Source organism: Lissotriton helveticus, chromosome 1_1, assembly GCF_964261635.1.
Source record: "Lissotriton helveticus chromosome 1_1, aLisHel1.1, whole genome shotgun sequence".
Taxonomy (NCBI): Eukaryota; Metazoa; Chordata; class Amphibia; order Caudata; family Salamandridae; genus Lissotriton; species Lissotriton helveticus.
The window spans coordinates 512,924,779-512,996,867 of NC_136057.1; the positions used below are offsets into that span (position 1 = coordinate 512,924,779).

The 72,089-nt window shown below is 45.8% G+C and overlaps 1 pseudogene; it reads right to left on the bottom strand.

Moving 5' to 3' along the window:
• Nucleotides 1-30,435: 30,435 nt before the first annotated feature.
• Nucleotides 30,436-33,213, bottom strand: LOC144762442 (vasculin-like protein 1 pseudogene; annotated as a pseudogene).
• Between the last annotated feature and the right edge of the window lie 38,876 nt (nucleotides 33,214-72,089).

The following is a 72,089-nucleotide window of genomic DNA, read 5'->3' on the forward strand; positions in this document are numbered from 1 at the left end:
ATCAGGGATATCGAACCCTCCCATATGATAAGGTTGCGTCATAATCGCCCAACGAAGACGCGCCTGCTTACCCCCCCATACTAGACGTATAAGTTCGGAGCGCAAGGTTTTGAAAAAATAGGCACCCGGGTGATAAGGTATATTGAGGATCATATATATTTAATCCAACGGGTCACCGAGTCTGCCAGTTTAGTTATAGCCACTCCATAGTTAAGCCGCAATGTGTCTCCCTTGTCTCTCGAGAGTTGTATCCCTAAGTATCGCAACTCCGAGGAGCACCACTCCAGAGGGTAATCGAGCGGAAATTCCGACACAGCAGGCGTTAGGGGGAAAAACTGGGACTTACTCCAGTTGATAGAGACGCCAGACAGGCCTCCAAAGGCGACAAATTCCCGCAGCAATGTATTCAAGGTAGTTTGGGGCTCCTTGACGTATAGGGTGACATCGTCAGCATATAATGAAATAGAGAGTTGTCGTTGAAAACAGTTAAAGGCGCTGGCTTTATGCAGCTGTCGAATGCGACAGGCCAGTGGCTCAATCGCTATGGCGAAGAGTAAAGGGGAGAGGGGGAACCCCTGGCGGGTACCCCTCGTTATTGCAAAAGTATCAGTCAGGAGCCCATTCGCCAGCACTCTTGCCTTCGAAGCCGTGTATAATAAACGCACCCAATCCACAAAGATCGGGGGAAAGCCCATCTTCTGTAATACCTGAATAAAAACCCCCATTCCACGGAATCGAAGGCTTTCGATGCGTCCAAAAAGACAGCAGCGAGCGGTATCTCAGGGCTCACCGTTTGGATTAGGGAGAAAACAGTACGGAGGTTGTGTGAGGTAGATCTCGTGGGAACAAATCCTGATTGATCAGGCAATATGAGTGTGGTCATGAGCAGGGAGAGTCTCGTGGCGAGCACCTTGGCCAGAATTTTGGCATCGCAGTTCAACAGTGATAAAGGGCGATACGAGTTGCATTGTGTGGCGTCTTTACCCGGCTTAAGCAGAGATGTGATCACAACCTCTCTCATGGATCTCGGCAGTACGCCCACCTCCAAGGCATCCTCAAACACCTCCCGCAAGACAGGTGCCATGATATCAACATAACATTTATAAAATTCTGCGGGAAGCCCATCGTGACCAGGCGCCTTCCCGTTGCTCAAGGACATTATGGCGTCTCTCACTTCATCTAACTCGAGTGGAGCTCCTAGAAACTGCCTATGGGTATCGCTTATCCAGCAGAGTGCGATATCCCCCAGAAAGCCATCCAGGTCAAGGTCCCCAGTCGCCCGTGATGTATAAAGTTGTTCATAGTGTGTCTGGAGTGTGTTTAGTATGCCAGCTGAGTCCTTGCACACCCTTCCGTCTGTCGTATTCAATTCTAAGATGGTGTTCGAGCCTCGTGCCATGCGAACCGCCATGGACAGTGCCCTACCCGGTCTCACTCCCTCATTGTAGGCGCGGGCTTTCCAGTGTTTACCCTTAAACTGCACCTCTCTATGCGCCTCCGCTTCATATTCTGATAATCTGGCCCTGAATTCTTGCTGCGCTGTCCCTGTTCCTCCCCGCACCATGTCTCTCTCCAGTATTCGCAGGCTGTCCTCTAACCTATGGAGTGTGCGCTGTATGTCTCTCAGTACCCCAGAGCTTTTGGCGATGCACCACCCCCTCACTGTAACTTTGAAGGCCTCCCAGACCGTTTCCACACTATCCACAGTATCCTTGTTACGAGGAAAAAATTCTTCTATATCCTCCCTGAGCTCCTCCCGGAAAACCGTGTCTACTAGAATGTTAGGGTGCAATCGCCAAGGTGGACGTGGTTTATTAAACCCAGGCATATCTATAGTCAGTAGAACTGGGCAGTGGTCTGAGTGTGTCCTAGGTAGATGTTGCGCAGTCAGGATATGTGGTGCTAAATTTCTTGACACGAGAATATAATCTAGTCTAGCCCATTTTCCAGTGTATGAAGTGAAGTGTGTGCCATCCAGCAGATCCGGATGCAGGTGCCTCCATCCATCGACTAACCCCTCTTCATCCACTATCCCTCGAAGGACATCTCTCGCCCCAGGGTGGTACGTCGAACACCCATCTGCTCTATCCAGCCTTGGGAGTAAAGCGACATTGAAGTCTCCACCCCAAATTAGATGACTAGAACCCACATCCATCACTATCCCCCAGAGCGTAGTGAAAAACTGGGGGTCATCAACATTAGGAGCATAACAATTGGCAATAGTGAGTGTCTCCCCCCCCAATCTCCCCCACAATACCACATACCTCCCTTCCTTATCTACACGTTGACCTTGGAGCGTGAATGGGAGGGCGCGATGAATAAGGATAGCAGTACCTCTGGCATATGAGGAATAGTTTGAGAAAACCCTTACTCCCGCCCATCTCCTACCGAAAGTGGACGTGACAGATGGGGGGTTGTGAGTCTCTTGTAGCATAACCACTTGTACGTTATGTCTATCCCAGTATGCCACCAACTGTCTGCATTTACGTGTGTCCTTAAGCCCCCGCACATTCCATGATAAAAAAGTACATTTGTTAACTTCCCCCGCTCCCATAAGTGTCAGTTTTGTCCATCTTTCTGAAATTACCATACGGCAGACAAATTAACCACATAGTGCAATCGCTCCTGCCATTACCGATTAACCTGTATACCACTTCGTCTGTTAGCTTGTGTAGCCCGCACTCAATCAACTCACACAACCCCCAAGCACTCCCCCTTGCCCTCCCAACCTCCCACTGAAGCGTCCCCAACTTGCCAGTTTCATCATCCCTCCCAACCCACCCCAACTCCCTCAACAGCCAAGGGTGAGAACATACCCTATACCAACAATAACAGTGTGGGTAATACCCTCTAGGTAGCATTCCAGGTGGCAACACATTTCCCCCTCTGCTCCACTAGCTCCCAAAGGCGGAGTCCAACCAGCCAGTGGGAGAGAGGAGGGAGTACCCGGCGAGCAGTATCCAAATTCAGCTTCCCCCGGGCCATCTCCCAGTCCCATCTCAACTTAAGGAGGAGGAAATATCAGCAAACACATACATTGCCATAGAGTGGCCCGCAAGTCACTACTCACGCACAGGAGTCCGATCAATACAAGGAAGTCTCAAAAAAACTGCGAGGTCACTGTTCATCCTCCTCCACATGGTCGCGTCTCCGGTCAGGCTCATCCTCTCCATCCCCATTTTGATGTGCTGTGCGTTTGTAGTGCTTGATGAAGTCTTCTACTTGTTGTGGTTTCGTGAAGAACCTCTGACGCCCTTGACAAGTGACCCGCAGTCGAGCCGGGTAGAGCAGAGCATAATCCACCTGGAGATTGCGAAGTTTCGCCTTGACATCTAAGAACTTACGGCGTTCCTCCTGCACCATAGGCGTGAAGTCTGGGTATATCGTAAAATTGTTGCCCTCAAAGGAGAGTGTTGTGGAGGTCCGAGCCGCACGCAAGGCAGTGTCCCTATCCCTATAGTTCAGCAAGCGGGCAATGATAGGTCTTGGCTTCATGCCCGGTTTGGGCACAGGTCCCAGGGATCTATGCGCCCTCTCCACTATGAAATGGGGTGAGAATGCTTCCGGGCCCACCGCTGCTAGCAGGAGTCTTTCCACATATTCCTCCATTTTTCCCACATTGGTGGATTCCGGAATACCCACTAAGCGTATATTATTGCGCCGGCTTCTCGCCTCCAAATCCTCGTTCTTGGCTGCTATAGTGCGCAGTAGATCATCCATCCGTGTAAGCCGCGTCGTGTGTTGCGTCGAGGTGTCCTCGATGTCCGAAACCCGCTGTTCCGCTTCTTTTAGCCTCCCCTCATGCACATCCAATTTATGGACAACAGCATCCATACGTGAAGACATCCTGTCTACCTTGTCTGCTATGGTCGCAAATCCTTGGCGCATTTCACGGAGGATTTCCTGGACATCTGTGGAGGTGGTCGGTTGGCCATCACCAGAGCCACTGGCCTCGGTCTGTTTCTGTTGTTCCGGGCTGGTGCGAGTCGTTTTTTTTGTAGCGTCAAAAGTGAGTTTCGGTTGGCGTGCGTCTGGCCTTCCCATCTTCGCCACCGGTCAGGACGGTGTACCACTATAAGCAATGAGCTGAGCAACCAGAATCTCTCCGCAATGTCAGGTGTGCAGGCTAGACCGGTCGCCGTATCCCGTGTAAACCACGCGCCGCCTGGGAGTAAACCACGCAGGATGTGCGTGTGTGGCCAGAACAGGCCTCTGTCGAGTTTTTGGGGCCGAAGGCAGCTCCACTGGTCCAGACCTGTCAGCACCCCAGTGGTCTCCCAGCATATCAGGCTCACCGTGCACCATCCAACAGTCGTCCCACTGAAGCTGCAGGGCTCCCAGGTCTTGAGCGGGCCGTTCGAGAGCACCCCCAAGTTAGAAGTCACAGACACCTCATCCAGGCAGGCCATACACGGCGTGTGTATGTAGTCCAGTAGCTGGGCTGCAGTCAGTCGGCAGTATAGCACCCTAGCCGTGGAGAGCGCGGCCAACTTGTTCGTACCCAAACCAATATCGTGGCGGTGTCCTCAAAGGATAGCGTTAATGAAGCCCTCCCAAGAGTGTATGCACCAGCCGTAGGTCAGCGTATATCCCACTATAGGTAGTCTTCTCCCCGGACAGCGAAAACCAAGGCCATCAGCAGGGGCAGAGGGGTGCCTTACTGCGATTAAGCTGGTCACTGGTCGGGGAATCAAGCTCCTCGCGTCGCGCAGGTTTCAGGGCGACCCTCTCAGCCAGCAGGAATCTCCACCAGCGTACAGCACCAACGCTCAGCCTAGCGTATCCTCTCCGCTCCTCAGCACCTGGAGGGCAAGGCAGGTAAGCAGGTCCCAAGTCCCTCCGTTCACAGTGCAACCTTCGCTGCAGAGTCAGCCGCCATATTTGCTGTGTACTGGCAGGGCACCGGCAGCGCTCGGCGAGAAGCACGACGAGTCAAGGTTCGCAGGGGCTGCAGGTTAGCAATGTGCAAACGGGAGAAGGCTCATCAGGGCCAGACAGACATCCACTCACGGTGCAGATCTCAGCTACCAGCAAGGGCTACAGCGTTCGTCCTCCGCCGTCGCCGCTTCGGTATCCGCCGGCGTTTTCGCGCCACTCGGGTCCTAGCCGTCTCCACAAAATCCCCAGTCTCGCGTAGTCAGGCGGGCCGTCCGGCTGCACAGCCACCTCCACCGATCAGGACCGCTGGGGACGGTATCGCCTCTCCCGACCGGAGACTGCAAGCTATCGGCCCCAAAATCGAACCGGAGCTTCCATGGGGTTCCCTGCACAGACGGGTAAAATTTCAGCCCGGTAGGTTGCCGAAATTAGGAGAAATGAAGGATTAAGTTCGCCAGGATGTGGGAGCCTCACAGAAAGGCGTCCATTCACTAGTGCGCCACCTAGCGCCCCGCTTTCCTGAATAGATCTTGACTACAAATTATGTATTCTAAAATTTAAAATCTAGAATTACTTGTTCTTGGAAAAGCAGCGGGGATGTCTCCTTCTACACTTCCATTTAGAATGACTCAATTCATTGCTGTTACTGAAGTGAGTAGTATTTTCCCACGTTTATCTGCTTTTATCTTTGTTGGAAATACTGGTAGTGGAATTGACAAAGCTTCCTCGTGGTCACCGAACTCCCATTTTTTCAGGAGTGCGGTTGACATTTTTCTGTTAAAATCTCCTGTTAGAATGACGGGGGATACCCTTTAGATTCTAAGACTGATTCAATTGTCTCAAATGTTTTCATCATTAATTAGTCCAGTTTGGGTCCTGGGCAGAATATACATTAAAAATGAGCAGATCTTGAGAGATGTCCAAATTTTCTTTCCATTGCTTGATCTTAATACATTGGACATTTATGAGGAGAATATTAACTACTTCCAAGTCCCGCTGGAATTCTTCTGCCTTTTGTGTGGCCCCATAGACAAAGTAGTCTTTTTGATTTATAGTTTTTCAAGCCCAAGTTTCTTAACCCCTTCGATGCTGATGACGGAGCGGTTCCGTCATCAGTGTCAGTTGGGCTGTGCTGATGACGGAACCGCTCTGTCATCTGCACAGCCCTGGGGGGGAGCGCTGGCGCTCCCCCCCTGCGGCATCGATCCTGAGGTTTTCAGCAGGGGTGGCAGCGGAAGACTTTCCGCTACAACCCCCGCCCCCCGCGTCAGCGCGCTGTTGCGCGCGCCGACGTCATCAGGAAGCGCTGGACGCGCTGGAATCCATTTCTTTCCAGCACGTCCAGCTACAAGGTAGGTTTTTGGTCTACGCTGGGGCGGGGGGGCCGTTTCTTGGTGCCTTGAGGCATGGGGGGGAGGAAACAGTGTTTCCTCTCCCCTGATGTCCCAATGCAGGGCATTCCTGGTGCAGCGTCGCGATCCTGCACCAGGAATGCCCCCACTAGACACCAGGGATCCTTTCCTGCAATTTTTAGGAAGCGACCCCTTGGGCAAGGGTCGCTGCCTTGGGGGCTAAATATTTTTCAGACTTTTCTGCCCCCACGGGTGCAGATCGGGTCAATTTTTTCCGAATCTCGACCCAGGGGGGGCAGAAAAGCCCACTAGATACCAGGGATTATGTTTTTAGTGCAAAGGAAGCGACCCCTTGGGCAAGGGTCACTTCCAAGGGGCCACATTTTTTTTTTAGTCTTTTCTGCCCCCCCTGGTCGGCTGTTTTTTGGGCCAAATCTGGACCCAGGGGTGGGGGGGGGGGTAAAAAAGCCCACTAGACACCAGGGATTCTTTTTTTTATTAAAATGGAAGTGACCCCTTGGGGAAGGATCGCTTCCAGGGGGATAAATATTTATTTTAGACTTTTCTGCCCCCCCCCTCCCTGGGGGCAGATCGGCCATTTTTTTTTGCGATTCTGGACCCGGGGGGTGGGGGGGGGGTAGAAAAGCCCACTAGACACAAGGGATTGTTTTTTTTTTTGTATAGGATGCGACCCCCTGGCAAGGGTCGTTTACAAGGGGCCACATTTTTTTTTTGTCTTTTCTGCCCGGCTGTTTTTTGGGCCAAATCTGGACCGGGGGGGGGGGTAGAAAAGCCCACTAGACACCAGGGATTCTTTTTTATATTAAAATGGAAGTGACCCCTTGGGGAAGGGTCGCTTCCAGGGGGATAGATATTTATTTTAGACTTTTCTGCCCCCCCCCCTGGGGGCAGATCGGCCGTTTTTTGGGCTAAATCTGGACCCGGGGGGGGGGGGGGGGGGTAGAAAAGCCCACTAGACACCAGGATTGTTTTTTTTTATATATAGGAAGCGACCCCTTGGACAAGGGTCGCTTGTTGCTTCCAGGGGGCAATATAAATATTTTTGACTTTTCGGGCAGATCAACTGTTTTTTTTTCTCATTGTGGACCCGGGTGGGGTGGGGGGGGGGGGGTAGAAAAGCACACTAGACACCAGGGATTGGTTTTTTTTGTATAGGAAGTGACCTCTTGGCCAAGGGTCGCTTCCTTGGGCCCATATTTTTTTATAGGGGCAGATTTTTGTCTTAATTTTGCCTTTCTGCCTGCTGGAGGGAGCAAAAAAAAACACTAGACACCAGGGAAATCTTTTTTTAAAAAATTGAATGCAATCCCTTGGGAAAGTGTTGCTTCCAGGGGCCCCAAATTTAAAAAGATTTATATTCTGCCCCCCATGGGGACAGACACCCCATTTGTGACATACCCTGTGACATACCCTGTGACATTGCCTGTTGTAATGTGTATTGTTTTTTTTTCTTCTAATGTGTATTGTTTTATTTTCTCTTTAGATCAGTGGTCTTCAAACTGTGGGGCACGCCCCCCCTTGGGGGGCGTGGAGCCAACTCAAGGGGGGCGCCAGTCCACCTTCCCCAGTGGCAAGCAGAAGCCCCAGAACGCAGTCACGAGTGGTTTTCAATATGACATTTTGTAGCCGATTTATGTCTTTGTGCATTTTTGGCCTTATTTTTAAAGGCAGTTGTGCTTGTACTGAGAGTGGCTCGGATTTATGCAAGGAAGGGCAGGAGCAGCCTTGGAAACTGTGCTTTCTAGAGAGGAGTCTGAGTACTGATTTACAGGTGGGGTCTGTGTGGTGCTTTTCATAGAAAGACGAGGTATGGCTTTTAATTGGACAATACCAGCACTTCTCAGAAACAAGCAGGTACTCTGGTACAGAGTATTTGCACTTTTATTTCTCCATTTCAAGCACTGAGGATTTCTTGTTGAGAACTCTGGAGAATGAGTCTGGTTGCCTTGTCAAGTACCACGCATGGGTGGTTAGAATAGCATTTTAGTGCAAGTGTCCACATCACAGCGCTAAAATGTATTAGTCACTCAAATTTTCAAGTGGGCAGTAGGTTAGTGACCTTCCATTGCAGATGTTTTTCAACAGTTTCTAGAACTTTTTAATGCTTCTCATTGCTTAAAAGGATACAATTACCGAGATCTAGCTCTTTCCATGCACTTCATTGCTTGTTTTTGTTCATTGGAAAGTCTTACTTTAAGTGTAGCACATTTGGTCATTGAATGTCACTCCTAAGCACACTCAAACCATAGAAATGTGACACAAGCATTCAGAGAACTTAGCAGCTATGGTCAGGATGTACATTTCCAGGGCTGTCAGGATAGGGCATTGTAAGTACAGATCAGGATGGTGCTTTGCAGAGAAGATCTGAATGTGGCTTTGGTAAGAGGACCTGGATGGGGCTTTTGCCCAGAGGAAATCACTATGTACTGGCAATTTATTTAGCCATCTTACCGTTGTCTCGATCTACCCTTTCACATTTTGAGGGGGGCCCTACCCCCAAACATTTTGCTCAGGGGGGGCTTGGCATAACAAAGTTTGAAGACCACTGCTTTAGATTGTTGCACTGTGCGGTTCCGTTACTGGTGGTTCTGCTGTTCTGCTGTTTGTGTTGTTGCATGTGTTTGGTAAGAGACCTTTTTTGTTCAATTTTAATGTAATTGTTTTTTTTGCAAAGTGTGTAATAATACAAGTATGTTTGGTTTCTGTCTTTTGTGATTGTAAAACATGTTTTGCATTTGTTCTTGATGTGTACTTCTGTAGATGTAAGTTTTTTTTTCTTCTTTCTAGTGGGATATTGTTGCCTATTTGCTGTGTCTTTGCAGAGTAGGTGCTGGTGAGTGTAGCTGTCTTTTGTAAGTGAATTGTATATTTTTTCAGTATGTAGATCTTTGTGATAAAGGCTTGCATTTTTTTACTTACTATGCACAGTGTTGGGGTTGTTGAGTTGTTTGTGCAGACTCCTTTCTTAGTAAGGATAATGGCTAGCCGCCGGATTACTGCTCAGCAAGTTGTTGGAATGCTTTTTGATTCTTCCTCTGACCATGGTCCAGAGACTGACTCTGATTCTGAGCCAGAGGTGGGAGGTGAAGATTCAGGTAGTGAGTTTTCTCTACACATGGCTTCATCTGATGAAGAAGATACTCTGAGTGCTGATGAAGCTACTTTTGGTGTGGATGAAGTGCCTGTGGTTGCGGAGGACAATGCTGTGCCGATAGTGTGGCAAGAGGCATCTGGGCTGCAGCCTGGGGCTGCTAGACTTCCAGTTGGTGTAGTGAGACAAGAGGCAGCTGGGCGGCAGCCTGCGGCTGCAAGACTTGACGTTGAAAGTTCTGACCTCTGGGTTGCACCAGGCATGGTGCAGCCGCATTGCCTGAATTTACCGGTATTCCAGGGTGTAGGGTGAACACTGAAAACTTTTTGCCAATTGATTTTTTCAAGTTGTTTATGGATGATGTGTTTTTGGCAGAGATTGTAGAGCAGACTAATTTGTATGCAGAACAGTTTTTGAGGGAGAACAGTGCCAGCCTTAAGCCCCACGCTAGGACTCCCACAAATTTGGAGGAGATGAAAAAGTTTTTGGGTTTAACTTTTTTGATGGGCTTGCTTAGGAAACCATCAATGGCTTCATATTGGTCTACTAGTCCCTTGATGGCAACCGCTATATTTCCGGCAGTCATGAGTCGTGATAGGTATTTGCTTCTGCTTCGGATGATGCATATTGTTGACAATGGTTCTGCTTTGCCACGAGATCACCCTGATTGTGACCGTCTTTTCAGGATTCGGTCTGTCCTTGATCATTTTGTTGATCCCATTTCCTGAGATCTTTGCTCCTGGGAAAGAAATTGCAGTGGATGAGTCTTTGCTGTTGTTCAAGGGCCGCTTGGTATTTCGGCAATACATTCCTAGTAAGAGGGCACGCTATGGAATTAAGCTTTATATGCTGTGTGACAGTCTGACTGGATATGTCTCTAATTTCAGGGTGTACACCGGTAAGGAATCCAGGATTAACCCCCCTGGTTGTCCGTCGACTTTTGGAGTGACTGAGAAAATTGTGTGGGAACTTGGTCGAGGATTTTTTAACAACGGCCATCATTTATATGTAGATAACTTCTACACTGGTGTGCGGTTGTTCAGGGAATTGGCCAAAGTGGACACTGTTGCTTGTGGCACAATCCGCTCAAACCGTAAAGGTTTCCCAAAAGAACTTGTTTGTCAAAAGCTTGCTCGGGGACAGTGTAGTGCATTGCGTTGTGAGGAGCTTCTAGCTGTGAAGTTTTCAGACAGGAGAGATGTCTACATGTTGACTTCCATACATGATGAAAGCACTGAACCGGTGACTGTTTGGGGTCAGGTTGCAGAAGTGCGCAAACCTGTGTGCATTTTAGACTATTTTAGACCTTCAGAAAAAGAGAATTGATTAAATATTAGTCCACCCACCATTCCCAAACTAAAATGAAACGTTACACTAAAACATCCTATAAGGCGGCTACTGCTTCTGTGGAGCCTTCGCAGTCCACAGACCAGCAGGGGTGGACCTCCTCGGCTGCAGCCATGGTACCAGCCATAAAAGACACTAGGGCATCCTTAGAGGGGGTAATAAAGGAAATCAAAGTTGACATCTCCCTGCTGAGACAGGACCTCCGAAAACTGACTGAAAGACAGAAGAAAACAGGGTTCTGAAGAGCTGAGTTTACATACTGTTGTCACTTGAGGCACTTCTTTATGACCCACAAAGTGAGAGGTTTGAAAATAGCTAACATGTCATCCTGCTGGGCTGGTACACATGCATCCATGTCTGCTTCTAACTGTGGGGGATGGGGTTACTTGGCAACCTGCACCATGACCTGGTTCGGATTGGTGAGGTGGCCAATGGGTGATGGACCATAATCTGAGTTGCAGCTGTGAGCTGCTTTTTTGGGCAACTTGGAGGCTGATTTGGGCTTAGTATGTGCTGTTACAGATGCAGCCAACGGCCCAGTGGTGGTCTGAGCACCCATTCTGGTGGCATATGGGCCTCTATTACCTCCCTTTTCAGTGGGAGCTGCCGCAATACTAAAGTGGGGGGAGGGGGCAGGGGGCCTTATGGGGAATAATAACAAAAAATGTAAACCTACCTGATGACACAGCTGCCTTGCTCCTCTTCTCCGGCTCTTCGCCCAACATGGACTAGGGCACAGGTACCCCCCCCAATCCGGGCACTGCTCTCAAAAACATTAGAGCAGTACCAGGATTGGTCTGATCGGAGGTGGTGTGCCGCTCAGACAGTGCCTAGGATTCTGTAGTGTTTCTCCAACCCGGCTGTGCAACACAGCTGATTTGGAGAAACCTAAGTGCTCATGTCCGTTTGGCCAGCCAAACAGGCATGCACACTTACTGTTATGACCGGCCCCACCCCTCCCTACACTTGTGGCATTGGCTCAGTCAGTCAGCAGTCACTTTATTTTTCGCTTGACCACTGACTGACCGACCAAACGTTCCTCTGCCATTACAGAGGATCAGCCCCTGTTCCTTTGACTAACGAGGCAGAGGTATCATTCCAAGTCTCTTGGTAGGCCGGCACATTAATGTTTTCAGATTGAGCTGGGATAGGGGGCTTGAGCAGAAGTGGCCTAGCTTAAATTCCGGTGTAGAACACAAAAGTCCTGGCAAATGTTGTTTTTTTTAAAACTCAGTGAAGTCGAGAAAATATGCCTTTTTTAGAGTGACCCCACCCCCGTTCATAATACTTAAAATACTGAAGCAATATTTTGCGAACAGCAGCAAACCGCAAATGTGGCCAATGTTGTTTTTCAGGGTGCCCGGGCCTAGTTTAAATCGAGTCCGACCCTGACCATGACAATGCCAACCAATCAATGTGCAGCTTGTCAATCAGCCTTGTGCGAAGCAATAGAAACACTTAACCAGCGTGGCCCACACTTTTCCATAGTGGCACAAAGCTGCCATGCCCAGGAACAGCAAGCAAGTCCTGATACTAATTATGGCAGTGGGATTGGCTGATCGTGGTCGAACACGAACAGGCACCCCAGTGCCCACTTAACAGTGTGATGAACAGCACCAGACCTCCCAGCTGACCATGCCTCATTTAGCAATAGCGAGGTAAAAAAAGAAATTTTTTATTGGGTCAACAATTCAAACAATGAGGCCTATGTATTCTCCCAGAGCGTCATTATCTTCACAGTCAAGTTAAAGGAAATACCAATCCAATCCAAGAAAGCTTTATTTCGGTCATCTTGGACCATAAAGGTGCATAAACACTAAATTTATGCACATAAAACTATGTACTCGCGTGTGGCAATTGGCAACATTATGACCCGCTTGCCACCTGGCCTGATGAACTGGGATCACCTCCTAAAGTATCAAAGGAAGTAAGAAACCTCGGAATGACCATGGACTCCAAGCTATCGATGAATGCCCAAGTGGACAAACTAGCAAGATCAAGCTTTGTTACTAAAAAAACTCTGCAACAAATCTTCCCCCATTTGAGATTTCCACACAAGGTCCAAGCTACCATCTTGGTTGTTCTGTCCAAACTTGATTACGCCAATAGCCTCTACCACAGATCACCCTTAACGACTATGAAAAGACTACAACGGATTCAGAACTCAGCTCAGTCTACTCTTGCATATCAAACCACAAGACCACATCTCCCCTGTCTTGAATGCCCTGCAGTGGTTACCAGTTGCCAGAAGATCCACGTTCAAGCTGCCTTGTAACACCCACAAAGCCATACATGGAATGGGACCGCTCTTCATCAAGAATAAAATCACCAATCACATTCATTATAGGAACCTCCGCTCTAGAGTGGCACCTCGCCTAAAAATCCCAAGATACAAGAAAAAAAAAACATGTTCTCTGTTCAAGCAGTCAAAATATGGAACTCTTTACCCCAAAACATAAGTTCCACCGACAACCACCTTATCTTCAGAAAACTCCACAAGAATTGGTTCTTCCCCACATAAGCACCATACGCAGACAGAAATATACTGCAAATCCCTCTGTATATAAGCATTTATTTGTGCTATAGATATGTACCTATATATGTGTATTGCTTGGTATAAACATGTAGAATAATTATGCTTTAAATAAATAAATTTTTAAGTACAACACTTGAAAACTAGAATGTATCAAATGCATCTTTAATCTACTTGTACTTGCTTCCTTTATCCATCTCTATACCTTCCATGTACTTGGATGTATTACTCCCCCCCCCAAAAGCATATTCAATGCACTACCCTACACCTCTATCAATATCTTTAATCTACATATACTTACTGTCTTTATGCAGCTATAAACCTTCCATGTACTTATGGATCTATATAGTTATTACTTTCTTCTAATTCAGCTTATCCAATGCTCTACCCGATTTCTCACCCTACACCTCTCTCAATATATCCATTACCTCCACTCTCTCATTCATCCCAAACCCCATACCGCTACTATGATCCCCAGAATAGCTCTTTCTAGACTCTTCCCCTACTCTGCCTCTCCTTGAACCACCTGACACCATTGTTGCTATACTGATCCTCCAAAACAAGCCTTTCTAAACTCTTCCCTCTAACTCTTCCCCTTCACACCCCCTTCACACCCCCTTCACACCCCCTTTTTACTCAGCCCAAGCCTCCCACTATTGCTATGACCTTAAAAAAAAATCTAAATCCTTCAATCTTCTATCCCTCCACTATCCTTTCAATCGAAATAACAGAGTAACATGTCCGCCTTTCAAATTTCATATTTCACTATACTAATTCACCCCTAATTCTTTATGGGTTCTAGAGTCGCATGCTACTTGCCCAAAAAAGCACACCAACACCTCAATAGGGGTAGCAAGCACTATATAAATGCAAACCTTTTTTCTCTCTTCTATCCCTCCGCTAACCTTCTCAATCCAAACAACTGACTAATATCCACCACTCAAATTTCTTTCATATTTCCCTAGACTAATTCACCACTAATCATTCATGGGTTCCACTCGGAAAAAGCCACACTGGTGGTATTTTTTTCTTCTTTATTGCAGGTGCAGCTTCATCGGCAAAACACAAGGAACCTTCACATAAAGCCTAACGCGTTTCAGGCGTGCAACGCCCTTGGTCACAGGCTGGTAACAGCCAAATGAAACAGTCAATGTTCTCAAGTCACTTTATCTTAATTGAAACGATGCTCCACCCCATTACAGAGCTGCTGTGCATCACGGTATATGCAGTGCCGAGTTGTTTTACCCCAGTGTTTTTCGTGTAACTTGCAAATGTATGTTGCAATCTTGCCCTCGTGGGTTGGTAACCTTCGTTTATGCCAATGATATTGCCAGTACAACCCTTGCAGCAGAAAAAACCACAAAGTCCTTGCTGACTCAAAAGTTCTGTCAGCGGATCCTCTGCTGTGCGGCGGGCAGATTCCACGGCCGCACGGACCGTAAATACAATTCAAAAGGAGTGTCCACTCAGAAAAAGCCACACTAGTGGTATTTTTTTCTTCTTTATTGCAGGTGCAGCTTCATCAGCAAAACACAAGGAACCTTCATATAAAGCCTAACACGTTTTGGGCGTGCAACGCCCTTGGTCACAGGCTGGTAACAGGCAAATGAAACAGTCAATGTTCTCGAGTCACTTTATCTTAATTGAAATTAACTCAGCACTAATCCTTTATGGGTTTCAGGGTAACGTGCCACTCGCCAAAAAGTGCTTCAATGCCTCTTCAGGGGTAGTAAGCACTATATAAATGCAATTACAATACAATACTATAAAACTGTCCCAATAATTAGCTATACAAATTAATAGTTTAACAGCGTTAAAGTGCATCACAGGGTACAGAAGGTGGTAGATCTTGGCAATTCAAAACTATAACCCGTCCTCGTCCAGCTACCATGTGTATTTACCCTATGTAGAGGCCACATGGGACATAAACATCTGCACATGCAATTCTGTCAATAGTTGAAACTCATTTCATCAGCAGAAATAGGAAATACATCTGACGTTGCACAGTTTCACGTATCAATTTGCAGCTAGTGTTTTAAAGGTAAGATTATATCTGTGATTCTGTAAACTTGTGGGCCTCCCAACACTCAACGAAAATTCAGTCATGCAGAGCAAACCTTTATCATCCATTTCTGTGCAGCGCAATATGACAGGGATATCAATCAATCAATCGTTTGTAGAGCACACTACATACCCGTGAGGGTCTCAAGGCGCTTGGAGGGGGAGGCCTCTAATGGTCAAACAGCAAGGTCTTGAGTAGCCTCCTGAAGGTCAGCAGGTCTTGGGTCTGTAGTAGGCTCAGTGGGAGGATGTTCCAGGTCTTGGCGGCGAGGCGGGAAAAGGATCTCCCGCTGGTGGTTGTTCTTCAGATGCCAGGGGCGGTGGCGAGTGTGAGGTCGGCGGTGCAGAGCTGGTGGTTGGGAATGTAGAAAGAAAGTCGTCTGTTGAGATAGGCTGGGCTGGTCTTGTGGAGTGCCTTGTGTGCGTGGATAAGGAGCTTGAAGGATATCCTCTGGTTTACGGGGAGCCAGTGCAGGTTTCTCAGGTGGGGGTGATGTGGCTATGGCGTGGCACATCGAGGATCAATCGTGCAGATGAGTTTTGGATGCGTTGCAGTTGTTTGATGAGCTTGGTAGGGGCTCCTGCATAGAGGGTGTTTCTGTTGTCGAGTCTGCTGCTGACGAGGGCCTGGCTGACTGTTTTCCTTGTATCTGTCGGGATCCACCTGTAGATCTTCCGGAGCATGCAGAGGGTGTTGAAGCAGGAGGAGAAGACAGCGTTGACTTGCTTGGTCATGGAGAGCGTTGAGTCCATGATGATTCCCCAGGTTGCGTGCGTGGTCGGTGGGTGTTGGGGCTGCCCCCAGTAAGCGTGAATAACAAGGACCCCCTGCACATTAATTAGGTCAATTCCTAGGTCAGGGACTGCCCCCAGTGCCATTGGCCACCAGAAGTCGTCCCAGGCTGAAGGGTTGGAGCAGAGGATGAGGACCTCCGTCTTGTCCGTGTTCAACTTCAGTCGGCTGATATTCATCCAGTTGGCGACGGCCTTCATTCCTTCGTGGAGGTTGGATTTGGCGGTGATGGGGTCCTTGGTGAGGGAGAGGATCAGTTGAGTGTCGTTGGCGCTGGAGATTATGTTGAGGTTGTGCTGTAGGGTGACGTGTGCGAGCGGGGCCATGTAGATGTTGAACTGTGTCGAGCTGAGGGAAGATCCTTGGGTAAGCCGCAGATGATCTCGGAGGCTTCGTATCGGAATGGGATGAGGCGGATGCTCTGGGTTCTGCCAGTGAGGAAGGAGGTGCTCCATTCCAGAGCCTTGTCTCGGATCCCTACGGCGTGAAGGCGTGTGCGGTGGCAGACTGTGTCGAAGGTGGCAGAGAGGTCCAGGAGGATGAGGGCCGCAGTCTCATCGTTGTCCAGCTGGGTCCTGATGTCGTCAGTGGCGGGGATGTGGGCAGTCTTGGTGCTGTGGTTGCTGCAGAACCCTGACTGGGAAGGGCCCAGGATTATGTTTTCTTCAAGGTATCGGGTTAGTTATCTGTTGACGATCTTCTAGATGACCTTGGCCGGGAACGGAAGCAGGGAGATGGGCCGAAGGTTCTTGAGGTTTCTTGGGTCCATATTGGGTTTTTTGAGTATGGCATTGATCTCAGCGTATTTTCAGCTCTCTGGGAAGGTCGCGGTCTCGAGGAAGAGATTGATGACGTTGCGTAGATGGGGTGCGATGGAGCTGCTGACTTTGGTTAAGATGTGGTGCGGGAATGGGTCTGACGGGACGCCGGAGTGGATTGTGCTCATGGTTTTGATGGTGTCATCAATGCTCACGTTGGGCCAGGCTAGCAGGGGGTCGTGGTTGATGGTGTACGGAGAGTCGGTTGTGTTGAAGTCTGTAGGGTCTGTCTGGGTGTTGAAGCTGTCATGGATGTCTGCTATCTTCTGGTGGAAAAACGTGGCAAGGGAGTTGCACAGGACTTGCGACGGTGGGTTGTCGTTGGTTTTGGAGCTGGGGTTGGAAAGTTCCTTCACGATGTTGAAGAGCTCCTATTGTGTGCGTTGTTTTCGATGTGGTCTTTGAAGGAGGTCCTCTTGGCATTCCTGATGAGGTGATGGTTGATGCGGATGGCGTCCTTGTGGGCTGCATGGCTGTCCGGAGTCTGCTCACTGTGCCATTTCTTCTCTAGTTTCCTGCAGGCTCGCTTGGAGGCTAGGAGTTCTGGGGTGAACCAGCTGGTGTCTCTGTTGGAGGGTTTCTTCAGCGGGGGAAGGGTGTTGGCGCAGTCGTCAATCCAACATCTGAGGCTGTGGGCAGCGTCGTTGGTGTTGGAGGGTTCGGTGGGTGGGCTGAGAGCGAGGTATGTGTGTAGTTGCTCTTTGGTGATTTTGCTCCAGCAGCCGTGTGGGATCTGTTGGATGCGGTGGTGAGTGGTGGGTTTCTGGTAGGTGAAGGGGATGCAGCGGTGGTCGGTCCACAGGAGTTCGGTGGTGTGGCTGAATGAGACGTGGGAGCTTGAGGAGAAGACGGGGTCGAGTTTATGGCCGGCGGAGGGGGTAGGCGTTGTGACGATGTGCCTCAGTCCGAGGTTGGCGAGGTTATAGATCAGGGTGGTGGAGTTGCTGTTGTTTTCAAGGTGAAAGTTCAGGTCTCCGAGGAGGATGTAATCTTTGGAGGTCAGGACGTGCGTGCTGATGAAGGCGGCGATGGAGTCGCTAAAGTGGAGTCAGGGTCTGGGGGGGTCTATAGACGAGGGAGCATCTGAGGGTGGAGTTGGGGTCTGAGTGGATCTGGAAATGCATGTGCTCGGCGGTGCTGAGAGTGTCGTCTGTACTGGTCGAGACCCTGATGCTGTTCTTGTGGACTATGGCGATTCCTCCTCCGACTCCATTGGTGCGGTCTCTGCGGGTGATCTTGTAGTCGTCTGGGATGGCAATGGCGATGTCGGTGCGGAGGAGTTGTTCATCCAGGTCTCTGTCAGGAAGGCGATGTCGGGGATAAAGTGTTGAGCAGGTCCCAGAGCTCGACGGCATGTTTGCGTGCGGAGCGGGTGTTCAGTAGGATGCATCAGAGGTGACTGTGGCCTTTCTTGGCAGGTGGTTTGGAGGCTCTGAGACTGTGTAGCTGCAGTTCCGGCAGGTGAAGGGACCCTGTGTGTGTTTCGGGGCAGCTTTGGAGCAGGTGTTGGTCTGTCCGGAGTTGAGAGCGTGGAGTGTGCTGGCATTGTAGTGGCAGAGGTCGTCATGGTGGGTGCGGGGGCTAGGGGTCCTGGCGCTGTGTGTGGTCTCGGTGCGGACGAGCGCAGACTGGCTTGCCTTAGGCGTGCCAGCAGCACGCCTAAGGCCGCCGTATATTTGGAGGTGGGAGGGAGGACCAGCTGGGAGGCAGGGGGTAGGGGCAGCGAATGGGCAGTGAGGGGGTGGGGCCACAGGGGATGCAGTGGCGGGAACGGGAGCGGCGAGGGCACTGAAGGCAACCAGGCACAAATGAGGGGACAACGAGGGGAACAGAAGTCAAGAAAAACGGGCACAGAAAAGACTGTAGGCACTGGGGGGGAGACAGACAACAGCGTTCGCAGACACCAGAAGACAGTAAGGGTAGTACAGGGAAAGACAGTGATAGTGATACAAACCTAAGACCTACCACTGGCCACCATGGATGAGGCGCAGGTGGTAGCCTGCTGGTGGAGGAGGGCCTCAACTTCTCAGCAGCGACAGCTGGGGCAGGGTCCGGACACACAGGCGGAGATGTGTGATGGGGGAGTGACTTACCTATCAAGGTCAAGGGTCGCTCCTATGTTACATTGCAGAATGGTGTTAAAGCATGTCAGTGAGCGTAGGGTACAACACAGGTCTGTGGGGAAACCCAAAAGCCTATCTGGTATTTTCTAAGCTGAACAATAAAACAGCTCGCATACTGAAATTCACTGAAATGTCATTTGAGATGTCATCAGTGATGTCACTGACCATGTCATGAATGATCTAATATGTGACATCATCAGCAGTGGATTGCGGGTGCGCGAAATATAGTTAGTACAACTAATTATATAGGAGCAATTTCAATGGTTTTGTATGAGTGAAATGTCCAGCTAATTATAACACCACTAAAACTTATTGTTTTTTGAGTGAATTTCAAAGGTTTTTTAAAAGCTAATTCCTAACTATATAAGGCCTGAAACCTATGGTTTTTTCAGTGAATTTCAAAGGTTTTTTAAATGCTAATTCCTAACTATATAAGGCCTGAAACCTATGGTTTTTTCAGTGAATTTGCAAGGTTTTTTAAATGCTAATTCCTAACTATATAAGGCCTGAAACCTATGGTTTTTTAAGTGAATTTGCAAGGTTTTTTTAAATGCTAATTCCTAACTATATAAGGCCTGAAACCTATGTTTTTTTCATTGAATTTCGAAGGTTTTTTAAATGACAATTTTTAAATGTATTAATTGTTATTTTTTTATACTGATTTACAAAATTTTTGCTGGCAGGTGTTCAGAGGGCACGCCCCCTTTTTACAACGTTCTGCAGCGCAACCCCTGGCGCATTTGCAGAGGAGGAACTAATTGCCCTTGCATACTGGGGGTCCCTGGGGGGCAACTAGCCCACCAGGAGCCTCCAGTATAAGCCAGGGAGCTGCATTACAGAGAGGTGTAATGAGGCCACACCCTTTTTTACACCTATCTGCAACGCAGACTTCGGGCGTGTTTGCAGAGGGGGAACTAATTCCCCTTGCATACTGCGGGTCCCTGGGGGCCAACTAGCCCACCTGGAACCTGCAGTATGCGCCAGGGGGCTGCATTGCAGAGAGGTGTAATGAGGCCACACCCTTTTTTACACCTCTCTGCAGCGCAACCCCTGGCGTGTTTGCAGAATAGGAACTAATTCCCCTTGCATACTGGGGGTCCTGGGGGCCAAGTAGCCCACCAGGAGCCTCCGGTATGCGCCAAAGGGCTGCGTTGCTTTGCCCCGGGGGTGGCGGTCCCCGGGGCAGTGTGGGGGGGATAGTGGACCCCCACACTTCTTTATCACTATGCCGCCGCAATTTGGTCCCCCCGGGGGGTAATTTTTAAAAAAAACAGACCAGGTTTATTTTTAGAAAAATGTGGGCCTTTTTTGTCCTTGTGGGATGACCTGGGCAGGCCTAGGGGGTCAGGGTGTATCTACCCTGCCCCCTTTTTGTGTTCTTCACGTTTGTTTTTCTGCTTTCTTGTGCCTCGGTCTATCTACACGCACACATATACAGATATATATATGCATATATATGCATTTATATATATGTATGTGTATATATATATATACATACATATATAAACATATATAATCTACAAAGATAAATGCATGCATACATATACATATATGCATACATATGCATGTTATTTACATGAAAGTTTGAAAAACACTATTAAAAGCAAAGTTAAAAAGCCACCTCATTACAAACAGAATGGCTTTAACTTAAACGAGGGCGAGATCTATTGCATTTTCAATGCTTGTTTACTTTGGTTCCATCAAGAAGGCATTCAGATGTGTCACACATTTGCCATAAATTCTGAATGTTAGCACTCTAGTTGCTCATTATATCACTGTAGTAAAGCTACTGCTCACCAGGGAAGTCTGCTGCTGGTATTCAAAGTGCATGTTTCAATCTGCATGTCAGAGTTTTTTTTAATGAAATAGACGAGGATTTGAGAAGTCACTCAAAATGTGCCCTAATTTTTCTTTCTGAAGCACTAATCATACTTTCTATGGCAAAATGAACCCCCTCATTTTGTTCCTTTTTAAATTAAATGTTTTCAGACTTACCACTTCATTCCAATCAAGATGGCTTCTGGTGTGCCATACTTTTGTCATAAGTAAGACTGTTGGCACTCTAGTTGTTCTTTAGAACACTCTGGGACATTCTGTCATTGGGCTATACTTGTGGTACATCTGGGTAATATTTGGGCTACATTTGGGCTCTTTTGTCTCTGGTGGACATCTTGGGAGACTGCATGTCAGAATTTTTTAATGAAATAGAAGAGAATTTGAGAAGTCACTCAAAATGTGCCCTAATTTTTCTTTCTGCAGCACTAATCATACTTTCTATGGCAAAATATACCCCCTCATTTTGTTCCTTTTTCAATTAAATGTTTTAAGAGTTACCACTTCATTCCAATCACGATGGCTTCTGGTGTGCCATACTTTTGTCATAAGTAAGACTGTTAGCGCTCTAGTTGTTCTTTAGAACACTCTGTTATTGGGCTATACTTGGGCTACATCTGGGTGCTAATTGGGCTACATTTGGGCTCTTTTGTCTCTGGTGGCCATCTTGGGAGACTGCATGTCAGAATTTTTTAATGAAATAGAAGAGGATTTGAGAAGTCACTCAAAATGTGCCTTAATTTTTCTTTCTGCAGCACTAATCATACTTTCTATGGCAAAATGAACCCCCTAATTTTGTTCCTTTTTCAATTAAATGTTTTAAGAGTTACCACTTCATTCCAATCAAGATGGCTTCTGGTGTGCCATACTTTTGTCATAAGTAAGACTGTTAGCGCTCTAGTTGTTCTTTAGAACACTCTGGAGCATTCTGTCATTGGGCTATCCTTGGGCTACATCTGGGTGATATTTGGGCTACATTTGGGCTCTTTTGTCTCTGGTGGCCATCTTGGGAGACTGCATGTCAGAATTTTTTAATGAAATAGAAGAGGATTTGAGAAGTCACTCAAAATGTGCCCTAATTTTTCTTACTGCAGCACTAATCATACTTTCTATGGCAAAATATACCCCCTCACTTTGTTCCTTTTTAAATTAAATGTTTTAAGAGTTACCACTTTATTCCAATCAAGATGGCTTCAGGTGTGCCATATCTTTGTAATAAGTAGGACTGTTAGCGCTCTAGTTGTTCTTTAGAACATTCTGGGAAGCTGCAGTAGAACACAAAGGAATCAACTGACAGTCTCTGTCCTTGTTGGATGTACATGTTTTACTGAGAATGTCAGACTTCATTCTCACATGACTGAGAATGATAATTTGAATTTACAGAAAATATGCTTTCAGTTTAGCTTATAGATCCCCTTCCAAACCACTGTGGGAAAAGCATGAGATAATAGTTTTCTTTCAAACATGATTCATGATATCCCAGCAGAAGGCTTTTTCACATGGTAAAATCACCTTAGAACACACCACAATTCCTAAAATGAGTATGGTACCATCAACAAATGATTTATAATGTAACTAAAGTCCTAAAACCTTTTATTAATTGCAATGCTTTTTCATGAGATGCTATCATGTATATTGGTCCCAAGATGGCTGCCAACACTTCATGGATGAAGAATTTTTTTTTTTTTTTTTTTTTTTGCCTTGGGGGTCCTTGTGGGACCCCTGAGCAGGCCTAGGGGGTCAGGGTGCTTCTACCCTGCCCCCTTTTTGAGTTATACACGTTTGTTTTTTTCCAGCTTTCCTCTGCCTCAGTCTACCGAGGTACAAGATGGCTGCCAACAATTTCTGTTTTGGAGTGTTGACAGACATTGGCAGCCAATCAGAATGCAGCTCGTACTCGGGAAGGTACAGAGTACAGTAAGCTTACAGTAAGCTTATATAGATATATATGTGTTTTTGAAGTTAATTTTCATAAAAACCACTGGAGCAATTTTCACCAAATATAGAAAGGCACTTCTGCGTACCAGTCCGTACAATTTTGCAAAGTTTGGTGTAATTCCATTCAGCGGTTCGGGCTGAAGCCTTAACTATTCGTCCTATGGAAATTAACATGGGGAAAACACGTTTTGGGACCCCCCTTTTTTCTCGCCCCCCCCCATGACGAATCCCCTCGAAACTTCCGGGGAAGAAGCGGAGCGGAGCTGGCCTACATTTTGGAAAATTACACGCAAATTCCTAAACCGGCGCAAAAGTTATTCCCAATAGATTGTTGCGGATTTCCTATGGTAGCTAGGTCCTAACTGTATATACCTACCGGCTATCGACAGTAGGTAATATATATATATATATATATATATATTCTGCTCCTGGGTCTGCCACACAAAATGAGGGAACACTTGAACAGTTGTGAAAGGTATGACCCTTAACCTTTATTCAATCGGTATGAACTGCGCACGCACGCAGGCAGGATAAGCAGTACCTTCCCATTGCCACCCACACCCAAAACTTTTAATTGGTTCCTTCTTCTGCTTTTCCAATTGCCTTTCTTTTTGTGTGGTTAATGGTGCTATTTGTCCCTCCTTTAGGTGTGTGTCTCACTGCCATGCCACCGGCTCAAGCTACATGGGTCATGTCTCTTAAGTGCTTTTTAGGTCTCGCTGAGCCAGCGCATGCACTGCTCAGAGAGACATTTAGTAGGTGAGTTTTCAAAGTGCTACAGGCTGGCTACAGCCTTGTGTTCACACGAGCATGCACACGCACAACCGCCATCTATCTCCTCGGTCACGGGTCATTAAGTTGCTTGTTCCTTCCTTTCATGGCTCAGTAAGCCTTACAGCATGCTCCTCCACACCCTCCCACGCAGCCCTCACTAACCCCTCCCACGCAGCCCTCCTCCTCTGTAGCAACCCCCTCCCCTGCCTTTCCTCATGTCCAACGCATAAACACACAGCACACACATAACCACACCCACAACCACACACACACCCACAACCACACAACCCCACAACCACAAATACCCACAACCACACACACAACACCCATAACCACACACACACAACCACAAACACAACTACACTCACAACCACACTCACACACACAATAACACTCACACACACAACCACACTCACACCCACAACCACCCACAACCACACACAACCACCACACACACAACCACACACACACACACAAGCACACTCACACATATAACCACACACAACCACACACACACAACTACCCACAACTACCCACACACAACCACACCCACAATCACACCCACACAACCACATCCACAACCACACACAACCACACCCACACACAACCACACCAATAACCACACAACCACACACACAACCACACACACAACCACAACCACACACACAACCATACTCACACACACAACCACACTCGCACACACAACCACACACATACACACACACACAACTGCCCACAACCACACATAACCACAACCACACACAACCCCAACCACATACACAACCACACACTCACACACAACCATACCCACACACACATACAACCACATACACACCCAGAACCACACACACAACCACACACACAACCACACCCACATACACAATACCCACACACACACCATACCCACACACAACCATACCCACACACAACCATACCCACACACACAACCACACACACACACCACACACACAACCACAACCACACACAGAACCACACCCAACCAGAACCACACACAACCACACACACAACCACACCCACACACACAATACCCACACACACACCATACCCACACACTACCATACCCACACACACAACCACACACACACACACCACACACACATACACAACCACACACACATACACAACCACACACACAACCACACACACAACCAGAACCACACACACAACCACACACACACACACAATACCCACACACACACACCATACCCACACACAACCATACCCACACACACACCCAAGCACACACAACCACACCCACACACAACCACACCCACAACCATACCCACACACACAACCACACCCACAGACACAACCATACCCACACACACACACATACACAACCACACACACAACCACAAACACACAACCACACACACAACCACACAGAACTACAGACAACCACACACACAGCCACGTAATACACACAACCACACACAACCACAAACACACACACACAACCACACACACACACACACAACCACACATACACACCCACCCCCTCCTCCCCCCAGCCACTCACTGCCTATCAGCCTCCTCTCACACAGGCAGCGCGATCGTGATCAGTTTCACTTTCACACAATCAGTTTCACTTTCACAACATGCACAACCACAACCACACACAACCACACACACACCGCACACACAACCACACCCACAACCACACACAACCACACACACACACGACACCCATGACACCCACACACATAATCACACACACAACCACAACCACACACACACAACCACACACACAACCACAACCACATACACAACCACACCCAACAACACAACCATACCCATACCCACACGACCACACACACACACAACCACACACACACAACCACACACACAGCCACACACACACAACCACACACACACACAACTACAACCACACACAAAACCACACCACCACAACCACACACACCCACAACCACAACACCACACACACAACCACACACACAACCACACACACACAACCACACAGACACAACCACAACCACACACACCCACAACCACACCCACACAACCACAACCACACACACAACCACAACCACTCACACAACCACAACCACACGCACAACCACACACACAACCATACACACAACCACACACACACAACAACACACACACAACCACACACACACACAACCACACACACACACATAACCACGCACACACACATAACCACGCACACACACAACCATAAACACACAACCACACACCCACACACGCACTGCCACACGCACAACCACACACACAGACAAACCACACACACACAACCACACAACACACATCCACAACCACACACACAACCACACACATACAACCACACACACAACCCCACACAACCATACACACACAACCACACACACACACACACACAACCACACACACACACAACCACACAAACACACCCACCCCCTCCTCCCCCCAGCCACTCACTGCCTATCAGCCTCCTCTCACACAGGCAGCGCGATCGTGATCAGTTTCACTTTCCCACAATCAGTTTCACTTTCACGGCCACGTTCGCCGTGAAAGTGTTCACATTTCTAGGTTTATTCAGCATTCACTCTTGTTTCCTCTTGCTTGACAAATCAATCTCTACAATATTTAAGCATCCTGCACGTCTCCTATCAACCATACCACTCCATGCATTTTCTCCGATCCACATAGATATCAGTGGTACAGACAAAGGTAACCAGGTTTCTTATCCTTCCTTCAAGCAATAACCAAAATGCTAAACTGCATTTGTGCACCACTTAGTTTTAAACAGCAAAGTTATTCTAACCAGTTTGTTTCACAGAGGTTGTATTTTAGGAGAAGGGCAGTGGCACTCGCATGGCACTATACTCTAGTGTGTCCAAAAGAATTGTTTAAAAAAAAAAAGTTTTAAGAAAAATTGCCTCTTTTAAAAATTCTGATTCCATCCACAACACCCTGTTTTTTTGGCTGTCAGTGGTGAAAAGGAGACCAATATTGCCCCCATTTTAATTATTCTGTAGCCTCGGTTCAATACTGGGGTGCTTTTCTAACTTGTCTCTAGTTAATTGCGAATCTTATGGTTACTAATTCAAATTGTGTTAGCTTTGGCTTATTTGCAATGCAAACTTTATCTCAATAAGTTGCTGTAACAAGCTGCAAGTCCTCTACGGAAGCCCATTCATTTGCTAATTATTTTCCACATAAGGTTGCAAGACCATAAAGTGGAGTTTTCAGGATTTTGAATAGTTTCTTGTTTGAAGATGTTACTCTCTCCTGCGCACCCGACTCCTGTACTAAGGTTACGAGTGACCTGTCACCCGCATTTCAGAGGTTCTAGCATCCACCCAAGTCTGGCCTGGCACTGGTGCGTCCCAGCCTGGCACACACCGGGTGATGATCTTCACACCTCCTTCTAGACCCCAGCTCACTACTGTTTGCAGTCTCTCACTCACCCCTCACCTCCCTGGCACTCACCCTTCACACCACAGGCCTGGCACTCCATGCACCTGGCACTCACCCTTCTCCCTCTCTGGCACTCAGCATTAACTCTCTGTGACACTCAACTGTCACCTCCCTTCCACTCAACCTCGACCCTCCTGGTACTCACACTTACCCTCCCTATCACATATCCTTCACCTCCCTGACACTCACCCATGTCCCTCCTGGCATTCCCTACTCGGCCCCTTGGCACTCACCCTTCACCTCCATGGCACTAGCCCTTTATCCCTCTGGCCTGGCATCTACCCTTCACCCCTTCCACTCACCCTTCCCCTCCCTGGCACTCACCCTTGACCCTCTTGACTCTTACGTCTCACCTCCATGGCACTCAACCTTCATCTCCCTGGCACTCACCCTTCATCCACCTGACCTGGCACTCAACCTTCACCTCTGTGGAACTAGCCCTTCACCCCCCTGGCCTGGCAGCTACCCCTTACCCCTGGCACTCATATTCCCCTTCTCAGCACTCACCCTTCCCCTCCCTGGCACTCACCCTTGACCCACCTGACTCTAAAGTCTCATCTCCCTGGCACTCACTCCTCACCTCTCTGGCACTCACCCTTCACCCCATGGCCTGACAGTCACCCTTGTCCCTCCTGGTATTCACTCCTCACCTCCCTGCCACTCACCCTTGAACTTCCTGGCACTAGCCCGGTTTCCTACAAGAACAAAAAATAACAAGCATTGGCATAGCCGATAGGTCTCTCCTTTGGAACCTTATAAGTGTTTAGCCATGCAACAGTTGATTTTGTTGCACCAAGGGTATTGTGCTGCATAACTAAATACTTAGAAGGTCCCAAAAGCGAGATCTATTGGCTATGCCAATGCTTGTTATACTTGCAGCACACTCTTTTTTTACATTAGTTTTGGCCGAAACACTTGTGCTCGTATTTTGAGTCGCTCTGTGCTTCTTGTTCAGTGGTTGCACAAAGCTCTTGAAGAAAGAAGTTTCCGTGAAGCGCTGCCAAGCACAGGAGGCATTTCAGCCCCTCTCACTAATTTTAACATTTGCTCCATATTCACAGACTTAATTGTACTGTAGTCGTAAACACGCTGTAAAACTACATTTCCAGTCAAGCTGTGTCAGCCCATGCGTAGTACAGCAATTTGTCATGGAACTCTGGGTCTCGGCAGATAACGTGTGCTTCCTGTCCGTGTTTGGGAGGCCCGACAACTGCGACCCCCCCCCCCAGAGGTGAGTGAGACCTAAACAACTCAGTCCCCGCTGGGTTGATGAGAGTACCCCTTCCCAGAGGAGATTACTCTCATTGCCCTTGAATACCCCCATTGCTCTTTGTTTCGGTGGAATAGCTCAGGTTAATGTGCCTGCTGCAGAGAGCGTGAAGGAGACGGAAATGTGGCTGTCCACGGCGCACGCAGTGGGTACTGTAAGAGAGCGGCTCCCTTAGTGCTGCATTAGGCACCACCCCAAGCCCTGTTGCAGGGACCGACCCGTCCTCTGGAAGTCCCTCTGACATCCGTCGCCTCTGTAGAGTCATTTCCAGTGCGTAGTGGACTGTGGGCAGGTTTTTATACCTGCCACCACCCACTGTCCACCCTCTTTCAATCAATCAGGAGTTTATAAAGTGCGCTACTCACCCGTGAGGGTCTCAAGTCACTGGGAGGGGGGAGGTGCAGCTCTGGTCAGTCAAAGAGCCAGGTCTTGAGGTTCTTCCTGAAGGTGTGCAGAGTGGTGGAGCGTCTGATGTTGACTGGGAGCTCGTTCCAGGTCTTTGGTACGACATGGGAGAAGGCTCTTCCGCCTGCTCTGGTTCTGCGGATGCGTGGGGTGTCTGTCAGGACGAGGTAGTCTGAGCTGAGGTTCCATTTGGGTACGTGGAAGGAAACTTTCGTTGAGATATTTGGGTCCGATGTTGTGGATGGATTTGTATGCGTGGGTGAGTAGTTTGAAGGTTACTCTCTTCTTTATGGAGAGCCAGTGGAGGTCGTGTAGGTGCTGAGTCAAGTGTTCGTGTTGTTGGGTTCCGAGGGCGAGTCTGGCTGCGGTGTTCTGGATGGTTTGGAGCTTGTGTAGCAGGGCTTTGTTGATTCCGGCGTAGAGGGTGTTGCCGTAGTCCAGTCTGCTGGTTATGAGTGCATGGGTGAAGGTAGATTTACTATTCCAACACCTTCCCTACTGTACGTAGGCTGGTGTTGGAATAGTAAATCTTCCTATTCCTAAGTCCAGCACCCTACAGCGCAAGTCGTGGTAACGACTTGCGTTGTAAAACCGGCGTTGTAATGGTAGTGCGGTGTAAACACCGCTTTGTATTGACATACAACCGGATCGGTGGCGGCGAGGAGGACGGTCTCGGTGCTGTGGTTGCTGCGGAATCCCAACTGGGAGGAGTCGAGGATGGAGTTCTCTTCGATGAAGGTAGTCAGCTGGGCGTCTATGAATCTTTTGGTGACTTTGGCTGCGAAGGGGAGGAGGAAGATGGGTCTGTAGTTTTTCAGGTCTGTCGGGTCGGCTGAGGGTTTTTTGAGGAGGGGTGTGACTGTCTGGGAATGTGCCGGATTTGAGGGAGGAGTTGATGGTCTGGCTTAGTTTGTGTGCTATTGCGGCGGCAGCTCTGTGGTAGATGTGCGGTGAGCAGGGGTCCGTGGAGGGTCCTGAGTGGGTGTTCTTCATGGTTGTGGTGGTGTCTTCAGTGGTGGCAGGTTTCCAGGAGGTGATGGTAGGCTGTTTGTCGGTTGTGGAGAGGCTGTCAGTGTCCGGAGTCTGTTCATTGAAGTTGTAAAAGGCCTTGATTTTCATGTGAAAGTAGGAGCTGAGCTTGTTGCAGAGGTCCTGAGATGGAGCGACGTCCGGGGTTTCGCTGGGGGGTTTGGTGAATTTTTGTATGACGTTGAAGAGTTCTTTTGCGTTGCTTGCGATGGTGTGGATTTTGTTCCTGATGAAGGTCCGCTTGGTGGCTCTTATGCGCTGGTGGTATTCGTTCATGGCGTTCCTGTAGTAGTTGTCTTTGTCCTCACCAGACACGCTGTCAGGCACGTCCCGTCCGGGTCGGAATGGCGTTCGTCGCTTAGGTTGCGGAGAGTTTTGTGCCTGCTAGTCGCGGTTCTGTACCTTTGGGGACGGTTATTTGGCCGCCAGTCTGGTATCCGGTGGGAGCAATTGTGCGGGGTAAGGAAGGTGACTCGCAGCCTCGTCGGCTGCACAGGCTCCCACTGTTGTTGGGCATAACGCGATCACAGGTTTGTCCCGTGCAGGCATTGGCATGTAGGGTGAGGGCTGCATTGAGCAAAGAAAGGACATGGCTATTGCGGGGTGGGGCCTTCGTCCCTTTGTCGGCTCAACGAATGAGGGTAGGAATGGACTGTGTTAAAAATGACTTCCTTTTTTATTTTATTTTTTTATTTAGAAAAAAAAATCTAAAGCTCAGCTTCCAGCGAGTGAGAGAGAATATCCCTCTCCTTAGATTCTGGGATGTTGCTGTTTTCAATCTCCTCCAGCTTGCTGTACTCTCTGCTCTCCAGCATCTCCTCACTGCTTTCATCTTTCAAAGCTCTCAAGAACTCACTCTTCTTATCGTTGGTGCGATGTGCGAGCCGGATCAGGCGGGAAGAGTTCATTTCAATGGGTGGGGTAATGCTGGAAGGACTCTCTTTTGGAGAGGAGAGCACAGAGACTGGTGTCTGCACTGGTGGGTTGGTTACAGACAAAGGACTTGTGAAGGCAGAGTCACGGCTGGAGAAAAGTGAACTTTGCTTCAATTCCCTTCCATTCGATTTCCAGGGACCTGCCTTGGAAGGTGGTGCAGCTGGCTTAGGAACAAGGTTCTTGTACACTATCGGCACAGCTGTGGAACACTTGCTGCCACCGTTCGAAAGGTGAGGTATGGGTGATGCAAATGCAGCTGAGAAGGCCACTGGATCGTCTTTCGAGATCTTTTTGATGACCAGCATCTTAGTAGGTTGCTTGGCACTCGGAGGGTTTTCCCACACTCCAGACGGGGTCCCTACAGGCTTGTTATAATTATTTGGTCGCCCGGCTTCCGGAATTCCGGATTTAAAGATGGAAAGTCTTCATCCTCAAATTGAAGTCTCTCTTTCTTGTCATCTTTCCTCTCTTGTTCCGAACAAAGAAGAGAGTAAGGGAGTTCGTTCACTCAAAGGTGAACTAGAGACTTCTCCTATTCCCCTGGGAGGAAATGTATCAAAAACAGAAAGAGGAGTATCCCCTATGAACTTGAAGAGCAGACGTATCTGGAGGACCGGTTCTTGGCAAAAAGGAGGCAATTCATCCTTTTGATAGAAACCCCTCACTCACCACCTAGTGGTGACATGCTTCATCATCGGGGTCCACCTTGGCGTCCTAGCGACACCAAGGTGTGCTGCGACACCTGGACTACAGTGGAGCGGGTTATGGCTGTGGGTGCAAAAAAATAAATGTTAAAAATTGTCCTGGTTGTACTCAGAAAATCTAGTTTTAATTATAGAGCAACTGAACAATGTTTTAAAAATATCTACGGGCGAGATCCTGGTAGGGGGGGTTACGACCAAAGGGATCTCTATATGTGTTGAGTGGTCAACATGTTTCTACCATAAGGGCTATTGCCCGGTATTCGTCAGGACCAGAAAAAACAGGTGGACAGGGGGTGCGTGCTCCCTAAAAAGCACACCCGTCCTTGATCCCCTGTGTGCCTACTGGCAAAAATAGCCAGTGGTAGGTGCTGCTCAATAAAATAAGTGAGCAGGCGAATAAGCAAAGCAGTGGACGCGAGGAGTAGGTCGACCATGATCTTCCCTGCCTGCAACTAATATGTTACGCTACAGGCATTGACCCTACGCCCTGCCCGTTGAAGCGCTGAGTACTCTTATTCGAGTCTCTTTTTTGCTTATTCGCCTGCTCACTTATTTTATTGAGCAGCACCTACCACTGGCTATTTTTGCCAGTAGGCACACAGGGGATCAAGGACGGGTGTGCTTTTTAGGGAGCACGCACCCCCTGTCCACCTGTTTTTTCTGGTCCTGACGAATACCGGGCAATAGCCCTTATGGTAGAAACATGTTGACCACTCAACACATATAGAGATCCCTTTGGTCGTAACCCCCCCTACCAGGATCTCGCCCGTAGATATTTTTAAAACATTGTTCAGTTGCTCTATAATTAAAACTAGATTTTCTGAGTACAACCAGGACAATTTTTAACATTTATTTTTTTGCACCCACAGCCATAACCCGCTCCACTGTAGTCCAGGTGTCGCAGCACACCTTGGTGTCGCTAGGACGCCAAGGTGGACCCCGATGATGAAGCATGTCACCACTAGGTGGTGAGTGAGGGGTTTCTATCAAAAGGATGAATTGCCTCCTTTTTGCCAAGAACCGGTCCTCCAGATACGTCTGCTCTTCAAGTTCATAGGGGATACTCCTCTTTCTGTTTTTGATAAATATCTTTCCTCTCTTCACGGATCTCACTTTGCTGCTTTTCCTGGAGAATTTTTGCGAGGTGGGAAGTTGCCATTCCAGTGACGATGGGACCCATTCCCATTCCCATTGCTGTTGCTCCCATTACTTCCGCTTCGCAGGTTAACAGCATCATGACCGCGTGTCTGACCGTGACAGCTCGGCTGATTTCCAGACTGTATAAGGAGAGTTCCCTTGGCTACTGCAGAATCCTCTGAGTCATGACGAAGTAGCGAGGGCTGATGCCAGCAATCTCCTGCAGTTTTAAGGGATCCGTTGTTAACCCCTTCAGCGCTAATGACAAGGGTAACTCGTCATGGAGTTTCCATTGATTTCAATGGAAAGTCAATGGGCATGATCGGCATGCCTTAGCATCCAAGTGGTTAAAGAAGCCATCAGACAAGTTATGCCGTCTGCGGTTCACTCCATATCGGCCCTCTCCTCGTGGCAGGTGCTCTCCGTGCTTCTCGATTCCAGCTGCAGGAGACTTAGTGGACTGCGGCGTTGAGAAATTAAGCCAGGCAGGATCAAAGTCATGTTGCGCCATTTAGGTCCAGTGCGTCTGGTTAGTAAACTGAGGCATCAAACCTCATTTCCACATAGGCAGCCAGTATGTCCCTCTTTCTTCCAGTTTCTTTCAAAGCGTTCCACAATGTATTGTTGTTCCTTTCTGCAGATGGAGGTGCCAAACCTACCAGCTCCCTCAAGAGGGTAAACAATATTAATCGTCTTCAAGGAGGTCTGGTATCCACTGATGCACCTGGACCTGCACTGTGTGCCAGCCACACCTCCTTATTCCTTCAACCGGGCATCTTTCCCAATTTCCAAATATATGTGAAGAAAAAAGTATACCTAAAAAGGTAAAATGTCTCACAAAGGAAAAGAAAAAGGTCTGCCTCGATCACTTCATTAAAATCCCATTTTCCTTACTGCAGCAGCACTGAATCCCGTTTGGTTCACATTACCTGAATAGCATCCAACATTTAAGGGCATTTGCGGCCAGTGGGCCCCAGGCTATGCACAATGAAAATGAGCATAAGCTTGGAAGTTTCCTTTCTTCAAGAAAAATCAAGCATATGTATTTTCTTCCCGTCATATGGCGCTCAACCGGATGCCTTAAAACATGGGTTCCATTTTAAGCCCTACAGCGTCTTCATTTTGTTCCTGTGAGTGTTAAAATTAGAATTATCCCCTTGAGAAATTATTCCGTCTTTAGTTTCTTGACTGATAATTAAATGCTTTGCACATGGTGTAAGCCTTGTAGGTTGTTAGTGAAACCTATTATAAAAATGGGGATACAATTGATGCTCGCAAAGTTGCTCATCCCTTCCTACTCGTTGTCTCTCCCATCTGCTGGCATTTTAGTATAGAATGGACCTTCGTTGGGAATTGTAGCTCATTGAGGAAAAGGAATCCACTTGCAATTCACAACAGTGAGAAACATTCCACTCCCTGAGGTAACATCAAGGAAAAAATAGCCTCCTGGTCACAACATCCAGAAAAAAAGATTCCACTTCCAGGTCACAACATCTAGAAAATGAAATAAATTCCAGGTCACAGTATTAAAACGATTTGTTTCAGGGTCACAAGTTCTCAGGATAGCTGCATTTCAACCGAAACGTTTTTCTTGCATAAATGTCATTCACGTTATAGTGCATGCTCCGCAAATCGTGTTAAAAATGACTTCCAATGCAAGTGTGGCCTCGCTGTGGCGGAGATACGGCGTACAGGATGGTTTATTGCAGTCTTGTTGAACCTCGGTTTGGTGTGTCAACAGCTTCTCCCATGCTGTTGGATTTGGTTGAGCCTTCTGTCTGGCCAGATTGTGCCAAAGTACAAAGTCTGCAGAGACAGAGTTGCTTTGTGTGCGCCTCCTGTCTATATGTTTGCTGGGAAGGTAGATGCTTCATTCCAGTTGGTGACCCACGGGCACAAAGAAGAGACTGGCTCGGCGCAGACTGCATGTGGGCAGACAGGACATGTGTTCGGCGGCCACCTCGGGGTGTTATGACTCATTCCTATTGATCCAGGGAATTTGTACTGATCCGTGACTTAACAGCTGTGTGGCTATGTTTGTGGAAGCGTGGGCAAATTGTAGAATGCAGAACAATGTCATATATTCACCCCAGTACAGAGATCTGGTCCTAAATCCATTGTTTTTTTGCTCACCACACTACCCCAGTTCACACATGGCCATATGCAAATCAGCCTTGACCCTGTGCCTCATAGGAACAGTCCTGCCCGAACTGCCAAGCCATGTCTTCCCTGGACCGGAATCAAGCATCCTAGGACCGGTTTCTGGCTATCAGCCGTCTTCCGCCAGGATAGCTGGACTCCAGTGGCGTGGAGAGCACCGGACTCACGTCAGAGCATACCCGTCCCACTCGGTGTGACAAATGCAAAAACAACAGTTGGTGGACAGAATGCAGAACAATGTCATACATTCACCCCAGTACAGAGATCTGAACCTAAATCCATTGTTTTTTTTGCTCACCACACCACCCCAGTTCAGGCATGGCCATATGCAAATCAGCCTTGACCCTGTGCCTCATAGGAATAGTCCAGCCCGAACTGCCAGCCATGTCTTCCCTGGACCGGAATCAAGCATCCTAGGACCGGTTTCTGGCTATCAGCCGTCTTCAGCCAGGATAGCTGGACTCCAGTGGCGTGGAGAGCACCGGACTCACGTCAGAGCATACCCGTCCCACTCGGTGTGACAAATGCAAAAACAACAGTTGATGGACAGAATGCAGAACAATGTCATACATTCACCCCAGTACAGAGATCTGAACCTAAATCCATTGTTTTTTTTGCTCACCACACCACCCCAGTTCAGGCATGGCCATGTGCAAATCAGCCTTGACCCTGTGCCTCATAGGAATAGTCCAGCCCGAAGTGCCAAGCCATGTCTTCCCTGGACCGGAATCAAGCATCCTAAGACCAGTTTCTGGCTATCAGCCGTCTTCAGCCAGGATAGCTTGACTCCAGTGGCGTGGAGAGCACGGGACTAACGTCTGAGCATACCCGCCCCATTCGGGGTGACAAATGCAAAAACAGTTGATGGACAGAATGCAGAACAATGTCATACATTCACCCCAGTACAGAGATCTGGGCCTAAATCCATTGTTTTTTTGCTCACCAAACCACCCCAGTTCAGACATGGCCATATGCAAATCAGGCTTGACCCTGTGCCTCATACGAACAGTCCAGCCCGAACTGCCAAGTCATGTCTTCCCTGGACCAGAATCAAGCATCCTGGGACTGGTTTCTGGCTATCAGCAGTCTTCAGCCAGGATAGCTTGACTCCAGTGGCATGGAGAGCACGGGACTCACGTCTGAGCATACCTGTCCCACTCCGGATTACAAATGCAAAAACAACAGTTGAAGGACAGAATGCAGAACAATGTCATACATTCACCCCAGTACAGAGATCTGGGCCTAAATCCACTGCTTTTTGCTCACCACACCACCCCAGTTCACACATGGCCATATGCAAATCAGCCTTGACCCTGTGCCTCATAGGAACAGTCCAGCCCGAACTGCCAAGCCATGTCTTCCCTGGACCGGAATCAAGCATCCTAGGACCGGTTTCTTGCTATCAGCCGTCTTCAGCCAGGATAGCTTGACTCCAGTGGCGTGGCGAGCACGAGACTCACGTCTGAGCATACCCGTCCCACTCGGGGTGACAAATGCAAAAACAACAGTTGATGGACGGAATGCAGAACAATGTCATACATTCGCCCCAGTACAGAGATCTCGGCCTAAATCCATTGTTTTTTTTGCTCAACACACCACCCCAGTTCAGACATGACCATATGCAAATCAGCCTTGACCCTGTGCCTCATAGGAACAGTCCAGTCCGAACTGCCAAGCCATGTCTTCCCTGGACCGGAATCAAGCATCCTAGGACCAGTTTCTGGCTATCAGCCGTCTTCAGCCAGGATAGCTTGACTCCAGTGGCGTGGAGAGCACGGGATTCACGTCTGAGCATACCCGTTCCACTTGGGGTGACAAATGTAAAGACAACAGTTGATGGACAGAATGCAGAACAATGTCATACATTCACCCCAGTACAGAGATCTGGGCCTAAATCCATTGTTTTTTTGCTCACCACACCACCCCAGTTCAGACATGGCCATATGCAAATCAGCCTTGACCCTGTGCCTCATAGGAACAGTCCATCCCGAACTGCCAAGCCATGTCTTCCCTGGACCGGAATCAAGCATCCTAGGACTGGTTTCTGGCTATCAGCCGTCTTCAGCCAGGATAGCTGGACTCCAGTGGCGTGGAGAGCACGGGACTCACGTCAGAGCATACCCGTCCCACTCGGTGTGACAAATGCAAAAACAACAGTTGATGGACAGAATGCATAACAATGTCATACATTCACCCCAGTACAGAGATCTGGACCTTAATCCATTGTTTTTTTGCTCACCACACCACCCCAGTTCAGACATGGCCATATGCAAATCAGCCTTGACCCTGTGCCTCATAGGAACAGTCCAGCCCGAACTGCCAAGCCATGTCTTCCCTGGACCGGAATCAAGCATCCTAAGACCAGTTTCTGGCTATCAGCCATCTTCAGCCAGGATAGCTTGACTCCGGTGGCGTGGAGAGCACGGGACTCACGTCTGAGCATACCCGTCCCACTCGCGGTGACAAATGCAAAAAAAACAGTTGATGGACAGAATGCAGTACAATGTCATACATTCACCCCAGTACAGAGATCTGGGCCTAAATCCATTGTTGTTTTGCTCACCACACCACCCCAGTTCAGACATGGCCATATGCAAATCAGCCTTGACCCTGTGCCTCATAGGAACAGTCCAGCCTGAACTGCCAAGCCATGTCTTCCCTGGACCGGAATCAAGCATCCCAGGACCGGTTTCTGGCTATCAGCCGTCTTCAGCCAGGATAGCTTGACTCCAGTGGCGTGGAGAGCACGGGACTCACATCGGAGCATACCCGTCCCACTCGGGGTGAAAAATGCAAAAACAACAGTTGATAGATAGAATGCAGAACAATGTCATACATTCACCCAAGTACAGAGATCTGGGCCTCAATCCATTGTTTTTTTGCATACCACACCACCCCAGTTCAGACATGGCCATATGCAAATCAGCCTTGACCCTGTGCCTCATAGGAACAGTCCTGCCCGAACTGCCAAGCCATGTCTTCCCTGGACCGGAATCAAGCATCCTAGGACCGGTTTCTGGCTATCAGCCGTCTTCAGCCCTGATAGCTTGACTCCAGTGGCGTGGAGAGCACGGGACTCACGTCTGAGCATACCCGTCCCACTCGGGGTGACAAATGCAAAAACAACAGTTGATGGACAAAATGCAGAACATAGTCATACATTCACCACAGTACAGAGATATGGGCCTAATTGCATTGTTTTTTTTGCTCACCACACCACCCCAGTTCAGACATGGCCATATGCAAATCAGCCTTGACCCTGTGCCTTGTAGGAACAGTCCAGCCCGAACTGCCAAGCCATGTCTTCCCTGGACCGGAATCAAGCATCCTAGGACCGGTTTCTGGCTATCAGCCGTCTTCAGCCAGGATAGCTTGACTCCAGTGGCGTGGAGAGCACTAGACTCACGTCGGAGCATACCCGTCCCACTCGGGGTGACAAATGCAAAAACAACAGTTGGTGGACAGAATGCAGAACAATGTCATACATTCACCCCAGTACAGAGATCTGGGCCTAAATCCAATGTTTTTTTGCTCACCACACCACCCCAGTTCAGGCATGGCCATATGGAAATCAGCCTTGACCCTGTGCCTCATAGGAACAGTCCAGCTCGAACTGCCAAGCCATGTCTTCCCTGGCCGGAATCAAGCATCCTAGGACCGGTTTCTGGCTATCAGCCATCTTCAGCCAGGATAGCTTGACTCCAGTGGCGTGGAGAACACGGGACTCACGTCTGAGCATACCCGTCCCACTCGGGTGACAAATGCAAAAACAACAGTTGATGGACAGAATGCAGAACAATGTCATACATTCACCCCAGTACAGAGATCTGGGCCTAAATCCATTGTTTTTGTGCTCACCACACCACCCCAGTTCAGACATGGCCATATGCAAATTAGCCTTGACCCTGTGCCTCATAGGAACAGTCCACTCCTGTTTCTTGCAGCACACTCAAATCCATAGTCTTCCATACCCTGCAAAACACTTGTACAGCATGCCTTTACAAGTTCAAAACTGCCCCATTTTACAATTAATATATACACATTTTAACTTTTTAATTAACAGGGCCACTTTTATTTGGTGCTCCAGTTTGCACCCTGCACAGGGAAATACATTTCCTGTTGGAGCCAGTGCAATGTGTTCCTGTTCCCTGAAGGTGGTGTCCCTAATCCTGTGTACCTTTGTTCCTGTTTTGTTGTTTCAGTCGTAGAGTTAGTGTATGAATCTCTCGTTTATGCAGTTCTGTAGGAATGGCTCTCAGTGATGCTACAGTCTTGGTATTAGTAACAGAGTACCATTGGTCCACCTTGGTACAAGTGTAGTGCATGTTGGTGAGTTGTAAAACGTGTAGGCAAAGTGGCGCAGAAGATAGGACCAGTGTCATCTTGAAGATTTTGAGGTCACAAACAAGGCATATTTCGGGGCTCTCTGTTTGAATGTTATCAACCATTTTCTACTAATTCAAGCAAAACTATGAGGGCTACATGTTAAACTCAGCTGATGAACAATTGTATATCCATTAGCATCTACCCAAATGGTACGGCAGAACTACTCCATTTGTGGCCTTTACGTGCCTCCAAACAGACCATGAACTATTACTGACAGCCCTGACAAAGTCGCTAAATGGACGAAACACGTGTTGACTATGTAAACAGTGAACAAGATCTACAAATAAAAGATCTCTGCTGATGTCAAATATTTCGATGTTTGCTATACTTTATTGTCTATGCTACTGTTTGAATCAATAGTTACTACTGTACGGAACTCATCCGTTTATTTATTTGGTGTGTGCCCAAGGTTTGCTATTCAAGCTCAAATGATAGCAATAAATATTAAATTATGTGTTACATTTTCAGAAAAAGGTGGAGGAACTTGTCTTGACTGAAGCCATAGAATCCTTAAGAGACTGAGTCTGAATAGGAGACTGAGTCTGAATAGGAGTAGGCAGAAAAAGGGAAATAGAGAAATAAATAAGTCAATTTCTCAGGGGCGTGCCTCAAAGATGGGAGACCTGGGCAACTGCCCGTGCCTTATAACATCTCAGGGTGGAACATATATACTAGTAGGAGAGCCCAAATACCCTGCCGGTGGTTCCCTGTTTTGGTGAGGGGTTGCTGGTACCAACCGTACAGTTAGCGTGATGATACTATGTTGTCTGGCCTGTTTCAGTGTGTTTCCTGTTTGTTTTTTGTGAATTCCTAGCATCACAGTGCAAGTGTGCTTGTTCAATAGATGTGTGTTCTTTGGCCTACTTTATGTATTTCCTTATCTGTAAGTTCTTGGACCTCTGCAATTGTGTTCTTTGTTTCAGATTCAATGCATTCTGGGATTTAATTCCTCGCCACCTATTCTATTGAATGGCAGCTGGCACTGGGCTTGTCCGCTAATTATAGCATTGATAAAATGTGCCGATAACTTATTGCAACAAATGGCAAGTCTTTATGCTAAGGTTCCCCATAGCTAGGTTAGAAGGATATTGCTGAGTCTGTCCAACCTTGAAGGATGAGACAGGGCTGCCAATATAGGAACATGCGCTGTCTCGTCGAGAGATGCTGTGTACAGTATTGTGGGGAAGCTCCGCCCACTTTCTGCCCATGCTTTTGATTGACTCAAAACTGAAATGCTGCATTCTGATTGGTTGCCGACGTATTAGTCCTGTCTTCTTACTGCCATGACGACATGTTTATCCTTCCATGGCTATCAGCCCCTTTACTTCAGCAACTCTTTTGTTCCCCTGCCTCCCCCTGTTCCCTTCCGCAGTCTGTGACTTCTCTGGCCACCACCACCCACCCACCCACTCCCGTTCCTGCCTTCTTTTGCGCCCACATTCTTGTTTACAATGTAATAGGACTCGCTTAAATACGAGTCCTATTGCATTTGTAAATGCTTTTTTTTAATATCATTGGTTGCCTGTATTCACACTTTCTTTTGCCTGACGTGTCCAGACGGCTATGTTGCGTATGCGTCATCCAGCAGTCGCTAAACAGATGCTCCTGCGCATGAAGAGGAAGGTGTTTACCAGGAGAGCCCAAAGAGAAGCACGCTGCTAATCGAGACAGAAAGCATGCTCGATGGCAGAGGCGGATTTCCGAGTGACTGAGCACTATCACAAGAGGTAACGACGTTCCCCGAAGGTTCCTGCTAGGACCAGTTCACGGTTATTTTACTCTACAGCATCACCTTCATCCCCGCCTCCACCATGAGCCGCGAGACCCTGCTTAGAGTGAGCTGGGACTGAGGAATGCAGAGGAAAACATTTCAAATCCAGCGGGGTTCAGAGGTTTAAAGTAATACTTTGCAACCGTGCAAATGCCCTGCTGCAATTGAAGTCCTGACCGGTCAGGAGGGGCTGCTGGCAAGAGGAGATTTGAAGAGGACGAATCAGAGTTAACGCCTGTGACATTAAATGCAATAATTCAACATTAAATAGCAGGTTAAACGAAATCTATGCCTTTTTAATTTTAGTTGTACTACTTCCTGTGCCTTCCCCCCCCTCCCGCAGTCCGTGCCTTCTCCCCCCCCCCCGGTACTCTTAATGTATTTGAGAGCTTAGGTAGGGCCAAGGTTCGAGTTTTCTCTACCTTTGTTGTTACGCACTCGTATTCTCTGAAGTATGTTTCAGTTTGTTAAGTTAAATGCACAGCTAATTTTCAGTTTCCAGTGTCAAGGGAGCGTTGCATACCAGTCTATAGAAATTGTCTTACACAAGCACCCATAGACAATAATATTTTTTTTTAAATCTTGTATTTTCAGGGATATGACTATCCTTAGTGACCCTAAAATGAGGCGAGCTGGACAAGTAGTTTCAGCCAGATACACTTGGACAAAAAAGGTACAGATTTGGTGAAAATAAGATGGCCGACGCAGTGGCCACAGCAGAAGGCGAGTAGACGCTCTAGTCTCTCTGGTCACAGCTACAGTGAACTCTAGGAGCAGCGCGAGCGCATTTAGGAATGCGCACTTCACCACAGAATCTGACCGGAGAAGTTCGTTTCAAGGTTGCGCTATAGTTTTGTGAGAAATAACGTTCCAGTAATGAAAGGTATTTAGTTGGCAATAATAGGAAAAAGAAGGAATTCTATTAGGCACTCGGCGCATTTAGTCAAGTGCGAGTTGCCGAGTCAAGTTTATTTATTACGTCCTGAGAGGTGCTGACGCGTCCGTGAAGGTGCCAGAGAAAAGATATATGGAGCCTTGCTGCTAGAAGGAGCTAGGAGTCAAGCCGTCTGAGGAGGCGTCTGGAGAAAGAAGCCCAGTGACGCGTGAATGAGAGAGGTTTACGAGTCAGAAACCAGCTGGAGAAAGATAAGCTAAGTGAAAACTAAATGAAAGTATAAACAGACTTTTACAGAATTGCAATGTAAATTCGACACTTACCTGATTAGAAGTATTCACTGAGTTCCAACGTATCTGAAAATACAGAAAGGAGATAAAGAATTAACATGGACAGTGTGCTTAGCCATGTGAAAGAATACTATGCAATGTAAATATGTAAATACTCACCAGGAGCCGAGGAATTGTAGTTACTCATTCAACCTGCAAAAGACATAAAAATATCTGGGTTTAAAAGTTTAAGAAGTGCAGAGCAATATTACAAAGAATAAAAGATCCCCAATTAGAGAAGAACTCCGCTAATTAGTGAAGTAAGTGCACTTACCTTTAAGAAGGAAATAAACATAATTTAGGGCCATGTTAGGGAAATAAATAAAAATGTTATTTCTTTTTATACTAGTGACAACTAACTAGAGGAGAATTGAACCACAACCATAATACAGAAGAGGAGCTAATGTCCTGAAGCATAAGGGTGGGTGAGAGATGATAACAGAGTAGAACCTTAATAGCTTAAAAGAGGTTAGAGTTGTGATAATGTGTTATTGTTTTTAGGTTCCTTAGAGAAAGACAGCGACAGAAGGTAGCTGAGCGAAGGAGCCATACAGGAACAGTCTCTTCTCTTTTGTTATTTTATCCAATTTCCCCCTTCCCCCGAGGTAATGCAAGGAGGTTCTGAGTAAAGACCTACTGGCATTGCTGAGAGGGATTTGGGTACAAGCATCTCTGTTCCTGTGCAAGAACCGGTAAGCTTAAGTTTAGCTTAGAGGTCTGACACCCTGATTTTATATTAAAAACAGAGCTTTGGATCATACTATTTACCGCTGAAAGACAATACTTCTCTCCGTTTTAAGGTTTAGCATAGCAGCAGGCAGCTGTGTATGTCAGGGTTTATTCTAAAAGCTAACATTTAAGTGTGAGTGACTCCTGCGTTACATTTGTTCTCAAGAATGTGTTCAAGAAAGAGCTTTAATGGTATCTGAAACACTGCATTGCTTTTTATGTTTTGATTTCAGTTTGCAAATTCGGTCCTTCAAAATGGCAATTTCTGCATTACAGTCTGAATGAAGAGAATAAGAATTTAACAAATTACCTGAATGATAAGATTCTTCAGAGCACATCTCCGAAAATGATTGACATTTTTCATCAAACCAAACATCATCATTTCAAAAAAATGTTCTTGACCTGGTTTGAGAATGATGACAGAACTTTTACTCCACCATCCTTTATCCTTCAAAAAAACTGTGAAATCTGTGACTTTCTCTACCTTAAAAGGAACAGTAAATTTAGACGTCACTTTATGTGTGAAAGTAGGCCTAACTATCCGCACCCAATCACCAACCTTTATGCTTTTATTCTTACAATTGCGAAAATTGTCATGGTACAATTTGCCAGAAGTGCAAGCATCAGTTATGTTGTTCCTAGCTTTAATGACTGAATTTTCAAAAGTATCTCTCTGAGTATTTTTCTTATTTAAGAAAGGCATTAACAAAGATCTGGTTTGTCTTCCTCTCATTAAAAAATAAGGAGACACACCCGTACATGTGTTTGGAGTTAAATGGTAACCCAAAATTTTCTCCTTAAGAAATTCAAATACATCAAGGTTGCTTTCTAAAGCAGCTTGAATATCTTCTTTAATGAATCTGTTTGCCTTCTCAATCTGGCCATTGGAACGAGGACTATAAAGTGGCGCTCTTTTGGTACATACATTATATTTTTTTTAAAAATGTTGCATATTTCTTTAAATGAATTGTACTCCATTATCAGACAAAATGGAAATAGGTATGTATAGGCGTTCTTATAAAGCGCTATCACTGTCACCCACCGGGCATCCTGGCGCTAAGACTATTTCTGACACAGAGCGAGATTTTACCAGCTTCTGATCTTACTACATTGTGCTGGGGAACAGGTAGGTCTTTAACTCCTTTTTAAAGATGGAGAGTACTTCCAGGCTCCTAAGACTCGGTGGTAAGGAGTTCCACAGTCGTGCCGCGGCAGTTCTGAAGGAACGTCCGCCCATCCGAGTCCTCTGAAACCTGGGTACCACCACCAAATGTGCCGATGCTGATCGGAGTGTTCTTACGGGAGTGTACCAAGAAAAAAGATCCTGTAAAGGGACCGGGCGTTGACTGTGCAGAGCCTTAAAAACGATACACAGAGCCTTAAAATTCACCCGTTGATGAATTGGGAGTCAGTGGAGATCCCTGAGCGCCTTGGTGGAAGAGTCCGAGCGGCGTCGCGAAAGTGCCAATTTAGCGGCACAATTCTGAATCCGCTGGAGTTTCCCAAGCATGGTAGATGGAGCCCCCAGAAGCAGAGCGTTGCAATAGTCAAGACGACTAAGGATTATGCTCCGCACTACTTCTGGTCTTACCGATGCCGGGAGCAGAGGTAGAATCTTTCTCAGGGATCCAAGTAAAGCCATGCATGTAGCCACTGTCTTGTTTACTCAGGTGTCCAGTTGTAAATCGGAACTAAACATGACCCCTAGATTCCGAACTGAGTCAGCAGGCAGATTAGAGCCCAGGAAGTCAGGGGGCCAAAAACCCTGTGGAAGGAGTCTGGGGATCCGGTCCAAAGAGCAGTGTAATACCTCTGTTTTCGAGCAGTTAAATTGGAGGGAGTTTTTCCCTAGCCATTCTGCCGTGGCCCTCATGCATTGATGGAACACCTCCTGTGACACCCCACCCTTACCCTCAAACGAGAAGATAAGCTGGGTGTCGTCAGCGTAGTTGGTAACTGTAATGCCAAACGACCTGATCAGTGTGATCAGGGGACGGAGGTACAGGTTAAAGAGGATAGGGCTGATGGCCGAGCCCTGGGGAACTCCCTGTCCCACCCTCTTGATGTTAGATTGATAGGGCGGTAGTGCAACTACCTGATGTCTTTGCCCGAGATAAGACACCAGCCATTCAAGGGCCGAACCTGACACCCCCGCCTCCGACAATCTCCTGATCAGAGTAGCATGGTTGACCGTATCGAACGCGGCCGACATGTCAAGCAGCACTAAAAAGGTTGCCTGACCCATGTCGGCCCGCGTCCGAAGATCATCAAGAACAGTCACCAAGGCTGACTCTGTCCCGTGTGCCGGTCGAAACCCAAACTGAGCCCCGTCCAAACAATAGTTTTTCTCAAGAAAGTTGGATAGATGTTTTGTGGCCAGTTTCTCTAGGATCTTGATGGGAAAAGGCAGGAGGGGGATGGGCCTAAAATTAGCTGGGCATGTGGGATCCAGGTTTTCCTTTTTAAGCAATGGGGAAACCACCGCCAGCTTCCAGCAGTCTGGCACTCGTGCCGAAGTGAGGGACTGACAACAGGTGAGAAACAATGGTGGAAACAGCTCTTCACGACAGAGTTTCCAGAATCTGGGTGGTAAAGGGTCAAGAGGTGAACCAGAGGACACCCCATCAGCCATGGAACTAAAGTCCTCAAAGGATGGTAAAGGGAACGTGCTTAGCTCCACAGGTTTAAAGCGTTCCTTCCCATTTTCTGGCAAGATGGAATCATATATAGTGCTGCCAGATGGGGGGGGGGAGGTTATTTAAGATGTTGGTAATTTTATCCTCAAAGGCTAGTGCTAACTGATCGCAAAGAGCTTGTGAGGCCGGAATGGCATTTTTGGTACAGCCGGGGTGGGCCAGGTCCTAAACGATCTTAAATAGGGCCTTGGATTTGTTAGCCGCTGCCAGCAAAGAGTCTTCTAAAAATCTGGCTTTAGCCACCTTGATCTGGGTCTTGTAGAATGCCAGTGCTTGCCTGAAGAGGACCCTGTGCGATTCCAGGTACTGTTTCCTCCAGGTTCGCTCAGCCCGTTTGCATTGTAGCTTGAGCTGCCGGAGATCTTCCGAGTACCATGGCATGGCAAGGTTGGTCCTATCTTTGATTCTCCTCACCGGGGCCACAGAGTCCAGAGCAGTGGAGATTTTCTGGCAGAGAGTCTCATAGCTCTCGTCCACGCTCCCTCCCAGCACAAAGCCATCCGGCAACAGAGAAGGCAGAGTGGCCTGTCTGAGGAGTCTGGACCACAGTCTCCCCGTTCTCGTACCCGCCGCACTCCCTTTCTTCAGAGGGGTGCTCATACATGAAAGGGAGAACTGGACAAGAGCATGGTCCGTCCAACACTGCGGCACGACATCAAGAATTGAGGTACTACCGGCATCTGCAAAGAGTAGATCAAGTATATGCCCCTTTACATGGGTTTTAGAAAGTACTAATTGTTGTAGCTCGATGTTAAGACAAGCTTGTACCAATTCTTCATAGGCCGACTTAGTTGAACCCTCTGAGCACAGATTGAAATCCCCCAACACCATCATCTTTGTGTGGGAGTGGGAGAGATCGTATACCAAGTCAATGAGCTCAGGAACGGCCGCTAGCGGGCAGGCTGGGGGTCTGTAGCATAGTAGACCTGTTAGTAGCACACCTCCCGGGTCCTTGATGGAAAAGGCCAGTGTTTCACATCCAGCAATAGCCTTGACATTGTGCTGAACGAGATGTAGGGTCTGTCTAAAGATTATGCCAATTCCCCCTCCCCTACATCCCGCTCTACGAGTATGCACTATTTTAAAGCCCGGGGGGCACGCAGACCCTAATTCCACAGAGCTAGTAGAAGTTGTCCACGTCTCTGTCATAAAAAGAATGTCAATATGCAAAGACTCTATAAGTAGCGCAATCTCGTCGCAGTGTTTGACAAGTGACCGCACATAGGTGCTCCTTCAATCCTAAAAATGTTATCTAGGAAAAGTATAATTTCATCCGTTGTCGGCTGTTCAACAAAAAAGTAATATAACCATTTTGAAAAATCATCAATAAGCAAAATTAAAAATCTTTTTTCCCTACCTAAACACTCATAGGGCCCAGAAAAATCAATAGAAAGATTTTCCCAAGGACCCATAGGAGCATCACGTATTGACAAAGGTTAAAAAAAATCCCCTCTGGAGTAATTCAGTGACCCAAATAACTGATTTCATTAACAAGAAACTTACACTTGTCCTTGCTCACAGTCATGCCTTTGCTAACTAAAATTTTTAAACTTTCTCCAAAATAGAACTATGCTGTTCACTAGTTTCAGCAAAAATCAGAATATCGTCTTGAAAAGACTGTACTCCCTTTAGACCATGAAACAAACTCTCAATCAGCTTTTGAAAAACGCTGGCAGCTGATGCAAGCCCAAATGGCATTCTGAGAAACCTATAAAGGCCAAACGGAGTAATGAATGCCGTGAGATCCTTTGATGATTCATCAAGAGTCACCTGATGGTAGGCAGATTTTAAATCAATAATTGAGAAGAAATTTGCACCATTAACAGCAGCCAGCATTTCTTGAATTCTTGGTAAGGGATATGTGTCGACAACAATTTTCTTGTTCAGTGACCTAAGGTCCACACATAACCTAATATCTTGATTTATTTTAGGGCGATAACAATCGCAAAAACCCATTCAGTGCTGTCAGTGGGCTCTATAATACCTTCAGAACACAAATTATCTAAATGTGACTTTAATTTATCTCTTACACCTTAAGGTACCATGCAAACTTTATGCTGTATAGGTAAAGCTCATTTTTTTATTTTAGTTTTATTTTATGTGTATAACCTTTCACCTCCCCCACACCATTTTAAAAAACATTTCTGTGCTTATCAAGAATGGAAGTTAAGGAAGACTCCAGAGAAATATCATTAATGGAAATATCCCTCAGTTGAATTGGGTGATCAGAGCCAGGACATAACTTTACTCCTAATCTACCTAAATCATACCACCCAACAATATTTTTGCCACATATTTCAATAGCCACATACATTTTTGTAAAAATCACACGATCTTCAAATTTTAAAGAATCTTCAAAGAAACCCAACATCTTAATGTCAAAATTGCCAAAGGCTTTAGGATTAATATCTGAAACCTTGAGATTTACACCCACCCAATTTTCATTAAAGAAAACATCAGATAAAATGGTCACAGGTGATCCAGAATCAGCCATAGCCTCGAATGCAACATCTCCAACTAAAACAGTCCCCAAGGGAGCTTTAAAAGGAAATGTAATGTTATTGATAGAATCATTTAAAGAATCATCATGAATAGTGAGAAGTAACTTTTGCATAACATGTTCAACATTTGGAATGCTATTAACCGTAGGGCTTGAATTTCTTCTCGGAGCTTTGCATACAGAATAAAAATGCCCAACCTTCCCACATTTTGTACATTTTTTTTTTAAAGCAGGACAGTCATAAGAATTTGCTAAGTGTGATTTGGATCCACACCTAAAACAACTTAAACTGTTATCCTTATTAGTTTTGATATTGTTCTTACTATGAGTCTGAACAGAACAAACAGGAGGGTTATTAGTACTTTTTACATCTTCACTAGCAATAATCTTTGAGGGCTCAATAGACCTTTCAATGCCTTTAGCCAAGTCAATAACTTCAGCTAAAGTAGGATTACGACATGCAAGAAGTCTTTCTTGTATCTTTTTTGATTCACAATTAAATACAAATTGATCTCTGATTGACAGATCAACATAAGCTCCGAATTCGCAGTTGGCAGCTAAAACTCTCAAGGCTGCCACATATTCTTCAACATTTTCATCAGATAGCTGTTTTCTTTTATGAAAACCATGTCTTTCAATCATCACATTCGGTTCACCCTCAAATTGCTTCTCTAGCCTTGCTACAGCTTCTTTAAATACATTCCAACCATTTCCTCCATCACTTGGTGGTGCTATAGGCACAAGATTCTTAAAAAGTTCGATTGCAGCAGTACCCAGATAACTAAAGAGTATTGCTCTTTTTCTTTCCACTGAGAATTTTGTACCATCAATGGCTACGATATAGTTCTCAAAGGTTTCAAACCACTTTTTTCTACTCAATTTAGGTTTTCCTGGTATTTGTAAAAATATTGTAGGTTGATTACAAATTTGGGAAGATGCCATTGTAAAACAAACAAATTAAACAATTAAAATAGACTGCTCCAAGAGATATCAATTAAAAAAAATAATATGCAGCTAACTATAAGAAGAAAACTGCACTTTAAAATAAACAAGTATGCGTATAACTGTAGTAGGTAAAAGTAGGCAATAATAGTAATAGCAATAAAATTAGCAAAATGCACTTCAAAATGAAATAGTGTGCATATCACTGTAGCAATTAGTGTGTATATCACTGTAGAAAAGTAGCAATTAGTGTGCATATCACTGTAGTAGAGAATAGTAGGCAACAGTAGCAAAATGCACTTCAGGACAAATCAGTGTGCATATCACAGTAGCAACTAATGTAAATATCACATTTGGAAAATCAGGAAAAGGGCGCGAATCACTGAATTCGCCTTCTTTCAACGAGGAAATGCGTGAACCCGTTAAAATCAGCTCGTAAATCAGCTGATTTCAAATGAGATTAATGTAAAATGGCCGCGACGTTGCATGTACTCGCAAAACGTCCAACGTAATGATGAGGAACAAGCAAAGCGTTCCAGGAACTTCCTTCAATGTGTTCCAAGCGTTCACTTAGCAACAGTATCTACGAACACAAGATGACGATTCCACCACGTGAGAAGCTCCCAGCGCACGATGACTTCAGCGCGAGCAGTCATACAAACAACACAACATCACTATTCCTTCACGTGATAGCTCCCAGCGCGCGATAACCTTAGCGCGACCAAACTCACGGAGAATGGCGGTTTCGTTTGCACAAGAAAAGAAAAGAACAACAGTACCTCAATATCTTTTCTTCAGGACGCCGTGACAATGTTATCATGAATGGAAAGTCAATGCAGGAGACCGGAACAAAGTAAGTCAAGTAAAAATCTTCCTCAATCTTCACGAAGGGTTTTAAAAATAAAACTTGGCACAGTGGGTCTTAAATTTTTTTTCAAAAACACCTTGTCGCCATTGTAAGAAGCGAGGGAGTCTCAATAAAGTACAAAACAATAACTACTTTATTCAAATACCAGAAATGACCCACTGGTGCACGACATCAGGTGTTCTGCCAGATAAGTTCCAACCGCTTCTCTTGCATTCAAACCTTAACTCAACACCTGTCAGTCACACATGACATAGTATAGTTCTAAATGATGTAAAACAATTCCAAATGACATTCCAATACCTGGTGACATAAACATTCTAACTCTACATAGACAGTGAAGAAAGCATATTTACCACACAGAGATCACTATTGTTGGGGTCTTGTTGGTGGGTGCGCAGCGCTGCCATCGCTGCGTGTACACAAGGACCCGGGACACCTGATTTACTTTCCACGTGGTCCGGACTAACCCCGGGGCCACACCTCCTTCATTAAATAGCCTACGCGCCGTGGCGCATCACGGCCACTTAGGCGCACGGCTACGTGCGCATCAACTAGACTGCGGGGACGCAGTCCTTTAAACATTACATTCCTTTTAACCTTTATTAAAACAAAACACAGCAGTCATTGAATAGTTACTTCGCACCGGATTGGTGGGAGAATAAGTAAGAACAGCCATCCGGCCTGTTACCAGTCTGTTGCTCGGGTACTCTGAATTCAGTCCACTGCAAAATCCGCCAACTGCGAAGATGGGGCGGGGTTTCTCCTCAGTCCATAGCCCGCTGCTTCTCCACGAAACAAAACTCTCCGTGGGGGCTCCTGCCGGGACATGGAGGGCAACAGCCCCTCCCCGGACAGGTGGGTGATAGCAGCCCCAGACATCTCGGCGGCTGGTGAACTCAAAGCCGACCCGTCTACAGGAGTTCCTCTTTCGCTTCTTGGTGAGCTGTTGTTTCCTTCCTCCGGGTTGATCAGCTCTCGGTCTAATTCTTGGCTGGGAGGACCTTCTGATGGGCTAGAGGCTTTCTTGAAGAAAGAGACATTGCGGGTGACTGTTTCCCCGTCCCGTTGAGCGGTTACCAGTGTGCCGGAGTGGCGTGTGACTGTCCAGGGCCTTGGCTCAAACGGGAGCTGGAATTTGCTCCCAGGATATCTGTCCTTTACATAGACTTGATCTCGTTCCCAGATGGACTGTTCTTTGGCTCGGCGTCTGAATCTGGCGTAGTCATTCGATCGCTTCCGATTGAGCATTGTACGTCGGGGCTTACTTCATTTGGGGCCCAGGTATGATGGTGGGGAATTGTGTCTCTGACTATCCTTCCCATTGCCGATGGTCCTGGGGCAGCTTCAGTCGTCCGATGGGGCGTGAGCCGGTACTCCCTCAGAAAAGTGTAGATAGCTCTTTCCAACGGTGTTTCCTCAGGTGATGGGTTGCTGGTACCAACCGTACAGTTAGCGTGATGATACTATGTTGTCTGGCCTGTTTCAGGGTGTTTCCTGTTTGTTTTTTTGTGAGATCCTAGCATCACAGTGCAAGTGTGCTTGTTCAATAGATGTGTGTTCTTTGTCCTACTTTATGTAGTTCCTTATCTGTAAGTTCTTGGACCTCTGCAATTGTGTTCTTTGTTTCAGATTCAATGCATTCTGGTATTTAATTCCTGGCCACCTATTCTATTGAATGGCAGCTGGCACTGGGCTTGTCCACTAATTATAGCATTGATAAAATGTGCCGATAACTTTTTGCAACAAATGCCAAGTCTTTATGCTAAGGTTCCCCATAGCTAGGTTAGAAGGATATTACTGAGTCTGTCCAACCTTGAAGGATGAGACAGGGCTGCCAATATAGGAACATGTGCTGTCTCGTCGAGAGATGCTGTGTACAGTATTGTGGGGAAGCTCCGCCCACTTTCTGCCCATGCTTTTGATTGACTCAAAACTGAAATGCTGCATTCTGATTGGTTGCCGGCGTATTAGTCCCGTCTCCTTACTGCCATGACGACATGTTTATCCTTCCATGGCTATCAGCCCCTTTACTTCAGCAACTCTTTTGTTCCCCTGCCTCCCCCTGTTCCCTTCCGCAGTCTGTGACTTCTCTGGTCACCACCACCCACCCACCCACTCCCGTTCCTGCCTTCTTTTGCGCCCACATTTTTGTTTACAATGTAATAGGACTCGCTTAAATACGAGTCCTATTGCATTTGTAAATGCTTTTTTTAATATCATTGGTTGCCTGTATTCACACTTTCTTTTGCCTGACGTGTCCAGACATCTATGTTGCGTATGCGTCGTCCAGCAGTCGCTAAACAGAATCTCCTGCGCATGAAGAGGAAGGTGTTTACCAGGAGAGCCCAAAGAGAAGCGCCCTGCTAATCGAGACAGAAAGCATGCTCGATGGCAGAGGCGGGATTTCCGAGTGACTGAGCACTATCACAAGAGGTAACGACGTTCCCCGAAGGTTCCTGCTAGGACCAGTTCACGGTTATTTTACTCTACAGCATCACCTTCATCCCCGACTCCACCATGAGCCTCGAGACCCTGCTTAGAGTGAGCTGGGACTGAGGAATGCAGAGGAAAACATTTCAAATCCAGTGGGGTTCAGAGGTTTAAAGTAATACTTTGCAACCGTGCAAATGCCCTGCTGCAATTGAAGTCCTGACCGGTCAGGAGGGGCTGCTGGCAAGAGGAGATTTGAAGAGGACGAATCAGAGTTAACGCCTGTGACATTAAATGCAATAATTCAACATTAAATAGCAGGTTAAAAGAAATCTATGCCTTTTTAATTTTAGTTGTACTACTTCCTGTGCCTTCCCCCCCTCCCGCAGTCCGTGCCTTCTCCCTCCCCCCCAGTACTCTTAATGTATTTGAGAGCTTAGGTAGGGCCAAGGTTTGAGTTTTCTCTACCTTTGTTGTTACACACTCGTATTCTCTGAAGTATGTTTCAGTTTGTTAAGTTAAATACACAGCTAATTTTCAGTTTCCAGTGTCAAGGGAGCGTTGCATACCAGTCTATAGAAATTGTCTTACACAAGCACCCATAGACAATAATATTTTTTTCAAATCTTGTATTTTCAGGGATATGACCACTGAAAGCCCTGTGTCAGGACTCAAATCCTGGGTTCCATCCTTAGTGACCCTAAAATGAGGCGAGCTGGACAAGTAGTTTCAGCCAGATACACTTGGACAAAAAAGGTACAGATTTGGTGAAAATAAGATGGCCGACGCAGTGGCCACAGCAGAAGGCGAGTAGACGCTCTAGTCTCTCTGGTCACAGCTACAGTGAACTCTAGGAGCAGCGCGAGCGCATTAAGGAATGCGCACTTCACCACAGAATCTGACCGGAGAAGTTCGTTTCAAGGTTGCGCTATAGTTTTGTGAGAAATAACGTTCCAGTAATGAAAGGTATTTAGTTGGCAATAATAGGAAAAAGAAGGAATTCTATTAGGTACTCGGCGCATTTAGTCAAGCGCGAGTTGCCGAGTCAAGTTTATTTATTACGTCCTGAGAGGTGCTGACGCGTCCGTGAAGGTGCCAGAGAAAAGATATATGGAGCCTTGCTGCTAGAAGGAGCTAGGAGTCAAGCCGTCTGAGGAGGCGTCTGGAGAAAGAAGCCCAGTGACGCGTGAATGAGAGAGGTTTACGAGTCAGAAACCAGCTGGAGAAAGATAAGCTAAGTGAAAACTAAATGAAAGTATAAACAGACTTTTACAGAATTGCAATGTAAATTCTACACTTACCTGATTAGAAGTATTCACTGAGTTCCAACGTATCTGAAAATACAGAAAGGAGATAAAGAATTAACATGGACAGTGTGCTTAGCCATGTGAAAGAATACTATGCAATGTAAATATGTAAATACTCACCAGGAGCCGAGGAATTGTAGTTACTCATTCAACCTGAAAAAGACATAAAAATATCTGGGTTTAAAAGTGTAAGAAGTGCAGAGCAATATTGCAAAGAATAAAAGATCCTCAATTAGAGAAGAACTCTGCTAATTAGTGAAGTAAGTGCACTTACCTTTAAGAAGCAAATAAACATAATTTAGGGCCATGTTAGGGAAATAAATAAAAATGTTATTTCTTTTTATACTAGTGACAACTAACTAGAGGAGAATTGCACAACGACCATAATACAGAAGAGGAGCTAATGTCCTGAAGCATAAGGGTGGGTGAGAGATGATAACAGAGTAGAACCTTAATAGCTTAAAAGAGGTTAGAGTTGTGATAATGTGTTATTGTTTTTAGGTTCCTTAGAGAAAGACAGCGACAGAAGGTAGCTGAGCAAAGGAGCCATACAGGAACAGTTTCTTCTTTTCTCTTTTGTTATTTTACCCAATTTCCCCTTTCCCCCGAGGTAATGCAAGGAGGTTCTGAGTAAAGACCTACTGGCATTGCTGAGAGGGATTTGGGTACAAGCATCTCTGTTCCTGTGCAAGAACCGATAAGCTTAAGTTTAGCTTAGAGGTCTGACACCCTGATTTTATATTAAAAACAGAGCTTTGGATCATACCATTTACCGCTGAAAGACAATACTTCTCTCCGTTTTAAGGTTTAGCATAGCAGCAGGCAGCTGTGTATGTCAGGGTTTATTCTAAAAGCTAACATTTAAGTGTAAGTGACTCCTGCGTCACATTTGTTCTCAAGAATGTGTTCAAGAAAGAGCTTTAATGGTATCTGAAACACTGCATTGCTTTTTATGTTTTGATTTCAGTTTGCAAATTCGGTCCTTCAAAATGGCAATTTCTGCATTACAGTCTGAATGAAGAGAATAAGAATTTAACAAATTACCTGAATGATAAGATTCTTCAGAGCACATCTCCGAAAATGATTGACATTTTTCATCAAACCAAACATCATCATTTCAAAAAAATGTTCTTGACCTGGTTTGAGAATGATGACATAACTTTTACTCCACCATCCTTTATCCTTCAAAAAAACTGTGAAATCTGTGACTTTCTCTACCTTAAAAGGAACAGTAAATTTAGACGTCACTTTATGTGTGAAAGTAGGCCTAACTATCCGCACCCAATCACCAACCTTTATGCTTTTATTCTTACAATTGCGAAAATTGTCATGGTACAATTTGCCAGAAGTGCAAGCATCAGTTATGTTGTTCCTAGCTTTAATGACTGAATTTTCAAAAGTATCTCTCTGAGTATTTTTCTTATTTAAGAAAGGCATTAACAAAGATCTGGTTTGTCTTCCTCTCATTAAAAAATAAGGAGACACACCCGTACATGTGTTTGGAGTTAAATGGTAACCCCAAATTTTCTCCTTAAGAAATTCAAATACATCAAGGTTGCTTTCTAAAGCAGCTTGAATATCTTTTTTAATGAATCTGTTTGCCTTCTCAATCTGGCCATTGGAACGAGGACTATAAAGTGGCGCTCTTTTGGTACATACATTATATATTTTTTTTAAATGTTGCATATTTCTTTAAATGAATTGTGCTCCATTATCAGACAAAATGGAAATAGGTGCTCCTTCAATCCTAAAAATGTTATCTAGAAAAAGTATAATTTCATCCGTTGTCGGCTGTTCAACAAAAAAGTAATGTAACCATTTTGAAAAATCATCAATAAGCAAAATTAAAAATCTTTTTTCCCTACCTAAACACTCATAGGGCACAGAAAAATCAATAGAAAGACTTTCCCAAGGACCCATAGGAGCATCACGTATTGACAAAGGTTAAAAAAAATCCCCTCTGGAGTAATTCAGTGACCCAAATAACTGATTTCATTAACAAGAAACTTACACTTGTCCTTGCTCACAGTCATGCCTTTGCTAACTAAAATTTTTAAACTTTCTCCAAAATAGAACTATGCTGTTCACTAGTTTCAGCAAAAATCAGAATATCATCTTGAAAAGACTGTACTCCCTTTAGACCATGAAACAAACTCTCAATCAGCTTTTGAAAAACGCTGGCAGCTGATGCAAGCCCAAATGGCATTCTGAGAAACCTATAAAGGCCAAACGGAGTAATGAATGCCGTGAGATCCTTTGATGATTCATCAAGAGTCACCTGATGGTAGGCAGATTTTAAATCAATAATTGAGAAGACATTTGCACCATTAACAGCAGCCAGCATTTCTTGAATTCTTGGTAAGGGATATGTGTCAACAACAATTTTCTTGTTCAGTGACCTAAGGTCCACACATAACCTAATATCTTGATTTATTTTAGGGCGATAACAATCGCAAAAACCCATTCAGTGCTGTCAGCGGGCTCTATAATGCCTTCAGAACACAAATTATCTAAATGTGACTTTATTTTATCTCTTACACCTTAAGGTACCATGCACACTTTATGCTGTATAGGTAAAGCTAATTTTTTTTATTTTAGTTTTATTTTATGTGTATAACCTTTCACCTCCCCCACACCATTTTTAAAAACATTTCTGTGCTTATCAAGAATGGAAGTTAAGGAAGACTCCTCCAGAGAAATATCATTAATGGAAATATCCCTCAGTTGAATTGGGTGATCCGAGCCAGGACATAAATTTACTCCTAATCTACCTAAATCATACCACCCAACAATATTTTTGCCATATATAGCCACATACATTTTTGTAAAAATCACACGATCTTCAAATTTTAAACAATCTTCAAAGAAACCCAACATCTTAATGTCAAAATTGCCAAAGGCTTTAGGATTAATATCTGAAACCTTGAGATTTACACCCACCCAATTTTCATTAAAGAAAACATCAGATAAAATGGTCACAGGTGATCCAGAATCAGCCATAGCCTCGAATGCAACATCTCCAACTAAAACAGTTCCCAGGGAGCTTTAAAAGGAAGTGTAATGTTATTGATAGAATCATTTAAAGAATCATCATAAATAGTGAGAAGTAACTTTTGCATAACATGTTCAACATTTGGAATTCTATTAACCGTAGTGCTTGAATTTCTTTCGGAGCTTTGCATACAGAATAAAAATGCCCAACCTTCCCACATTTTGTACATTTTTTTTTTAAAGCAGGACAGTCATAAGAATTTGCTAAGTGTGATTTGGATCCACACCTAAAACAACTTAAACTGTTATCCTTATTAGTTTTGATATTGTTCTTACTATGAGTCTGAACAGAACAAACAGGAGGGTTATTAGTACTTTTCACATCTTCACTAGCAATAATCTTTGAGGGCTCAATAGACCTTTCAATGCCTTTAGCCAAGTCAATAACTTCAGCTAAAGTAGGATTACGACATGCAAGAAGTCTTTCTTGTATCTTTTTTGATTCACAATTAAATACAAATTGATCTCTGATTGACAGATCAACATAAGCTCCGAATTCGCAGTTGGCAGCTAAAACTCTCAAGGCTGCCACATATTCTTCAACATTTTCATCAGATAGCTGTTTTCTTTTATGAAAACCATGTCTTTCAATCATCACATTCGGTTCACCCTCAAATTGGTTCTCTAGCCTTGCTACAGCTTCTTTAAATACATTCCAACCATTTCCTCCATCACTTGGTGGTGCTATAGGCACAAGGGGGCATATTACCAACGATTAGCGATATTTATCGCTAACGATGCTTAGCAATGAATTTTTTAACGCTAAGCATCGCCAGAAATTATCGCAGAGATAACTTGCTATTAGCAAGGTTTATCTTGGAAGTGATAAAAATCCTCGCGCTAACTGCCAAATGAGAGATTATCGCTGGAAAACCAACGATAATCTCTCGAAGTTTGGCGTTAGCTTGATGATAGGGGCTCACAAACTTAGCCATGATATCCACCTTCCATAGGATATCATGGCTAAGTCAGGAAAATACCAGGTGTAAAAAAAAGCAGTGCTAACCGCGGTTAGCGCTGCTTTTTTTTATCACTAACAGGGTTAGCGAAATCCTTGATAATAGGAGAAATGTCGCTAAACAATATTTCTCCTATTATTTTTCTCTGGAACGCCCCCTTTGCATCTCATTAGAGATGCAAGGGGAAGCGTAGAGAAAAAGGGTGCTAACATGCGAATTTGCGTGTTAGCACCCTGTTGCTGATAGGGAGATAATTTTATCTTCACTTTCTTGGCTTTTAAAGCCAAAAAAGCGGAGATAAATCACTTGATAATATGCCCCAAGATTCTTAAAAAGTTCGATTGCAGCAGTACCCAGATAACTAAAGAGTATTGCTCTTTTTCTTTCCGCTGAGAATTTTGTACCATCAATGGCTACGATATAGTTCTCAAAGGTTTCAAACCACTTTTTTCTACTCAATTTAGGTTTTCCTGGTATTTGTAAAAATATTGTAGGTTGATTACAAATTTGGGAAGATGCCATTGTAAAACAAACAAATTAAACAATTAAAATAGACTGCTCCAAGAGATATCAATTAAAAAAAATAATATGCAGCTAACTATAAGAAGAAAACTGCACTTTAAAATAAACAAGTATGCGTATAGCTGTAGTAGGTAAAAGTAGGCAATAATAGTAATAGCAATAAAATTAGCAAAATGCACTTCAAAATGAAATAGTGTGCATATCACTGTAGCAATTAGTGTGCATATCACTGTAGTAGGGAATAGTAGGCAACAGTAGCAAAATGCACTTCAAGACAAATCAGTGTGCATATCACTGTAGCAATGAATGTGTATATCACTGTAGAAAAGTAGCAATTAGTGTGCATATCACTGTAGTAGAGAATAGTAGGCAACAGTAGCAAAATGCACTTCAGGACAAATCAGTGTGCATATCACAGTAGCAACTAATGTAAATATCACATTTGGAAAATCAGGAAAAGGGCGCGAATCACTGAATTCGCCTTCTTTCAACGAGGAAATGCGTGAACCCGTTAAAATCAGCTCGTAAATCAGCTGATTTCAAATGAGATTAATGTAAAATGCCCGCGACGTTGCATGTACTCGCAAAACGTCCGACGTAATGATGAGGAACAAGCAAAGCGTTCCAGGAACTTCCTTCAATGTGTTCCAAGCGTTCACTTTGCAACAGTATCTACGAACACAAGATGACGATTCCACCACGTGAGAAGCTCCCAGCGCACGATGACTTCAGCGCGAGCAGTCTCACAAACAACACAACATCACTATTCCTTCACGTGATAGCTCCTAGCGCGCGATAACCTTAGCGCGACCAAACTCACGGAGAATGGCGGTTTCGTTTGCACAAGAAAAGAAAAGAACAACAGTACCTCAATATCTTTTCTTCAGGACGCCGTGACAATGTTATCATAAATGGAAAGTCAATGCAGGAGACAGGAACAAAGTAAGTCAAGTAAAAATCTTCCTCAATCTTCACGAAGGGTTTTAAAAATAAAACTTGGCACAGTGGGTCTTAATTTTTTTTTCAAAAACACCTTGTCGCCATTGTAAGAAGCGAGGGAGTCTCAATAAAGTACAAAACAATAACTACTTTATTCAAATACCAGAAATGACCCACTGGTGCACGACATCATGTGTTCTGCCAGATAAGCTCCAACCGCTTCTCTGGCATTCAAACCTTAACTCAACACCTGTCAGTCACACATGACATAGTATAGTTCTAAATGTTTTAAAACAATTACAAATGACATTCCAATACCTGGTGACATAAACATTGTAACTCTACATAGACAGTGAAGAAAGCATATTTATCACACAGGGATCACTATTGTTGGGGTCTTGTTGGTGGGTGCGCAGCGCTGCCATCGCTGCGCGTACACAAGGACCCGGGACACCTGATTTACTTTCCGCGTGGTCCGGACTAACCCCGGGGCCACGCCTCCTTCATTAATTAGCCTACGCGCCGTGGCGCATCACGGCCACGTAGGCGCACGGCTACGTGCGCATCAAGTAGACTGCGGGGACGCAGTCCTTTAAACATTACATTCCTTTTAACCTTTATTAAAACAAAACACAGCAGTCATTGAATAGTTACTTCGCACCGGATTGGTGGGAGAATAAGTAAGAACAGCCATCCGGCCTGTTACCAGTCTGTTGCTCGGGTACTCTGACTTCAGTCCACTGCAAAATCCGCCAACTGCGAAGATGGGGTGGGGTTTCTCCTCAGTCCATAGCCCGCTGCTTCTCCACAAAACAAAACTCTCCGTGGGGGCTCCTGCCGGGACATGGAGGGCGACAGCCCCTCCCCGGACAGGTGGGTGATAGCAGCCCCAGACATCTCGGCGGCTGGTGAACTCAAAGCCGACCCGTCTACAGGAGTTCCTCTTTCGCTTCTTGGTGAGCTGTCGTTTCCTTCCTCCGGGTTGATCAGCTCTCGGTCTAATTCTTGGCCGGGAGGACCTTCTGATGGGCTAGAGGCTTTCTTGAAGAAAGAGACATTGCGGGTGATGGTTTCCCCGTCCCGTTGAGCGGTTACCAGTGTGCCGGAGTGGCGTGTGACTGTCCAGGGCCTTGGCTCAAACGGGAGCTGGAATTTGCTCCCAGGATATCTGTCCTTTACATAGACTTGATCTTGTTCCCAGATGGACTGTTCTTTGGCTCGGCGTCTGAAGCTGGCGTAGTCATTCGATCGCTTCCGATTGAGCATTGTACGTCGGGGCTTACTTCATTTGGGGCCCAGGTATGATGGTGGGGAATTGTGTCTCTGACTATCCTTCCCATTGCCGATGGTCCTGGGGCAGCTTCAGTCGTCCGATGGGGCGTGAGCCGGTACTCCCTCAGAAAAGTGTAGATAGCTCTTTCCAACGGTGTTTCCTCAGGTGATGGGTTGCTGGTACCAACCGTACAGTTAGCGTGATGATACTATGTTGTCTGGCCTGTTTCAGTGTGTTTCCTGTTTGTTTTTTTGTGAGATCCTAGCATCACAGTGCAAGTGTGCTTGTTCAATAGATGTGTGTTCTTTGTCCTACTTTATGTAGTTCCTTATCTGTAAGTTCTTGGACCTCTGCAATTGTGTTCTTTGTTTCAGATTCAATGCATTCTGGGATTTAATTCCCGGCCACCTATTCTATTGAATGGCAGCTGGCACTGGGCTTGTCCACTAATTATAGCATTGATAAAATGTGCCAATAACTTTTTGCAACAAATGCCAAGTCTTTAAGCTAAGGTTCCCCATAGCTAGGTTAGAAGGATATTGCTGAGTCTGTCCAACCTTGAAGGATGAGACAGGGCTGCCAATATAGGAACATGCGCTGTCTAGTCGAGAGATGCTGTGTACAGTATTGTGGGGAAGCTCCGCCCACTTTCTGCCCATGCTTTTGATTGACTCAAAACTGAAATGCTGCATTCTGATTGGTTGCCGGCGTATTAGTCCCGTCTCCTTACTGCCATGACGACATGTTTATCCTTCCATGGCTATCAGCCCCTTTACTTCAGCAACTCTTTTGTTCCCCTGCCTCCCCCTGTTCCCTTCCGCAGTCTGTGACTTCTCTGGCCACCACCACCCACCCACCCACTCCCGTTCCTGCCTTCTTTTGCGCCCACATTTTTGTTTACAATGTAATAGGACTCGCTTAAATACGAGTCCTATTGCATTTGTAAATGCTTTTTCTAATATCATTGGTTGCCTGTATTCACACTTTCTTTTGCCTGAAGTGTCCAGACGGCTATGTTGCGTATGCGTCGTCCAGCAGTCGCTAAACAGATGCTCCTGCGCATGAAGAGAAAGGTGTTTACCAGGAGAGCCCAAAGAGAAGCACGCTGCTAATCGAGACAGAAAGCATGCTCGATGGCAGAGGCGGGATTTCCGAGTGACTGAGCACTATCACAAGAGGTAACGACGTTCCCCGAAGGTTCCTGCTAGGACCAGTTCACGGTTATTTTACTCTACAGCATCACCTTCATCCCCGCCTCCACCATGAGCCGCGAGACCCTGCTTAGAGTGAGCTGGGACTGAGGAATGCAGATGAAAACATTTCAAATCCAGCGGGGTTCAGAGGTTTAAAGTAATACTTTGCAACCGTGCAAATGCCCTGCTGCAATTGAAGTCCTGACCGGTCAGGAGGGGCTGCTGGCAAGAGGAGATTTGAAGAGGACGAATCAGAGTTATCGCCTGTGACATTAAATGCAATAATTCAACATTAAATAGCAAGTTAAAAGAAATCTATGCCTTTTTAATTTTAGTTGTACTACTTCCTGTGCCTTCCCCCCCTCCCGCAGTCCGTGCCTTCTCCCTCCCCCCCAAGTACTCTGAATGTCTTTGAGAGCTTAGGTAGGGCCAAGGTTTGAGTTTTCTCTACCTTTGTTGTTACGCACTGTATTCTCTGAAGTATGTTTCAGTTTGTTAAGTTAAATGCACAGCTAATTTTCAGTTTCCAGTGTCAAGGGACCGTTGCATACCAGTCTATAGAAATTGTCTTACACAAGCACCCATAGACAATAATATTTTTTTCAAATCATGTATTTTCAGGGATATGACCACCGAAAGCCCTGTGTCAGGACTCAAATCCTGGGTTCCATCCTTAGTGACCCTAAAATGAGGCGAGCTGGACAAGTAGTTTCAGCCAGATACACTTTGACAAAAAAGGTACAGATTTGGTGAAAATAAGATGGCCGACGCAGTGGCCACAGCAGAAGGCGAGTAGACGCTCTAGTCTCTCTGGTCACAGCTACAGTGAACTCTAGGAGCAGCGCGAGCGCATTAAGGAATGCGCACTTCACCACAGAATCTGACCGGAGAAGTTCGTTTCACGGTTGCGCTATAGTTTTGTGAGAAATAACGTTCCAGTAATGAAAGGTATTTAGTTGGCAATAATAGGAAAAAGAAGGAATTCTATTAGGCACTCGGCGCATTTAGTCAAGCGCGAGTTGCCGAGTCAAGTTTATTTATTACGTCCTGAGAGGTGCTGACGTGTCCGTGAAGGTGCCAGAGAAAAGATATATGGAGCCTTGCTGCTAGAAGGAGCTAGGAGTCAAGCCGTCTGAGGAGGCGTCTGGAGAAAGAAGCCCAGTGACGCGTTAATAGGAGAGAGGTTTACGAGTCAGAAACCAGCTGGAGAAAGATAAGCTAAGTGAAAACTAAATGAAAGTATAAACAGACTTTTACAGAATTGCAATGTAAATTCGACACTTACCTGATTAGAAGTATTCACTGAGTTCCAACGTATCTGAAAATACAGAAAGGAGATAAAGAATTAACATGGACAGTGTGCTTAGCCATGTGAAAGAATACTATGCAATGTAAATATGTAAATACTCACCAGGAGCCGAGGAATTGTAGTTACTCATTCAACCTGAAAAAGACATAAAAATGTCTGGGTTTAAAAGTGTAAGAAGTGCAGAGCAATATTGCAAAGAATAAAAGATCCCCAATTAGAGAAGAACTCTGCTAATTAGTGAAGTAAGTGCACTTACCTTTAAGAAGGAAATAAACATAATTTAGGGCCATGTTAGGGAAATAAATAAAAATGTTATTTCTTTTTATACTAGTGACAACTAACTAGAGGAGAATTGCACCACGACTATAATACAGAAGAGGAGCTAATGTCCTGAAGCATAAGGGTGGGTGAGAGATGATAACAGAGTAGAACCTTAATAGCTTAAAAGAGGTTAGAGTTGTGATAATGTGTTATTGTTTTTAGGTTCCTTAGAGAAAGACAGCGACAGAAGGTAGCTGAGCAAAGGAGCCATACAGGAACAGTTTCTTCTCTTCTCTTTTGTTATTTTACCCAATTTCCCCCTTCCCCCGAGGTAATGCAAGGAGGTTCTGAGTAAAGACCTACTGGCATTGCTGAGAGGGATTTGGGTACAAGCATCTCTGTTCCTGTGCAAGAACCGGTAAGCTTAAGTTTAGCTTAGAGATCTGACACCCTGATTTTATATTAAAAACAGAGCTTTGGATCATACCATTTACCGCTGAAAGACAATACTTCTCTCCGTTTTAATGTTTAGCATTGCAGCAGGCAGTTGTGTATGTCAGGGTTTATTCTAAAAGCTAACATTTAAGTGTAAGTGACTCCTGCGTCACATTTGTTCTCAAGAATGTGTTCAAGAAAGAGCTTTAATGATATATGAAACACTACATTGCTTTTTATGTTTTGATTTCAGTTTGCAAATTCGGTCCTTCAAAATGGCAATTTCTGCATTACAGTCTGAATGAAGAGAATCAGAATTCAACAAATTACCTGAATGATAAGATTCTTCAGAGCACATCTCCGAAAATGATTGACATTTTTCATCAAACCAAACATCATCACCATCGCCATCTTCCATTTTTTCAAAAAAATGTTCTTGACCTGGTTTGAGAATGATGACAGAACTTTTACTCCACCATCCTTTATCCTTCAAAAAAACTGTGAAATCTGTGACTTTCTCTACCTTAAAAGGAACAGTAAATTTAGACGTCACTTTATGTGTGAAAGTAGGCCTAACTATCCGCACCCAATCACCAACCTTTATGCTTTTATTCTTACAATTGCGAAAATTGTCATGGTACAATTTGCCAGAAGTGCAAGCATCAGTTATGTTGTTCCTAGCTTTAATGACTGAATTTTCAAAAGTATCTCTCTGAGTATTTTTCTTATTTAAGAAAGGCATTAACAAAGATCTGGTTTGTCTTCCTCTCATTAAAAAATAAGGAGACACACCCGTACATGTGTTAGGAGTTAAATGGTAACCCCAAATTTTCTCCTTAAGAAATTCAAATACATCAAGGTTGCTTTCTAAAGCAGCTTGAATATCTTATTTAATGAATCTGTGTGCCTTCTCAATCTGGCCTTTGGAACGAGGACTATAAAGTGGCGCTCTTTTGGTACATACATTACATTTTTTCAAAAATGTTTGCATATTTCTTTAAATTAATTGTACTCCATTATCAGACAAAATGGAAATAGGTGCTCCTTCAATCCTAAAAATGTTATCTAGGAAAAGTATAATTTCATCCGTTGTCGGCTGTTCAACAAAAAAGTAATATAACCATTTTGAAAAATCATCAATAAGCAAAATTAAAAATCTTTTTTCCCTACCTAAACACTCATAGGGCCCAGAAAAATCAATAAAAAGATTTTCCCAAGGACCCATAGGAGCATCACGTATTGACAAAGGTTAAAAAAAATCCCCTCTGGAGTAATTCAGTGACCCAAATAACTGATTTCATTAACAAGAAACTTACACTTGTCCTTGCTCACAGTCATGCCTTTGCTAACTAAAATTTTTAAACTTTCTTCAAAATAGAACTATGCTGTTCACTAGTTTCAGCAAAAATCAGAATATCGTCTTGAAAAGACTGTACTCCCTTTAGACCATGAAACAAACTCTCAATCAGCTTTTGAAAAATGCTGGCAGCTGATGCAAGCCCAAATGGCATTCTGAGAAACCTATAAAGGCCAAATGGAGTAATGAATGCCGTGAGATCCTTTGATGATTCATCAAGAGTCACCTGATGGTAGGCAGATTTTAAATCAATAATTGAGAAGAAATTTGCACCATTAACAGCAGCCAGCATTTCTTGAATTCTTGGTAAGGGATATGTGTCGACAACAATTTTCTTGTTCAGTGACCTAAGGTCCACACATAACCTAATATCTTGATTTATTTTAGGGCGATAACAATCGCAAAAACCCATTCAGTGCTGTCAGTGGGCTCTATAATACCTTCAGAACACAAATTATCTAAATGTGACTTTAATTTATCTCTTACACCTTAAGGTACCATGCACACTTTATGCTGTATAGGTAAAGCTCATTTTTTTATTTTAGTTTTATTTTATGTGTGTAACCTTTCACCTCCCCCACACCATTTTTAAAAACATTTCTGTGCTTATCAAGAATGGAAGTTAAGGAAGACTCCTCAAGAGAAATATCATTAATGGAAATATCCCTCAGTTGAATTGGGTGATCAGAGCCTGGACATAAATGTACTCCTAATCTACCTAAATCATACCACCCAACAATATTTTTGCCATCAATAGCCACATGAATTTTAGTAAAAATCACACGATCTTCAAATTTTAAAGAATCTTCAAAGAAACCCAACATCTTAATGTCAAAATTGCCAAAGGCTTTAGGATTAATATCTGAAACCTTGAGATTTACACCCACAAAATTTTCATTAAAGAAAACATCAGATAAAATGGTCACAGGTGATCCAGAATCAGCCATAGCCTCGAATGCAACATCTCCAACTAAAACAGTTCCCAAGGGAGCTTTAAAAGGAAGTGTAATGTTATTGATAGAATCATTTAAAGAATCATCATAAATAGTGAGAAGTAACTTTTGCATAACATGTTCAACATTTGGAATGCTATTAACCGTAGTGCTTGAATTTCTTCTCGGAGCTTTGCATACAGAATAAAAATGCCCAACCTTCCCACATTTTGTACATTTTTTTTTTAAAGCAGGACAGTCATAAGAATTTGCTAAGTGTGATTTGGATCCACACCTAAAACAACTTAAACTGTTATCCTTATTAGTTTTGATATTGTTCTTACTATGAGTCTGAACAGAACAAACAGGAGGGTTATTAGTACTTTTTACATCTTCACTAGCAATAATCTTTGAGGGCTCAATAGACCTTTCAATGCCTTTAGCCAAGTCAATAACTTCAGCTAAAGTAGGATTACGACATGCAAGAAGTCTTTCTTGTATCTTTTTTGATTCACAATTAAATACAAATTGATCTCTGATTGACAGATCAACATAAGCTCCGAATTCGCAGTTGGCAGCTAAAACTCTCAAGGCTGCCACATATTCTTCAACATTTTCATCAGATAGCTGTTTTCTTTTATGAAAACCATGTCTTTCAATCATCACATTCGGTTCACCCTCAAATTGCTTCTCTAGCCTTGCTACAGCTTCTTTAAATACATTCCAACCATTTCCTCCATTACTTGGTGGTGCTATAGGCACAAGATTCTTAAAAAGTTCGATTGCAGCAGTACCCAGATAACTAAAGAGTATTTCTCTTTTTCTTTCCACTGAGAATTTTGTACCATCAATGGCTACGATATAGTTCTCAAAGGTTTCAAACCACTTTTTTCTACTCAATTTAAGTTTTCCTGGTATTTGTAAAAATATTGTAGGTTGATTACAAATTTGGGAAGATGCCATTGTAAAACAAACAAATTAAACAATTAAAATAGACTGCTCCAAGAGATATCAATCAAAAAAAATAATATGCAGCTAACTATAAGAAGAAAACTGCACTTTAAAATAAACAAGTATGCGTATAACTGTAGTAGGTAAAAGTAGGCAATAATAGTAATAGCAATAAAATTAGCAAAATGCACTTCAAAATGAAATAGTGTGCATATCACTGTAGCAATTAGTGTGCATATCACTGTAGTAGGGAATAGTAGGCAACAGTAGCAAAATGCACTTCAAGACAAATCAGTGTGCATATCACTGTAGCAATGAATGTGTTTATCACTGTAGAAAAGTAGCAATTAGTGTGCATATCACTGTAGTAGAGAATAGTAGGCAACAGTAGCAAAATGCACTCCAGGACAAATCAGTGTGCATATCACAGTAGCAACTAATGTAAATATCACATTTGGAAAATCAGGAAAAGTGCGCGAATCACTGAATTCGCCTTCTTTCAACGAGGAAATGCGTGAACCCGTTAAAATCAGCTGGTAAATCAGCTGATTTGAAATGAGATTAATGTAAAATGGCCGCGACGTTGCGTGTACTCGCAAAACGTCCGACGTAATGATGAGGAACAAGCAAAGCGTTCCAGGAACTCCCTTCAATGTGTTCCAAGCGTTCACTTAGCAACAGTATCTACGAACACAAGATGACGATTCCACCACGTGAGAAGCTCCCAGCACGCGATAACCTTAGCGCGACCAAACTCACGGAGAATGGCTGTTTCGTTTGCACAAGAAAAGAAAAGAACAACACTACCTCAATATCTTTTCTTCAGGACGCCGTGACAATGTTATCATAAATGGAAAGTCAATGCAGGAGACAGGAACAAAGTAAGTCAAGTAAAAATCTTCCTCAATCTTCACGAAGGGTTTTAAAAATAAAACTTGGCACAGTGGGTCTTAATTTTTTTTTCACAAACACCTTGTCGCCATTGTAAGAAGCGAGGGAGTCTCAATAAAGTACAAAACAATAACTACTTTATTCAAATACCAGAAATGACCCACTGGTGCACGAGATCAGGCGTTCTGCCAGATAAGCTCCAACCACTTCTCTGGCATTCAAACCTCAACTCAACACCTGTCAGTCACACATGACATAGTATAGTTCTAAATGATGTAAAACAATTCCAAATGACATTCCAATACCTGGTGACATAAACATTCTAACTCTACATAGACAGTGAAGAAAGCATATTTACCACACAGAGATCACTATTGTTGGGGCCTTGTTGGTGGGTGCGCAGCGCTGCCATCGCTGCGCGTACACAAGGACCCGGGACACCTGATTTACTTTCCGCGTGGTCCGGACTAACCCCGGGGCCACGCCTCCTTCATTAAATAGCCTACGCGCCGTGGCGCATCACGGCCACGTTGGCCCCACGGCTACGTGCGCATCAACTAGACTGCGGGGACGCAGTCCTTTAAACATTACATTCCTTTTAACCTTTATTAAAACAAAACACAGCAGTCATTGAATATTTACTTCGCACCGGATTGGTGGGAGAATAAGTAAGAACAGCCATCCGGCCTGTTACCAGTCTGTTGCTCGGGTACTCTGACTTCAGTCCACTGCAAAATCCGCCAACTGCGAAGATGGGGCGGGGTTTCTCCTCAGTCCATAGCCCGCTCCTTCTCCACGAAACAAAACTCTCCGTGGGGGCTTCTGCCGGGACATGGAGGGCGACAGCCCCTCCCCGGACAGGTGGGTGATAGCAGCCCCAGACATCTCGGCGGCTGGTGAACTCAAAGCCGACCCGTCTACAGGAGTTCCTCTTTCGCTTCTTGGTGAGCTGTCGTTTCCTTCCTCCGGGTTGATCAGCTCTCGGTCTAATTCTTGGCTGGGAGGACCTTCTGATGGGCTAGAGGCTTTCTTGAAGAAAGAGACATTGCGGGTGACGGTTTCCCCGTCCCGTTGAGCGGTTACCAGTGTGCCGGAGCGGCGTGTGACTGTCCAGGGCCTTGGCTCAAACGGGAGCTGGAATTTGCTCCCAGGATATCTGTCCTTTACATAGACTTGATCTCGTTCCCAGATGGACTGTTCTTTGGCTCGGCGTCTGAAGCTGGCGTAGTCATTCGATCGCTTCCGATTGAGCATTGTACGTCGGGGGCTTACTTCATTTGGGGCCCAGGTATGATGGTGGGGAATTGTGTCTCTGACTATCCTTCCCATTGCCGATGGTCCTGGGGCAGCTTCAGTCGTCCGATGGGGCGTGAGCCGGTACTCCCTCAGAAAAGTGTAGATAGCTCTTTCCAACGGTGTTTCCTCAGCATGGGCGATCTGGATGACTTTGTTCAGAGTTCGCATAAACCTCTCGACTTCCCCGTTGGCTTGGGGCCATCTGGGGGTTACTTTTCGGTGCTGCTTCCCCACTCTTTGAGATAATCAGCGAATTCTTGTCCCTGGAATGGTGGTCCATTGTCGGTCTTGACCCGCTCGAAGATGCCATGGGTGGCGATGACTTTTTCAAACTTAGCTATGACTTCCTTGGCAGCCAGTGAAGCTAATATTTCCACTTCTGGATACTTGGTGAAGTCATCCACGATGATAAGCATGTATCGCCCATCTGGAAAGTGTCCGAAGTCTGCGCTTACTTGTTCCCATGGTCTTAATGGGTTGTCTTCGGTGATCACAGGAGGTGGGCATTCGGGCAGTCCTGCCGCCTGGCACCAGTGACATTCTTTGACAGTCTGTTCCACTCTGGTGTCCATGTCTGGAAACCACACTTTGGCTCTAAGTCGACTTTTTGACTTCACCATTCCCTGGTGTCCTCGGTGAGCCAGTTCAATTGCTTGTTGGGTCAGGCTTGTCGGCATCACAATCCGTGGTCCCCTTAGGAGGCACCCTTAGCCGTCTACTGACAGTTCTTCTTTCACCCTGAAGATGGCCTCTAGCGCTCGCTTAGCTTCGGGTGTCCTCTTGCTCAGTGACGCTTGAAGGGACTTCCAGTCATTGGCCCGCAAAGCGCTTATTACCAGTTGAAGAACTTCATCACTGCGGATCGCTTCCACGATCATGTCGATACTCATAGGTAGAGGTCCTGACCTCTCCAATACTAACTTCACATATTCCTCCGCCTCTTCGGCGTCTTCTTCTTCCTGGCTGGTTGCTGCTCTGGGATGCCTGAACAGGTAGTCCGCAGGGTTCGTCGCCCCCGGTTTGAATTCCAGCTGGTAGTCGTACTCCTGGAGTTGGAGGATCCATTACTCTATTCGGGGTGGAGGTTTGGACACAGACCCTCTGAAGAGCGGAATTAGAGGCTTATGATCAGTGGACACAGTGAATGGATGCCCATAGACGTACACGTGGAAATGTCTGCAGGCCCAATGGATTGCGATGGCCTCCCTCTCAATCTGAGAGTACCTCTGTTCGGTTTCAGTCAACGATCGGCTGGCGTAGGCAATGGGCGCCCAGTCTTCGCTTCCTTGGCGCTGAGTCAGCACCTCTCCCAAGCCGTACGGACTGGCGTCCACTGCTATGTTGGTTGTTTTAGCAGGGTCGAAATACGACAGAGTCTTGTCAGCCGATAATGCAGACTTTGTGTTTTGGAAAGCCAGATCCTGCTCTTCTCCCCACTGCCAGGGGGTGGTGGACTTAGTGAGCTCACGTAGAGGTCTGGTGAGATTGGACAAATCTGGAATGAACCTTCCACAAAAATTTACCATTCCTAGGAAACTCCGTACCTCCGATATGTTGGTTGGCGCTGGGGCCGCTTGCACATCTCTCACTTTGTCCGGGTCAGGGGCCACTCCTTTGTCGGAGAAAGTATATCCGAAGAAGCTTATTTTATTCTGGAGGAACTGGCATTTCTCGCGGTGCAGAGTCAGGCCTGACTCCCTGATCCTCTGCAGTGCCCCTCGTAGCCGTCTGTGGTGATCTTCAACAGAGTCCGCATATATGAGCAGGTCATCGCTCACGTTCAGGACTCCCGGGAGTCTGCTTAGGACTTCTCTGATTGTGTTTTGGAAGACTTCCGCTGCACTTGATATGCCAAAATTGAGACGCCGATACCGTCTGAGGCCAACGTGGGTGGAAAAAGTGGTGATGTAGCGGGAGTCTGGGTAAAGGGGCAGCTGGTGGTAGCCCGACCAGAGGTCCATCTTAGAAAACCACTTTGCTCCGTTCAGCTCTCCCAGGATGTCATCAATCGTGGGGGTCAAATGCCGCTCTCTTTTCACTGCTGCGTTGGGTAGGCGCATGTCTACGCATATGCGGACCTGACCTGGTTGCTTGGGCTTGCGTGCCACCACGATCGGGGATACCCAGGGGGTGGGTCCACTGACCTTCTCAATTATGCCTTGTCTCTCGAGGGCCTCTAGTTCTTCCTCCACTTTCTTCCTTAGATGGAACGCTATTCTGCGATGTACGAGGGCCACAGGTTGGATGGAATGGTCGATGTGGAGGGACCCTTCTTTCCCTTTTAGACATCCAATACCCTGGAAGGTGTCTTCAAACTCTTCGAGGATTGTGTCCAGTTCTTCTTCCAGCACCGCCATTGCGAATGATATTAGGTGGAGGTCTTCGGCCGCCTGGCCGCTGAGTAGCATTCCACTGCCTTCCTCGGTGACGTAGATGGTTGACGGGGTCTTCTGGTCTTGGTGTTGTAACTCCATTTGGAAGCAACCAATTAATGGGATTGGGGTGTTTTGTCCATAGGCGAACACTCGGATTTTGGCCGTCTTCATCACGGGCTTCTCTCTCAGTTGGTTGTAGACATTTGCCGCCATAAGTTCGATTGAGGCACCTGTGTCGATTGTGGCTCTCACCTCTTGGTTTTGTATTCTTATGCGGCACTTAGGGAGTCTCCTTTTCTTCCTGGCTGGTTGGTCTATGGCAAATACATAGTGGACCGGGTAATTGTTGGAGTCGTCGTCCATGTCTTCGCTGTCCGGGTCTTCTCTGACAGCATGGGCTGCTTCGGGCTTTTGCTTGGAGGATCTGCACACCGATGCGAAGTGGTTCAATCGCCCACATGAACCGCATTTTCTTCCACACGCTGGACAGTCTTGAGCCCGGTGTGGCACACCCCCACAGTATCCGCACTCTTTCCGACGTTCCGGAGGTCGCCCTCTCCCGAAAGGGCGTTGCTTCGGCCGGACGACATTGACCTGCTCCGCCGCATTGACCTGCTCCACTTTGACTGGTCTATGGAGTGCCGCTTCCATGTGTGACGCTCTCGCCTGTGACAGTTCTTTGGAGCGGCCCAGCTTCAGGATGTCAGCCAACGGTTTTCCATCTTCTTGGAGGATCTTCACTCTCAGGTTGGAGGATTAGCACCCCTGTATGATTTGGCCGCGTATCTCCTCTTGTTCGTCGCGGAAACCGCATGTGCTGGCCAGTT